This window comes from Ranitomeya imitator, chromosome 4, assembly GCF_032444005.1.
Source record: "Ranitomeya imitator isolate aRanImi1 chromosome 4, aRanImi1.pri, whole genome shotgun sequence".
NCBI lineage: Eukaryota > Metazoa > Chordata > Amphibia > Anura > Dendrobatidae > Ranitomeya > Ranitomeya imitator.
The window spans coordinates 355,602,657-355,674,745 of NC_091285.1; the positions used below are offsets into that span (position 1 = coordinate 355,602,657).

Here is a 72,089-nt window from a genome sequence, read left to right on the forward strand (position 1 = left end):
GCCTTGCCTTGATCTTGTTTGTCTGCCCTCCAGGAGGCTGTATTTCTTGGTCTCAGTATCTGTGTCCTTGCTTTGCCTTGTTTTGGTCTGTCCGCCCTCCAGGAGGCGAATATCCTGGTCCCTGCCTCTTTGTTCTTGTGGCTTGTCTCGTTCCATTACCTTGTCTGAACTTTGTCCTATCACTGTCTCCTTGTCTGTGGCTTCTTTCCCTGCTGTGTCTTTCCTTGTGTGCTCTCTGTTTGCTTATGCTCCGCACTCTTGTGGCTCTGCCTGCTCTGTACCCTTGTGACTTTGCCGTGCTCCGCTCTCTTGCAGCTTTACCTCTGCTCCGCTCTCCTGCGGTTCTGCTCTGTTCTGCTCCTGCTGCTGCAGAAATCTCTTACTACAGCTCGTCTCCGCATTCCTTGTGGTTCTGCTCTGCTAAGCTTCTGCTGCTGCACTATCCCTTGCTGTTCTACCGTTCTTATCTGCAGCTTTGCCGTTCTCCTGTGTGAACAGGTCCCAACCTGTTCCTTCATACTTCACTCCTTCCTGCTTGTTTCCTTACCTGCACCTCCTGTGTGAACAGGTCCCAACCTGTTCCTTCATACTTCATTCCTTCCTGATTGTTTCCTTACCTGCACCTCCTGTGTGAACAGGTCCTAACCTGTTCCTTCATACTTCATTCCTTCCTGCTTGTTTCCTTACCTGCACCCCCTGTGTGAACAGGTCCCAACCTGTTCCTTCATAGTTCATTCCTTCCTGCTTTTTTCCTTACCTGCACCTCCTGTGTGAACAGGTCCTAACCTGTTCTTCATACTTCATATCCGTACCTGCACCTCCTGTGTGAACAGGTCCCAACCTGTTCCTTCATACACCACACCAACCTGCCCTGTGTCTCAGCCGTGGTTGCCAGCCCTGTGTCTCAGCCGTGGTTGCCAGCCCTATGTCTCAGCCGTGCCTGCCTGCCCTGTGTCTCAGCCGTGCCTGCCTGCCCTGTGTCTCAGCCGTGCCTGCCTGCCCTGTGTCTCAGCCGTGCCAGCCTACTCGTCCAACTTTCAGCCGTGCTCATCTGCCAGTTCTGCCTGTCACCTGCACCTGTCCTAGTGTACCTGTTTCCCAAGTGGGATCTGCAACCACAGCCAGACCACCCTGGAGTAGCACCTGGCAGCTGCCTGCTGCACAAGTCTGACCTCACCATCAGAGGCTCCAGAGAAGACCAAAGCAGCTATCCTAGTCACGCCCCTTCCAGGGTAGTCTGGTTTGTGGTGCAGTGGGGCCACAAACCCCCTGGCTCATGCCCACCAGTCAGGGCGTGAGCGTGACAAGGATTCTCTTACTGGCACCATGCCTATTGATCCTCATTATTCTCTAGGGTTACCCTGGCATCTTATGCTACACTCCTCAGTCCACACTGCTAGAATTCTACTCCCCTTGTGTGTTTTAAGTCATATGTTGTATTATGCAGTTCTGTCATGGGGAGTCACATGACTTTATCTATATAGAAACCCGTTGCTAAGATTATTCAAGTTATACCAATGATATTTATTATTTTTTGTTAAGATTCAGTGGCATTCCCTTTACAAGGCACTCTGTTGTTTTAGTTATGGTTTTATGTATTTTTTCTAATAAAGATATACTGATTTTATATAATGGATCTCTTCGTTACTTGGGCTGCTTACCTTGAGCCAGAGGAGGTTTTATGTCAAGTGATGTATTGTCTGAGTGCATTGGACGAGGCAGTAAGGTGGCATGGACACCTGTATGGTTTTGGCTTAGTTATGTTGGTGCCATATAGGTCACAGTGTAGAATGACGGCCACATGACTATCAAGAGCCTCATTACAGCAGTAATATACACTGTGCACCGATGTATTATCGTTGAGATCATGGCAATGGTTGTGGCCTCACATAAATGAAAATAATTATCTTTATTAAATTCAGAAAACTATCACACAGCATGAACATTTGTACAGTTGGTTACACAACTATATACTCCATTAAGATGGTTTAAATGCAGGGCAAAAATGACCTATTGGAATAGCCATTTTTGTTTCCTATTAGTATGTAAAGAGAAAAATAGTAGGTAAAAAGTTTGGAGCAATTCATCTCTCGTACCCTACTTCCATCAGCAGCTAATTTTTGTCTTGTTCCTTTGCAGATGGTTGAAGTAATATACCGTGTCTAGCGCTTATGATAGAATTCATGGATATGCCATTCAGTAGGGGTCCAGTTGCTATAGACACTCAGACTGCAGGGCTCCCATCAATCCACTAGGCCCATTCCCAGTTTCTACCTGCACATCACTAGACCTATTCGCCTACAGTGAAATAAAATGCCATAGAGCCCCATTAATAATGTGTAGATATATAAATATGCAGACACTTATCGTGGTTTGTAAAACTGTGGGACACTATTACATTTTGGACACGGCTAATGAACCTTCACCCTCATAATCTCGGCTGGCTGAGCATCACGGGAAGTGATCTTCTGCCGGAATCAGGGTGCTCCATTTAAGGGCTTATTCAGACGTTATTCAGATTTTTTTTTTTGTGCGAGTTCTGTTCTTGCTTTTTAGAGATAGAACAAATATCTATTATAGCCTACTAGGCTGTTCACCTGTCCGTGTTTCTTTGCGAGCCCGAGTCGTCTGCATTAAAACCTGGAAACATGTCCGTTTTTGATCTGAGTCATGGATCAGACTAGGTACTGCAAATCTATGGTCCATTAAAAAAAATTAGACAGCACTCAGAAGCCATCCTTATTATATCCTACTGCTGTATGATTTTCATCTTAAAAAACTTTCTTGTATGCAAAAAAAACCCAGATTAAATACTGATGGTTAAAACTAACTCATGTATAGAACAATTAAAACATCTGATTACTGAGGAAAGTCAGTCAGTTTTTTGCTGGAGAGAAAAAAACACTGACACGCGAACTAGCCCTTATTTGTCCCTTCAGATTTAGATTGATAATCAACATATCACAAATAGTACACATTAAATATTCCTATGTAGCACCTATAATATATACCGGTAACAATTATTCTGTCTATAGTATCCATCTCATGCATTTATGGCATGTTTGCAGGATATGGCATAGATTTATAGTAGGTACGGGTCCCACTTATGGAACCCGCGTCTATCTTGAGAATGTGGCCCCGATACATGCCACTTTCGGTGGACTGGCGGTTGACATTACCATTGATTGAGATGGGAATTCTGACTACCTCTCCACTTGTACCCCAGTTGTGAGATCTGTGTGTCTCATTGGTGGGATCTACCTCTACTGCACATTAATGTCACATCCTTTAAATATGCCATAAGTGATAAGATGGGAATGAACTAATTAAACAATATATACTGCTACAAAGCCTTTACTAGTAACAGTAGCGCAGTGGTCTTCAATCTATGGCCCTCCAGCTGGTGTAAAATGACTACTCTCTACATGTCCAGACTGCTGGAGAACAAAAGTTTGGAGACCACAGAGACAGTCATAGTAGCGATCTGTCTACTGATAATATACCTTCATACCTTATTGATACTAAAGTGCTAAAATTGTGACCAGAAGAAATGACAGTAGCAAGGTGTGTATTCGTTCTTACTGACCATTTATGAATGATATGAAAACAATTTCTTTCTAGCAGAGCTCCCATAATAGGAATGAAATGACCATTTGTTCTAATTGCTAATCACAAACGGCCTAGCCATAAACTGACAAGTTCTGAAGACATGAAGAAAGAAATTGTTTAGCAATATTATGGAAAGCGTGCACTGCACACCCCGATTCAAAGGTTCCAGTAGCATTGATCACGAAGCAAGTCTTCTGAGGGCCTGTGGAGTAATAGAAGCACATAAGTCAATAATGCGTCTGCTTCAAAGCAAGCACAGGAAAAACATCTGACACTTTACTAGGCTATTATAAAATATTGGTGTATAAGCAAAGGGCTTCATTTATCTCTGTACCTGGCTGCCAGTTTTGTAGGAGCTCATTTTTCAAATAGAACCTTTAGGCCTCTTTCACACATCCATGTCTCCGGTACGTGTAGTGACAGTTTTCACACGTACCGGAGACACTGAAACACATAGACCCATTCAAATAAATGGGTCTGTGCACATGTCAGTGTGTTTCCACGGACCGTGTGTCTGTGTGCCCCACACGTACACCTGTCCTTTTTTTACTGTCAGCATGGATGGCAAAAGGTCCCGCACACGTGCACACTGAGAACACACATTGATGTCCTCACAGTGATCTGCTGTGAAGACACTGAGTTTGAACTGCGGTGACCTCATCACTGTCATTTTCCCTCGGTCCTGAGGTCACCGCAGTTCAGGCCGGCAGGGAACGCCGCCTAAGTGACGTCACTGAGGCTGCGCTCGCAGCATCTCATTCCCCAGTGGTTTTCAGCCTGGACGGTCACATCTTGGCACCGTCCAGGTTGAAAACGATTAATCCCCTAGACATGGATTGCGGCGTGGGACAGAACGACGGACAGGTATCGTATATTGTTGTTTTTTTATTTATTTTTATTACAGGAGATCGAGGGCTTCGGTGGAATTAGGTTAAGTCATAAGTATAGTTTAATTGAGAATATTAAAGGAGTCTGTGTCATTTTTTTAATTGAAGGATTTTATTCAGGCTGTGTATTTAACATATAACTATAGGATTAGTAATAGAGAAGTGTCTTATAGCCTCCTCTCCATTACTAAGCCGTGGGCTTGATGTCACCTGACAATACAAAGGTGACATCAACCCCACAAATATTAACCCCACTTGCCACCGCTACAGGGCAAGTGGGAAGAGCCGGGCAAAGCGCCAGAATAAGCGCATCCTTTCTTGGGCAGCTGTGGGCTGCTGTTTTTAGGTTGGGGGGGCTATATTAATGGCCACTCACCAGCCAGAGAATAGCAGCCCCCAGCTGTGAGCTTTAGCAAGGCTGGTTGTCAAAAATTGGGGGGACCCCACACCGATTTTTTTAAATTAAATAATTTAAAAAAGCGTGAGGACCTCTCTATTCTTGATAACCAATCTTGTTGAGGGCTGCAACTCACAGCTGTGAGTTCAAGAAAATAGGGGGAAACCCATGTCAGGTTTTTCATTCATTTATTTCGCTGGTGGCGGCTGATGAATACCCTGATCATCCGCTCCTGCAGTCACTGTTATTAGCAGCAGCAGGTGTCGGATGAGAGTTAAGGTACTGTCACACTAGACGATATCGCTAGCGATCCGTGACGTTGCAGCGTCCTCGCTAGCGATATCGTCCAGTGTGACAGGCAGCAGCGATCAGGCCCCTGCTGTGATGTCGCTGGTCAGGGAAGAAAGTCCAGAACTTTATTTGGTCGCTGGACTCCCCGTAGACATCGCTGAATCGGCGTGTGTGACACCGATTCAGCGATGTCTTTGCTGGTAACCAGGATAAACATCGGGTAACTAAGCGCAGGGCCGTGCTTAGTAACCCGATGTTTACCCTGGTTACCATCCTAAAAGTAAAAAAACACACTACATACTTACCTACCGCTCTCTGTCCTCCAGCGCTGTGCTCTGCACTCCTCCTGCTCTGGCTGTGAGCGTCGGTCAGCCGGAAAGCAGAGCGGTGACGTCACCGCTCTGCTTTCTGGCTGCCCGGCGCTCACAGCCAGACCAGAGAAGCAGAGCGCCGAGGACAGACAGCGGAAGGTAAGTATGTAGCGTTTGTTTTTTTACTTTTTAGGATGGTAACCAGGGTAAACATCGGGTTACTAAGCGCGGCCCTGCGCTTAGTTACCCGATGTTTACCCTGGTTACCGGGGACCTCGGGATTGTTGGTCGCTGGAGAGCTGTCTGTGTGACAGCTCTCCAGCGACCAAACAGCGACGCTGCAGCGATCCGGATCGTTGTCGGTATCGCTGCAGCGTCGCTATGTGTGACGGTACCTTAAGAGTCCCAAAAGCCCCCACCTGCTCGTTCCGATTGTTGGCAGAGCAGGGGAGAATGATGAGAGCGTCTTAAGCACCTGCCGCCGGGGACCAGCGCTTACTGTAGCACTTCTTCCCTTGCAGCCGTCCGTGTGGTACTGATGTGGCACACGCTTGGCACACATGAGCCGCAAGTATTACAATCACAACAAATGGACACACGGACATGGATATCTCTGGTACCGTTTTTTCCGGTACCGGAAATAAACGGACGTGTGAAACCAGTCTTACTAGAATTTGGAACTTACTGTATCTCTTTCTGGAATTGAAGATACAGAAAATGGAACAAAGGTGCTTTTTGCACTATTCCAATTATATTAAATGATATCATGGTAAGTATTAGACTACTGAAGCCAATATATCAAGAACAACAATGCCAGTCTTGATGAGGGGATGGGCTGGAGTCAGACGCTCCTGATTCATCAAGAGGCAAAAATCCTACTGCAGTCCCTGCTGGAGTAGGATTTCTGGTGCAGCGAACACCGCCACTAATCATGAATTTGACGAATGGTGTTCACCACCATGTGGCCTGCTCGCTTTCTCTGGAGTTTTGCGAAAATGGCATAAGAACCCCTAAAGTTGCATAATTTTATCGCAGCCACGAGTTGAGCCAAAAATATGAGACTTTTGAAAGGTTTTTAAGCCAGAATAGTGACATGAAAGTTTTGATGAATTGAGCCCTTTATACTTCCTTAACAGACCCTTTACCTATGCATGCAAGGCATAGCTGTATGTATTTGTACATGAGATATTTTCTTACCTCCTCTTGGGCATCCAGTTCCATAGTTGGTGGCTCAATATCTGTGTATTCCAGGAGTTCTTTGGATTCTTGCATTAGTGAGATCTTAAGAAGAAAAAAATAATTTGTGCCAAATAAGGAAGTTTGTATAAATAATTTAACTAATTTCCCACATTAAGTAAATATTTTCTATTAAACTGTATTAGTTAATTATAGGGCAGAACTTTGGTTAGCTCAGCTCATTGGTTAGCACTGTACCATTGCCTGGGTTCAAATCCCACCCAACACATCTGCAAGGAGTTTGTATGTTCTCTCCGTGTTTCCTCCCACACTCCACAGACATACTGCTAGGGAATTTACATTGTGAGCCCCATCAGGGACAGAGGTGATAATGATGTGAAGAGCTGTGGAATTTAATGGTCCTATATAAGGAAGTAAAACAAATAATAATTTGTTCTGGACAGTTGCGTTAGTAAATCAAAGAGATGAAGCCCAGTGAGATTTCTGGACTGTTTTTGTCCCAACTGGATAACCCATGTCCATATATCCCATTTGGGCATATAGGCATCATAGATGGGGACCTGCTGTACAGGAAATGTTGCAGCTTGTAACTTCCCCTCACAATTATGACTCATAGCCAAGGACTTATAGAAGGCAGATACATAGTGATCAACTACTAGTGAGGCTGCATAGTGAAAAGGGGGTTGCCCAATTATGTCGACACCACTAATGGGACTGTAGTCCTAATATATAGCTGTAAGATGTGTAAAATGTAAAAATTGGACAAACTTTAAATTACATTTTTTGCAAAGTACTTTAGCTATTAATTGTATATGTAAACTGTTCCACATTACTTTATTCACTAATGAGCTTAGTGACATGCTTAAAGGGGTTGTTTGGGACCTTAAAATTGATTATCCATAAATGGGATAGATCATCAATGTGAGATTAGTGGGGGTCTAATATCAAGCACCAAACATATCAGCTAAAATCCCATGTCAGAGCAGTTTTCGGCATATTCGTAGGAGTGCAGGATGTTGGACCCCATCAGTAATACATTATCAATTGTACAGTCCCGAACAAGCCCTTTAAACAGCAATGTGGAATATCTAAAGGGATTCAACAATCCTTAGAAGGATCCCATGACAGTAAGACAGAAATGTTGTCTCTTTGCTGATACCATCAGTGATCAGCTGTTATCTGTGGGGAACCATGGCAATACGTGCTTAATTTCCCTGTAGCGCCACCACAGGGTAAATGAAGCATTGCGCAATGTCAATTCAAATGAAAAGTTTATTTCTGTAATGCAGGGCAAGTCCTCTAGAATGAGAGATGCTTTTTGTTACGTCACTCCACCCTGACCAAGTGATGACGATCCAGAACAAATGACTCCATGGTATTAACTAAGAATGCCCTAATAGGCTTAAGTAAATAGTTGTATTCACTAGATACCCCTAATGATGCTTGTCCATTATTCTACCCCATTTCTGTATATGTCACAGAGCCTAATGTAGATAAGATCTATCATCGGCCACATTTCCTTTACCTTCTCCATTAGTGGATCGTGTGCGTCACTGTACTTTCTCCTGTCTTCTATACATAGCACTGCATCATGAATAGTCAAGAAGAAAATGTCTGGCTTGATTTGGTCATCGAAAAAGAGACATTCTTCAAATTTTTTATAGATGTTATCTATTAAAGATAAGAATAAACATATTTTACTCATTGTACATAAGCTTTATGAAATAAATGTGATTTGTGATAAACGGTGCCAAAGATGAAAAATAAGTCTGACGTGGTGCCGGGACTGCATCACTAACCAGGCGCCACAGCTTTTACATTATGTAAGTTACCCTAGATATGCTGCTTGACCCTATCCACTGTGACCAATACAAGCATCATCTGCATACAGTATGTATAGATTTATTTACAAGGGTATTATGAATTCTAAGCTTTAGCCTTATATGCTGTATTTCATACAGGGACTGGCCACTGCATACATCAGTGGTTTCCGGAGATATAGCAATCTGCCTGGATTTGTCTCGGTAACCCCCCCAATGAGTCCCTCTGCCTTTTTAAACTTTGTTATTTGTATCTTTCTATTGATCATGTTATAATTTATATGAGATTTGATAGCACAATTTTTTATTTTGTTTATGTCATATCCAATTGTAGGAGCATCTCAAGCTATGTATTAAGGTCACTCGGCATAGGTATTTTTGTTGGTTTAATGAAAAATTGGAATAGATTGCTTACCATCACAAGCTGCAATGTAGACATCTACATCAATCCTTTTGAATTCTTTGTATATCTGAAGTAGAAAAGACATAATTGAAAACATTTGATACCTAATGATATGGTAGTCTAATGTAATTGTCCTCTTGGTAATGGAAAATCAATACATTAAAGACTAATTAAATCTTGCATATGAATTTTCATAATTAAATGCCAAGATTCAGCAAACCGATCTAGTGAAAATGAAAGAACTCTGACATCCTCAAAGTTATATACAGAATATATATATATATATATATATTCATATATATATCTATATATATATGTATATATATATATATATATATATATATATATATATATATATATATATATATACAGTCATGGTCAAAAGTATTGACACCCCTGCAATTCTGTCAGATAATACTCCGTTTCTTCCTGACGGTGATTGCAAACACAAATTATTTGGCATTATTATCTTCATTTACGGTAATTTGTCTTAAATGAAAAAAATACAAAAGAGGATGAAGCAAAAAGCAAAACATTGATCATTTCACACAAAACTCCAAAAATGGGCCAGATAAAAGTATTGGCACCCTCAGCCTAATACTTGGTTGCAAAACCTTTAGCCAAAATAACTGCGACCAACCGCTTCCGGTAACCATCAATGAGTTTCTTACAATGCTCTGCTGGAATTTTAGACCATTCTTCGTTGGCAAACTGCTCCAGGTCCCTGATATTTGAAGGGTGCCTTCTCCAAACTGCCATTTTTAGATCTCTCCACAGGTGTTCTATGGGATTCAGGTCTGGACTCATTGCTAGCCACCTTAGAAGTCTCCAGTGCTTTCTCTCAAACCATTTTCTAGTGCTTTTTGAAGTGTGTTTTGGGTCATTGTCCTGCTGGAAGACCCATGACCTCTGAGGAAGACCCAGCTTTCTCACACTGGGCCCTACATTATGCTGCAAAATTTGTTGGTAGTCTTCAGACTTCATAAGCCATGCACACGGTCAAGCAGTCCAGTGCCAGAGGCAGCAAAGCAACCCCAAAACATCAGGGAACCTCCACCATGTTTGACTGTAGGGACCGTGTTCTTTTCTTTGAATGCCTCTTTTTTCTCCTGTAAACTCTATGTTGATGCCTTTGCCCAAAAAGCTCTTCTTTTGTCTCATCTGACCAGAGAACATTCTTCCAAAACGTTTTAGGCTTTTTTAGGTAAGCTTTGGCAAACTCCAGCCTGGCTTTTTTATGTCTCGGGGTATGAAGTGGGGTCATCCTGGGTCTCCTACCATACAGTCCCTTTTCATTCAGATGCCGACGGATAGTATGGGTTGACACTGTTGTACCCTCGGACTGCAGGGCAGCTTGAACTTGTTTGGATGTTAGTCGAGGTTCTTTATCCAACATCCGCACAATCTTGCATTGAAATCTCTTGTCAATTTTTCTTTTTCGTCCACATCTAGGGAGGTTAGCCACAGTGCCATGGGCTTTAAACTTCTTGATGACACTGCGCACGGTAGACACAGGAACATTCAGGTCTTTGGAGATGGACTTGTAGTCTTGAGATTGCTCATACTTCCTCACAATTTGGTTTCTCAAGTCCTCAGACAGTTCTTTGGTCTTCTTTCTTTTCTCCATGCTCAATGTGGTACACACAAGGACACAGGACAGAGGTTGAGTCAACTTTAATCCATGTCTACTGGCTGCAAGTGTGATTTAATTATTGCCAACACCTGTTAGTTGACACAGGTAAGTTACAGGTGCTGTTAATTACACAAATTAGAGAAGCATCACTTGATTTTTCTAACAGTGCCAATACTTTTGTCCACCCCCTTTTTTATGTTTGGTGTGGAATTATATCCAATTTGGCTTTAGGACAATTCTTTTTGTGTTTTTTCATTTAAGACAAATTAAATGAAGATAATAATACCAAATAATTTGTGTTTGCAATCATTTTCAGGAAGAAAATGAGTATTATCTGACAGAACTGCAGGGGTGTCAATACTTTTGGCCATGACTGTATGTATGTATATGTATATATCAGCATGGAGAGGTGTATAAAGATATGCATATAAAACTTAATTTTTACTAAATTAATATAAATGAGAGCTATGCCTAACGATGGAAGTCAGCAGGTAGTGATCAAACATCAAAATTTGCACAAATACAAGTCTCTTTTAAAGTTTTCAATATCACTGTGCACAATAAAAAAAGGTTTGGTCTTGGTCTCACCCGTGTGTCCTAATGATATTAGAACCTCAATACCAGAGCCTAGGTAGAAGGATATTGATGCCAGTGTACCCTGTCATGCTCCGTGTGTTGCTCCAGATTAAACAAGGTCAGTATCCAAGTACAAAGGATATCCCCAAATAATATACAATTCCCTGCTACACATTTCCTCGGTTTCGAGGATTCATCAGGGGAGTCTATTATGTAGTGGGATGGGTGAACTTATCTGGCACATGATAAGTGTGTGGCCACCAAACTTTCTCCTATAAATGTTATACATAGGGTATTGATCAGTTCCCCTGTTGTTTCCTGCATTCTACATCATTTATGCCACATGTTGTCATGAGAATGCGCCACTATGACGCGCCCATATCGTGCTGATACATAAGGGAAACATTGTTGTGGGAAGTTGTCGGAATGACGCATCCAACGGCGCACTGTGTAATAGTGTGTAATGCAATACTGCCTCCCGCCGTTGCATCATCAGTCATGTGTAACATGCTAAAGATAGAGGCATGACTTTTGATGGAGGCACGATCCAGGAGGTGGCGTGGAATTTGTGCGTTGCCAGCGCAACATGTGTAACTAAATTAATATTAACATGGCAACTTGGTTTGTTTGGTCAGCTTAGCGTGTAGGATCCACTATCCAGGTGTTTGGAATCGGAGGACTTTTAGAATATTGATAATGAGAAATTAAGGCGAAAAAGGGGACAACCTGACTGGGATCATGTGTGGGAGGAAAATAGATGCCCACAGATTGGATTAACCCAGGAAATTAGAATTTATCTTACCACTTTTAATGACCTTACAGCCACCACATCTACGAAAGTTATTTGCCCAAAGTCAAAGATGAGGCTGTGAATTGTGACTTTGGGAACATTCACTTTAACTGGCAGCTCTGAACTCCAGTCTACTTGAACCTCCACATTTTTCACTTCTATGTTTTCTTCTTTGTCTGGGTCTTCAATATCATCATCTGGCTCAAACCCGTCATTATCTGTCCCCATATCACTAATGATGCCATTCTAAAAAGGAACAGGGGAAAGGATTTTTTATGTGATGCAGATAAGGAATATGCACATGACCGACAATGGCACTAGGATTATATACAATAACTCCAATCATGGCGGACGCTATTTATTAGTGGAACTTACTATGGACGTAACTGACAGCAAACTTGGTTTATAAGTCAATCAGTAAAGAAGGGAAGTAGACCATTGCTGTAAGTTGTTTTTTTTAATAGTAAAGTAGCTCCACAGTAATATTAAATTTTGCTATAATTGACACATTGAGTGACAGGGTTAAGAATATTTGGGTATCTAACATTTAGCATAGAGTGCTATTATGTAAATATTTAGTAGTTATTTACAAAATATATATTAAATGCTTAAAAATAAATATTTTAGTACAGTGACCATGGAGTTTCATTTTCAGGAAACTAGTGATTTCCAGTATTCCCATCATTTAGTCGGTTATGCAGTTTATTACACGCGATAAAGCTTATTCATAAATCGGAACAAAACCTTTACCTTAGTTGATCTTAGCTTTCCTTTCTTAATCAGTTCATTTATCTTCCTCAAGGCTTTAGTCCGCTTATTAAAAACTCTGACGGCATCAAACCCAACCTAAAATGAAATCAACATGATATATTTACTATCCCCATAGCAGTCGACTAATAGTATTATTATGTAAGTTATTTTAAGAGATGAAAACAAATGTAAGTCCACTCACAATTGATTTAATGCCACTCTTTAGCCCATCAATATTGCCATAGAAAATACCACTAGTAAACCGGACAATTTTAATTCCCTCTGGTTCCACAACCTGGGAAAAAGAAATAGAAATATTAGCTGGACTGTACATGAAGATGTATTTAAATACCTAAATCGCTTCCACTGTCTAGAATGCAACTCGTACAGATATAAAAAACCCTTTCTGTCCAACTAGTTTTCTGTTGTGTTAAATTGACTGCAGAGAGCTGCATTTTATTGACTGTTGATTGACTTCTTTCACATTAATCAGGCTCCAAAATGACAACTGTCCATTATAATGGCTTCTACTTCACATTCAGCCAACACATTTCAGAATAATGCTCTTTTCATTAGTCATGGTAAGAGCATGTTTCTGAAACATGTTGGTTTTCACCTCTTTCGGGCCACCGTACAGTTTAACTAGTGACGGCACATGCCATGTCCAGGACCTCACGCGCGTCGCTGCCAGAAAAAACGGAAGGCCGGGACACACTGGTGATGTACCACTATGCATGCACAGGATTGATTTACAACACCAACCGGAAAAGATCAGAACAAAATACAATGACCCATAGGATCTATCGATACGTTTAATCCATTTGCACCTTCATGACCAGGCCAAAGTTAGCAATTGTGACCACTGTTATTTTATGAGGTAATATGTCTTGAACGCTTCAAAGTATCCCACTGATTCTGAGAGGGTTTTTTTGTAGCATATTGTTCTTCATGATAGTGTTAAAATGTATTCGATATCACTTGCATTTATTGGTGGAAAAAAATGGAAATTTGGTGAAAATGTGGAAAATTTTCCAATTTTCAAACTTTTAATTTGTAAATCAGAGAGCTATGTCACACAAAATAGTTAATAAATAACATTTCCCACATGCCTCCTTTACATAAGCACAATTTTTGAAATATATTTTTTTGCTAGGAAGTTATAAAAGTTTAAAAGTTGACCAGCGATTTCTCATTTTTTCAACAAAATTTACAAAACCATTTTTTCAGTGACTACATTACAATTAAAGTGACTTTGAGAGGCCTATATGACCCCAAATACCCAAAAGTGACACAATTATAAAAAATTGCACTCCTCAAGGTGCTCAAAACCACAGTCAAGAAGTTTATTAACCCTTCAAGTGTTTCACAGGAATTTTTGAAATATGGAAGGAACAAAATGAACATTTAAATTTTTTTCACAAAATGTTTACTTCAGACCCAAATTTTTTAATTTTCACAAGGATAACAGGAAAAAATAGACCCCAAAATTTGTTGGGCAGTTTCTCCTAAGCATTCTGATACCTCGTATGTTGGGAAAAGCCACTGTTTGGGCTCGGAAGGGAAGGAACACCATTTAACTTTTTGAATGCAAAATTTGCTGGAATAATTAGCAGTTTGTCATATCTGGAGAGCCCCTGATGTACTTAAACAGTGGAAGCCCCCCATAAGTGACACCATTTTTGAAACTAGACTCCTCAGGGAACTTATCTAGAAGTGTGGTGAGCACTTTGAATCCCCAGGTGCTTAGTTAATAATTATTGAGTCGAGTTAATAATGTTTTCCAACAGAAAATGTTTTTTTAGCCCTAAATTTTGCATTTTCATGAGGGTAACAGGAGAAATTGCACCAAATAATTTGTTGTGCAATTTCTTTTGAGTACAATGATACCTAATATGTGGAGGGAAAACGAATGTCTGGGCACACAGCAGGGCTTGGAAGAGAAGGAGTGCAATTTGACTTTTTGAATGCAAAATCTGCTGGAATAATTAGTGGATGCCATGTCGCATTTTGAGTGCACCTGATGTGCTTAAACAGTGGAAACATCTCACAAGTTACACCAGTTTGGAAACTAGACACCTCAGGGAACTTATCTAGCTGTGAGCATCTTAAACCCCCAGGTGCTTCACAGAAGTTTATAACATTAAGCCGTGAAAAAAGAAAATCACATTTTTCACACAAAATTGTATGTTAGCCTCAATTTTTTTTTTCTCGAGAGTAACAGGAGAAAATGGAGCCCAACATTTTTGTGCAATTTCTCCTGAGTATGCACATACCCCAAATGAGGGGGCAAACTACTATTTTGGTGCTTGACAGGGCTCAGAAAATAATAAGTGACATTTTGGAATGCAAACTTTGATGCAATGGTCTGCCGATGTGATGTCGCATTTTGGTGAGCCCCTGATGTGTCTAAACAGTGGAACCCCCCCACAAGTGACCCTGTTTTGGAAACTAAACACTTCAAGGAGTTTATTTAGCTGTGTGGTGAGCACCTTGAATCCACAGGTGCTTGACAGAATTTTACAATGTTGATCTGTGGAAATGAAAGAATATATTTTTCTCCCAAAAATGTTTTTTAGCCCCACATTTTTTCAGTTTTGCAAGGATAGCAGGAGAAAATAGACCTGAAAATTTGTTGTGCAATTTTTTCGTTAGTACACTGATACTTCTTATGTGGTCAAAAACTGCTTTAGAGGCACAGTGCACAGCTCAGAAGGGAAGAGGAAGAGGCTCCAAATTGGATTTCAGATTTTGCTGGACTCGTTTGAGGGTGCCATGTCACATTGTTAGAACCCCTGAGGTGCCAGAACCGCAGAACCCTCATAAGAGACCCCATTTCACAAACTACACCTCTCCATAAATCATCTAAAGGTGCAGTGGTCATATTTACACCACAGGTGGGTCACAGAATTTTATACCATTAAGCTGTGAAAAAAAAATTAAATTTCTACCACCAAAATTTAGTTTTAGCCCCAGATTTTACATTTTCACGCTGAAAAATGGGTAAAAATTGCACCAATATTTGTCACATAATTTCTGCTGAAGGTAGAGTTGTGCTAGAAGAGCGAGAATTCCTCTTCGAGTGACCCCATTTTGGAAATTATACCACTTTCGGAATTTATTTAGAGATGTAGCAGCAATTTTGACTCCATGGGTGTCTTTTAGAAACAAGCAGCAGCAGATGTTGCCGAGTGAAAATTGCAAACTGCCATTGTAGTGACCAGTACGATGTAGTGGCCAATACATTGTAGTGATCAGTACCTTGTGCCCAGCTCATCTAGAAACACGCACTCGTAAATTAGGCAGGCTCTCATCGCCACAGAAATGCCAAACATGTGGATGCTAAATGTGGTTTAGGCATACTGGGGCTCAAAAGGGAGGGGGGCATTTAGACTTCAGAGCTCAGAATTTGCTGGAGGATCCATTTTGCTTTTTCAGAGCCTTTGTACTACCAGTAATGTGGAATTCCCCTATTTCCATTGACAGATGATGGACCTGAGTGAGGACTTGCTTTTTTTCGTGGATTAATTTGAAGCTTTTGTTCGGAACATTTTGCATAATGTTTGGGATTAAACATGGCGCTCTTTGCTGAACAATTTATTTTTTACGCCGTTCCTCGTGCAGTATAAATGATTAGACCACTTTATTCTTCGGGTCGGTGCAATTCCAACTATGCCAGACTTATAGCTATTTTATGTTTAGCTGCTGTTACACAGTATAAGATGCATTTTTTTGCAAAATCAACTTTTTGCATTGCCATATTTTGAAAGCTATAATTTTTCCATATTTCTGCCGACACAGTCATTTTACAGCTTGTTTTTTGCGGGACAAGTTGATGTTTTTTTCCACGTGTGGTAAAATTGATAAGGCAGCGTTATTCTTTGGATCAGTACAATTACAGTGATACTATATTCCTATTATTTTTTTTAAGTTTTTGCATCACTATATTCTGAGAGCTATAACTTTTCCACACATTTTTCCACTGATTGAGCTGTATGACGCATTGTTTTTTGTAGGACAAGATGACGGTTTCAGTTTGTACCATTTTTATTTACATTCGTCTTTTTATCGTGTTTTACTCCACTTTTTGTTCAGCGGTATAATGAAAAAGCATCATTTTTTGCCTCAATTTTTTAGCGTTCATTAAATTGGTGATTGTTGGGACAGTTTTATAGATCATGCCCTTTTGGAGGCAAATGTGTACTTTTTTTTCACAAAAATTTTTTATTTATGGGTACAATATATTTTTTATTATTATATTGTGATTTTTCAAAAAATATTTGTACAATTCTTTTTTACTTTTTTTCACTTTTTTTTTAATAAGTCCCTCTATGGGACTTTCACTTTCTTCAGTTGTCTGATCGCAGTTCTAATACATTGCAATACACCACTATTGCATTAGAACTGTCAGCACTAAATACACAAGTTAGTTAGATCCTGCACTGTGCAAAATCTAACTAACTTGCTAGGGCTTGATGACCCAGATGTCGTCATGATGACATGAGATCACTATGGCAAGAATTGGGCCCCTGCGATCAGAAAGCAGAGGGGGCTCCCTCCCTCTGCATGCCTGCTAATTGCTCTGATCACAGTATTTAAGGGTTAAAGTGCTGGGTGTCAGCTGTCAGAATCAGCTAACACCCGGTGGCTATCGCACGCACAGCCATTTATAACTCCAAGGTCCGTAAGTACCAGCCAACCTGGATGTATGGATATGTCCAAGGTCATAAAGGGGTTAATTAACATCAGTGGAGTTTTATGTTGGATTAGTTGCATTTGGAACTTAAAGAGGTATTTCCATTTCCAAGATCCTATCCCAATATGAAGTAGGTGTAATAATAATAATATTAGCAAATATCTCCAATTATAAATGTAGTACAGCTATGTGGCTTATCCCGTGTACACGGCATTGCAGTAGTTTAGGTATCCATGGTTACGACCACTAACAACTAAATAACTGTCACTATATGAGTGCTCGTAACCATGGTTATCTAAGCTACTGCAATGCCCTGCACATGAGGTGACATAGCAAATCAAAAGAACTATACTACATTCCTACTATTATTATTACACCTACTACCTATTGGGATAGGACCTTGGAGATGGGAATATACCTTTAAATAGAACACTAATCTCCACATATGGAAGGGTCGGGCCACAGAAATACAGTCGAGACTACTACCACTATATATTTTATGTATCCTTTCCATCTAACATTGCCACCCAGAGTTTTATATTGTCCTATTTGCTTATTTGATACTATCTGGAGTTAGATCCATATTTTAATTCTTCTGTCACCTATGGCAAGTGCAATATAATTTCTATTTCTTTAATTATCTTTTACTACAAACAGTGTTTTACTTACACTTTTGTATTTTTTAACTTCCTTGTAGATTTCTGTTCCCGGGACGTTTCCAAGTCCACCACATGAGGGGCTAGAAGAAAAGCACATTAAAGATAAATATGCAATAAATACTTTGTCTTGAAATATAAGCTTGCTCGGAATTATCTATAATATTAGAGATTGAGCTATTAGGAATTCACTAATACCTAATACACTATTATAATGTAGTGCATAGAGTGTATAAATAAATAGTGTATAAATTGGTTCCAAGGTAACAGCATTCACATAAGGGACTGTACTGAATCTCCACTATTGTTTTTTGATAAGCACATTTAGCATGTGGCATCTTGACTGATATTTAAAAGACATGTACTTACAACTGAACTCGTAGAACAACGGTTAGTAATCCAAATATTAAACCTGCCAACAATCCCAGGTCAAGTCCCAATAGGATGGATGCAATACATGTGAATACCCAGATGACCTAAACAAAAAAGGGTTATTACATATTGTTGCTGGACCATTAAGATTGTCTCGAAACTGAAGAAGCAAAATATGCCCCATATGAAAATTAGCTGTTCCACATAGTTGTTACTTTTTACCAACTCGCCACCCCACCTTTATTGTTTTATTTCTCATGGTAATTTATGCCTTAAGACAGATCATCAGAAGAAAGTGCATATGCACACGTGATTGTATTGTTAGCAGTAGGCCTTATGAAGCTGGAGGACACCTTAAAAACACTGAGCACAGGCAGGACCTTGGAGCTGTCAGGACAGGACATGTCAGTCAATGAGATGGACGCAGAGTTTCCTTTACAAGCTTCCTCTAGAGCTGTTGTGCACTCCATTTTCCTAGTACATTTCCATTGGAATACTTATTACTGTCAGTGTCCAATCAATATCAAATTCCTGGCAAAGTCCAAGATATGCAGTAAAAATCCAATATTGTGACTACATTAATTTCCCAATCCTTATGTTCTTGTGACTAAGTGTCGGCATCATTTGAGATTTTCAGCGTTTGCCAGTGATGTAGGCAGCCCAGTCCTTAGAAGTTTTGGAGGATCAGTAGTGTATGCCGCCACTCGCTGGTTGACGGGGTGGTTCAATCACATTCTTTGGAGTGTCATAGCCATCTAGACACTTTGCACAGATCTGTAGCTATGCCTTGTTCAGTCAATGGTGCTTAGTTGCCGTACCACGGAGCAATCTGTGAGGGTCCAACAGTTGAACTTCCATTGATCAGCGACTGACAGCGTGTTTAGTGATATACCATAACTGTTATGCCCTGTTTTCATTATTGTAGAATAGAAAGTGCATCTTCACTATTTTGCTAATAACAAACCACAAATGGAAAATGTCACATTTTTAGAAATTAAAATATCCTTCTTGTTCCCTTAAACGCGGTATCTATCTCTCTGCCTTTTATAATTAATGTCAAGAAGTGATGGAGCAGAAATATAACTATGAACCCTGCTCCATGAATGTAAAAAAGTTATCACAATGAGCGTTCAGATCCCAAAAGGTTCCAATACTGTGTATATATATATATATATATATATATATATATATATATATATATATATATATATAAATCATACAACCGAAAATACTTACAGAGTCCCACTTGTTCTGTCTCCATAAACGGGGCACATCAAGAACTTGCCAAAACATTCCTTTAAGATTTGCTATGACAATGGCCGCCAACACCGACTGTAATGAGATGTATGACTTAGCCAATGTTCTTATAAAGATAAACTATAATTAAACAGCACTACTGTATATTGTTTTTAGAAGCAATTATTTTGTCATGTTTTGTCGAGAGAACATTTCCATATCAGTAACCACCCTGTTTAGATATCAACTTTACAAATTATATGAATATTAGTATTATTTAATTAAATTGTTAGAATTGTAACATGTTAGTTTTATCATAACACCTTTGGTAATGACACTGAAATGACACTGAAATAACATTTTTTTTTTTTTTTGGGGGGGGGGTTACTGGTAGGAAAATAAGTTCCTGTATGTATCTTGTATGTTACATATTCTATAGTATAAATTACTCTGCAAAAAAAGTAGGTTTGAGTGCATCATTTATCATTTGCAACTACATTACATTACAGGACAGAGCTTGATTGTACTGGAAGTGTCTTTTACATTGTAAAATAATTTTATATTGAAAAAGACTGAGGTCCCCGATTTATCAAGACCGGTCTTGGTGAGGGTGCGTGTTGGAGGAGACACTTCTGACACCCCTTTCTGAATCAATGAATGGTGAGAGGCGTGCACCTTGCCAGAAATTGTACTCGACTGGAGTAGGATTTCTAGAGTATGGAACGCAACAGATTATCATGAATTAGACAAGCTGTTGCGTCACAGTGACGCTATGCCCATATTGTGACTTTTTAAAGTGATTAGTCTCTGATTACAGCTTTGGACACTGCTGTAACTAAGGACCAGTGCAAGACAGTAAAGTCATCAATGTACAACGTTAGGGAAGAGTCAGAGAGCTGTACAGTGACATGTAAAAGTTTGGGCACCCCTGGTCAAACTTACTGTTGAACAGTTAAACAAGTTGAAACAAAGTGCTAGGTGGCTGCTTAGAAGAACCCATGGCTGCCGTTTTTTGGCACAAGGTTAGAGGAGGCTGGATTGTTATAAAGGTGGGAAATTTGCATCACCTGGCCTTTCCTAATGATAGTGAACAAGCCATATACCTAACAGGATAATTAAGGTCTGAAACTTTGGTCAGAGTTATCTGAGAACACAAATCTTCAAGGGTGCCTAGACTGGTGCATTGTCCCATTTTCTTTTTATAATTTTTAAAATGTAAAAAATATGTATTTTTTTGCCTACAATACAAAGGAAATGTGTTATCTTTAACTTTAGCTCTTTTAGAGATCATGTCATCCTCATCTTGCTGAACTGTTCACACTAACAGTAATTTTAACCAAGGGTGCACTAACTTTTACATGCCACTGTATAGATAGGACAAGGATCACAATGCAATACTCAGACTGGCTGGCAGCTCTCCTGACCCAAGCGTGACAGCTGCATAGAAATACGTGCTATCACTCTCGGGACTGGAGAGCCGACTGTCAGTCCGAGCATTGCGTTGTGATCCTCGTCCAGGTTATATGACTGTCTGACTTTTCCCTTACTCATTTTTCTGTAGATTATTGCTATATATAATATGCAAAATAAGGTTCCTGTTTTTCTAGCCCCTATTCAACTGACTGATGATTAAGCTAAAGGAAAGACTTTCCATTATCACAGATTCACTCAACCGTATTTTCAGTTTGAGTGCTGTTGATAAAAAACTGCACACCACAAGAGTGCACTCAAAGCAATATTATATGACAGAATTTGACCGTAAAAAATATCAATATGAACTCATTTCTTCCTCGTGTCGGATGAGACTCGCCCATTCAACTCTATAGGTACGCAAAAAAAACAGTTGTTTGTCATTCAGAGTAACTGTATAGCATCCATTTTTTCCTGATACATTGAAATTCTTTAACATATCAAACCGCATTTAGGCTATGTTCACACTGGGCGTTTTCTCTACATTTTTCTTCAGAAGCTGCAGAAACAAAAGCAGGTCTTTATACTGCATTTTTCTTGTGTCTTTTCATGCTACACTTGTCTCTTCCGCATGCTGATAAAATTTAGTGCAAAAAAAAAAAATAATAATCTGATTCGACTTCATCAGGTTTTGGCACAAAAAAACGCAACACAACCTGATACCTGTGTTTATCCAGCTTTTTTTTCCAACACCCATTACTTTCAATGGGTGAAAAATGCTGAAAAAACGTTAAAAGAAGTGACATGATCTATTCTGCAAAAACCAAGTAAAGGCACAAAATACTGACACAAAAAAAAAACAAGCTGTGTGCATGAGATTTCTGAAATTTCTGTAAAATGCAACTGAAAATTTGCATTAAAAAATGCTGAAAAAAATGCATAGTGTGATCATAGCTTAAAGTTACCGTCACACTGAACGATATCGCTAGCGATCCGTGACGTTGCAGCGTCCTGGCTAGCGATATCGTTGAGTTTGACAGGCAGCAGCGATCAGGATCTTGCTGTGACATCGTTGGTCGGAGCAGAAAGTCCAGAACTTTATTTCATCGCTGGACTCCCGCAGACATCGCTGAATCGGCGTGTGTGACGCCGATTCAGCGATGTCTTCACTGGCAACCAGGGTAAACATCGGGTTACTAAGCGCAGTGCCGCGCTTAGTAACCTGATGTTTACCCTGGTTACCAGCGTAAACGTAAAAAAAAAAAAAAACACTACATACTTACATTCCCGGTGTCTGTCCTCCGGTGCTCTGCTTCTCTGCACTGTGAGCGCCGGCCAGCCGGAAAGCAGAGCACAGTGGTGACGTCACCGCTGTGCTTTCCGGCTGGCGCTCACAGTCAGTGCAGAGAAGCACAGCGCCGGGGGACAGACACCGGAATGTAAGCATGTAGTGTTTGGTTTTTTTTACGTTTACGCTGGTAACCAGGGTAAACATCGGGTTACTAAGCACGGCCCTGCGCTTAGTAACCCGATGTTTACCCTGGTTACCCGGGGACCAGCATCGTTGGTCGCTGGAGAGCTGTCTGTGTGACAGCTCTCCAGCGACCACACAGCGACGCTGCAGCGATCGGGACCGTTGTCTAGATCGCTGCAGCGTCGCTAAATGTGACGGTACCTTTAGTCTTGTACTGTAAATTGTTAATAGCTGCTGCTGCATAAAAATGGTTTGCACATGAACGACAAATGAGAAAAAAGTCATACTAATTATCTGGATGAAACGTGGACAATTTGTATACATTCATGTGAACCTGATTCCCTGCCATATTACCTTGGGAGGCCTCCTAGAAAGTTTTTCTACTACCCAGAAACCTGTCATTTTCTACTTGAGATTCATCAGTTTATCAATCTTTCCAAGGAACCAGGTTAAAAATGACTATTCTATGTGATCTTATTTTGTGTGTGCATAATGGCCTAGTGGCTGTTAAATATTGTATATGGTTGTTTCTAACCAATTATATTGTTCACTGCCATCGAGGACTATTATATAGTTGCCATAAAATAATGCCATTGAGCTTTATCTAACACAAATGTATTTTTGTTATGGGGAAATCACTTTTCAAATTTCATTATGCAACATGTCATAACCCTCGACAATTATCTTTAGGGGGAATCTGTCAGCAGGTTTTTGCTACCTCATCTGAGAGCAGCCTGATGTAGGCAAAGAGACCCTGAATCCAACGATGTGTCACTTAGATTACTGTGTGCAGCAGTTCTGACGCAATCAGAGTTTTTAGATTTAGCAATTCAGCAGAGCTGAGAAAGCTAACCCCGCCCACACCACAGCTAACCCCGCCCACACCAGACTCTGTATGTACAGTACATAGTTATAGACAGTGAGGTGCCTATTACAGAAAGGGGCGGAGTCGGATGTGCAAGTGCTCGCCAGCTAGCCACAGTAATGATAATCACAAAGTGATTATATCTTCAGTGTAAGTAAGCAACACCACACAGCCGGACATGTGACACATCGTTGAGTTTAGTGTTTTAACCCTTTCTTCATGCTGTTCTCAGATTACATAGCAAAAACCTGCTGTCAGATTCCCTTTAAACTGTGACCAGTTACTGGAATATTAATTTAATTGAACTGAAAAGAAATCTGTTTTGCATTATAGGTTAACAATGTCACAACTGCAAATATATAGCAACCAAACTGTCAGCAAATGCTACAAGCATGGCAATGAATAAGTACACTGCTCCAAACTAAACAAAACCCAAATCTGAGTTCCTTACCTTCTGCAGTGGTTCAAGGAGTCTCCCAAGTGCCACTATAGCAATTAGCACAATAAGGGCTGAAATGAGACCAGCTATCTGCAACACAAGATATTATTACATATTAGATGATATATCCTACCAATATATTCATATTATGTAAATGAATCTAGTGAAGAGAAACAATTGCCCCAGTATGTAGCTCGAGCTAACCTGAGTCTTTCCACCTGTGCTTTCCTGGACAGCTGTACGTGACAAGGCGGTGGTGGCACAAAAGCAAGAAAACGCTCCACTGAAAATGTTGCTGACCCCAAATGCAATAAATTCCTGCAAGTAGAAAGAAACGGGCATTTTGTCCAGTGGTAATGGATCAATACTTTTACATAGTACTTTGATGTCCATACTTCTACATTTACATTTGTTAGTGTAGATTTACACCCATCAGCAAATCTAAACATTTTGCTCTAACCGGAGTAATTTTGTTTAGGCCCCTTTCACACATCAGTTTTTTGCCGTCAGGCACAATCCGGTGAGTTTAGGAAAAACCGTATCCGGCAAAAGTTGGGCCGGATCCATTTTTTTTCTTATAGACTTGTATTAGCGACGGATGGCCTCACGTTTCATCCGTTTTTTGTGTCTGTCGCCGTCCGTCGTTTGCTATAGTTGAACCCTATGGCGCCGGATCCGTCAAATGATGAAATCCAGTGACGACTCAAAACTTAGCGATATAGATAAGGGGAGAAAGCTTTAAAACACTAAATTATTGTTATAAATAGTGTACATGACAGGACACAGTGAAAAATAGCCCAATACACTTACACTACTTCCTTACTCCTAGCCATATATGATAAGCTCACTTGAACAATAGCTGTATTAACCCCTTCACCACCAAGCCTGTTTTCACCTTCATGACCAGGCCAAATTTTGCAATTCTGACCAGTGTCACTTTATGGGGTAATAACTCTGGAACGCTTCAATGCATCCCAGTGATTCTGAGCCTTTTTTTTTTCGTGACATATTGTACTTCATGATAGTGGTAAAATTTCTTTGGTATGACTTGCGTTTATTTGTGAAAAACTGGGATTGTGCAAAAAATGTTAAAATCTTGCAATTTTCAAACTTTTAATTTTTATGCCCTTTAATCAGAGCAATTTCACGCAGACTAGTTAATAAATAACATTTCCCACATGTGTACTTTACATCAGCACAATTTTTGAAACATGATTTGTTTTTGTTAGGGAGTAAGAAGGTTAAAATTTGACCAGCAATTTCTCATTTTTCTAACAAAATTCACAAAACATGTTTTAAGGCCAAAATCACATTTGATGAGACTTTGAGGGGTCTATATGACAGAAACTACCAAATAATGACACCATTCTAAAAACTGCACCCCTCAAGGTGCTCAAAACCACATTAAAGAAATGTATTAACCCTTCAGGTGTTTCACAGGAATTTTTGGAACGTAGAAGGAAAAAAATGAACATTTACCCCATTTGTGGGGACATGGGGGCATTCCATTCATTCCCCAGATTTTACAGCCAGGGGTGGCAGCATTAGCAGGCTCCTGGTTGTAAATTTATTTAACCCCTTCAGATGGATTTACAGCGTCGGACATGACTGTACGGCAGACAGGTATGAAATATTGTTGTTTTTTTTTATTTTTCCTTTTTTTTCAGAAGACAAGGGTCGTCAGTTGGATTGAGAGTACAATAAAGATATTAAAACCCCATGTGTTTATTTAGTTCATTAAAATACTTTATTCATAATGTGTGTTTATTTAACCCTTTATTACTATTGGATTAATAATGGATAGGTGTCTTTTTGACACCTCTCCATTATTAACCTGGCTTAATGTCACCTTACATTAGCAAGGTGACATTAACCCCTTATTACCCCATATCCCACTGCTACTCGGGAGTGGGAAGAGAGTGGCAGCATCAATAGTAAAAAGTTGGTCCGGGATGGGGCGACACACTGGCACCGACTGGAGGGGAGTAGGGATGGGACAGTGACTTGAGGAGAGTAGGGAGGGGCCAATTCGCGGCCGGACTAAGCCTTCGTCGACGCGGGATTTCCGTTACAAACAGGCAGACGGAAGTACCCCTTAGACAATTATATAGATAGATATATATTATTATAATTATTATTATTATTTTCTAAATTTAAAAAAATATTTTTACAATTTATTTTTTATACTTTTTTGCTCTGTGCCACTATGGGACTTTCAGTTTCAGCAGCCTGATCGCTGTTATAAGCTATTGCAATGCACGAGCTTTGCAACAACTTATAACTGTTAGTGCTGCACTGACATAAGCCCCTCAGACGGTGCTCTTCACATGGTTTGAGAGGCTTGCCGTAGCCTGGTGACCCTGATGTCGTTATGACGATATTAGGTCACCATGCCAATGATCAGGCACCCCGCAATGATGTCGTGGGGATGCCAATCAGAGAGCAGAGGGGGCTCACTCTGCCGACCTTCTAAATGCTGCACCCGCAATGATGTCGTGGGGATGCCAATCAGAGAGCAGAGGGGGCTCACTCTGCCGACCTTCTAAATGCTGCAATCGTTATTAATCGCAGCATTTAGGGCGTTAAACTGAAGGAAGCGGTGCTGGCACTGCTCCTGGCAGTGAGTGCCAGATGTCAGCTTTGATATCAGCTGATCATCCAGTGGCGCCTGATTACGTCTAAACAATTTTAATGCTCGCAAAATCGCCTGGATGTCATCAGTACGTTCAAGGTCAGGAAGTACCAACCAGGACGTACTGAGTACGTCCAAGGTGTGGAAGGTGTTAACCCCTTTCTGACCTCAGACGGGATAGTACGTTCGAGGTCAGAAGCCCCTCTTTGATGCGGGCTCCGGCGGTGAGCCCGCATCAAAGCCGGGACATGTCAGCTGTTTTGAACAGCTGACATGTGCCCGCAATAGGCGCGGGCTGAATCGCGATCTGCCCGCACCTATTAACTAGTTAAATGCCGCTGTCAAACGTAGACAGCGGCATTTAACTACCGCATCCGGCCGGGCGGCTGAAATGACGGCATCGCCAACCCCCTCACATGATCGGAGGTCGGCGATGCTTCAGTATTGTAACCATAGAGGTCCTTGAGACCTCTATGGTTACTGATCGCCGGTAGCTGTGAGCTCCACCCTGTGGTCGGCGTTCACAGCACACCTGCATTTCTGCTACATAGCAGCGAACAGCAGATCGCTGCTATGTAGCAGAGGCGATCGTGCTGTGCCTGCTTCTAGCCTCCCATGGAGGCTATTGAAGCATGGCAAAAGTAAAAAAAAAAATGAGAAAAAAATAAAAAAAAATATAAAAGTTTAAATCATCACCCTTTCGCCCCAATCAAAATAAATCAATAATAAAAAAACATACAAATCTACACATATTTGGTAACGCCGCGTTCAGAATCGCCCAATCTATCAATTAAAAAAAAAGCATTAACCTGATCGCTAAACAGCGTAGCGAGAAAAAAATTCGAAATGCCAGAATTATGTTTTTTTGGTTGCCGTGACATTGCATTAAAATGCAATAACGGGCGATCAGAAGACCGTAGCTGCACCAAAATGCTATCATTAAAAACGTCATCTCGGCACACAAAAAATAAGCCCTCAACCGACCCCAGATCATGAAAAATGGAGACGCTACGAGTATCGGAAAATGGCGCAATTTTTTTTTTTTTACCAAAGTTTGGAATTTTTTTTCACCACTTAGGTAAAAAATAACCTAGTCATGTTAGGTGTCTATGAACTCGTAATTACCTGGAGAATCATAATTGCAGGTCAGTTTTAGCATTTAGTGAACCTAGCAAAAAAGCCAAACAAAAAACAAGTGTGGGACTGCACTTTTTTTGCAATTTCATCGCACTTGGAATTTTTTTCCTGTTTTCTAGTACACGACATGCTAAAACCAATGATGTCATTCAAAAGTACAACTCGTCCCGCAAAAAATAAGGCCTCACATGGCCAAATTGACGGAAAATTAAAAAAGTTATGGCTCTGGGAAGGAGGGGAGTGAAAAACGAACACGGAAAAACGAAAAATCCCAAGGTCATGAAGGGGTTTTAAAGGGGTTGTTCACCTTTGTGGTCAATTTTTTTTTTTACTTAAATGCATGCAATTGGTCCTAAAAATCATTTTTGCATTTGGGTTTAATTAAAAATGTTGCACAGTTTGCTTCATATTGCCTCTGTATTAGGCCGGCGTCACACATGGCGTAAGACAATACGGTCCGTATATTATGGCCGTAATACGCTGAAAAGTCCCCAAAAAAGTGGTCCGTAGCTCCTCCGTAGGCAGGATGTGTCAGCGTATTTTGCGCATGGCATCCTCCGTATGTAATCCGTATGGCATCCGTATTGCGTGTTTTTCTCGCAGGCTTGCAAATCCAACACACGGCTATACAAGGGATCCATGTGTTAAAAAAAAAAATTATATATATATATACTGTCTATATATATATATGTGTCATTAGACACATATATGTATATATATTATTACTTCATACAACGCTAGATAGCTTTAAAGCCGGTAATTCAATTACCGGCTTTTGCTATCTCCTTCCTAAACCCGACATGATTTGTGACATGGTTTACATACAGTAAACCATGTCATATCACCTTTTTTTTTGCATATTCCACACTACTAATGTTAGTAGTGTGTATATGCAAAATGTGGCCGTTCTATCTACTAAATTAAAGGGTTAAATGGCGGAATAAATTGGCGTGGGCTCCCGCGCAATTTTCTCCGCCAGAGTAGTAAAGCCAGTGACTGAGGGCAGATATTAACAGCCTGGAGAGGGTCCATGGTTATTGGCCCCCGCTGGCTAAAAACACCTGCCCCCAGCCACCCCAAAAAAGGCACATCTGGAAGATGCGCCTATTCTGGCACTTGGCCACTCTCTTCCCATTCCCGTGTAGCGGTGGGATATGGGGTAATGAAGGGTTAATGCCATCTTGCTATTGTAAGGTGACATTAAGCCAAATTAATAATGGAGAGGCGTCAATTATGACACCTATCCATTATTAATCCAATAGTAGTAAAGGGTTAAAAAAACACACATTATTAAAAATGATTTTAATGAAAAAATCACAAAGGTTGTTGTAATAATTTATTCTACGCTCAATCCACTCACTGAAGACCCTCGATCTGTAACAAAGTCAAAATAATAAACCAACAATATCCATACCTTCCGAAGATCTGTAATGTCCAACGATGTAAATCCATCTGAAGGGGTTAAAAAATTTTGCAGCCACGAGCTTTGCTAATGCAACGTTGTTCGTGGCTGCAAAACCCCGGGGAATTAAGGTAAAGTAGGTCAATGACCTATATTTACCTGCATTTGCGGTGAGGCGCCCTCTGCTGGTTGTCCCTAGATCGTGGGAACTTTCCTAGAAAGCTCCCAGGCTTGAGTTCATAAGAGGGCGCCCTCTGCTGGTTGTCCTCATATGAACTCGAGCCTGGGAGCTTTCTAGGAAAGTTCCCACGATCTAGGAACAACCAGCAGAGGGCGCCTCACCGCAAATGAAGGTAAATATAGGTCATTGACCTACTTTACCTTCATGCCCCGGGTGTTATGGCTGGCAATCAGGCAACACAGCGTGCAGTAATCAGCGCACATACAGAGATCTGGCAATAACCAAAAACAATAGGACGAGCTCTGAGACGTGGAATCTCTGTAGACTGCAGTACCTGATCTATCCTCACACAACTATAAGCAGCAGTGGATTGCGCCTAACAACTACCTATGCAACTCGGCACTGCCTGAGGAGCTGACTAGCCTGAAGATAGAAATACAAGCCTGACTTACCTCAGAGAAATACCCCAAAGGAATAGGCAGCCCCCCACATATAATGACTGTTAGCAAGATGAAAAGACAAACGTAGGAATGAAATAGATTCAGCAAAGTGAGGCCCGATATTCTAGACAGAGCGAGGATAGCAAAGAGAACTATGCAGTCTACAAAAAACCCTAAAACGAAAACCACGCAAAGGGGCAAAAAGACCCACCGTGCCGAACTAACAGCACGGCGGTGCACCCCTCTGCTTCTCAGAGCTTCCAGCAAAAGACAATAGCAAGCTGGACAGAAAAAAACAGAAAACAAACTAGAAGCACTTATCTAGCAGAGCAGCAGGCCCAAGGAAAGATGCAGTAGCTCAGATCCAACACTGGAACATTGACAAGGAGCAAGGAAGACAGACTCAGGTGGAGCTAAATAGCAAGGCAGCCAACGAGCTCACCAAAACACCTGAGGGAGGAAGCCCAGAGACTGCAATACCACTTGTGACCACAGAAGTGAACTCAGCCACAGAATTCACAACAGTACCCCCCCCTTGAGGAGGGGTCACCGAACCCTCACCAGAACCCCCAGGCCGACCAGGATGAGCCACATGAAAGGCACGAACAAGATCTGGGGCATGGACATCAGAGGCAAAAACCCAGGAATTATCTTCCTGAGCATAACCCTTCCATTTGACCAGATACTGGAGTTTCCGTCTAGAGACACGAGAATCCAAAATCTTCTCCACAATATACTCCAATTCCCCCTCCACCAAAACAGGGGCAGGAGGCTCCACAGATGGAACCATAGGTGCCACGTATCTCCTCAACAACGACCTATGGAATACATTATGTATGGAAAAGGAGTCTGGGAGGGTCAGACGAAAAGACACCGGATTGAGAATCTCAGAAATCCTATACGGACCAATAAAACGAGGTTTAAATTTAGGAGAGGAAACCTTCATAGGAATATGACGAGAAGATAACCAAACCAAATCCCCAACACGAAGTCGGGGTCCCACACGGCGTCTGCGATTAGCGAAAAGCTGAGCCTTCTCCTGGGACAAGGTCAAATTGTCCACTACCTGAGTCCAGATCTGCTGCAACCTGTCCACCACAGAATCCACACCAGGACAGTCCGAAGACTCAACCTGTCCTGAAGAGAAACGAGGATGGAACCCAGAATTGCAGAAAAATGGAGAGACCAAGGTAGCCGAGCTGGCCCGATTATTAAGGGCGAACTCAGCCAACGGCAAAAATGACACCCAATCATCCTGGTCAGCGGAAACAAAACATCTCAGATATGTTTCCAAGGTCTGATTGGTTCGTTCGGTCTGGCCATTAGTCTGAGGATGGAAGGCCGAGGAGAAAGATAGGTCAATGCCCATCCTACCACAAAAGGCTCGCCAGAACCTCGAGACAAACTGGGAACCTCTGTCAGAAACAATATTCTCAGGAATGCCATGTAAACGAACCACATGCTGGAAGAACAAAGGCACCAAATCAGAGGAGGAAGGCAATTTAACCAAGGGCACCAGATGGACCATTTTAGAAAAGCGATCACAGACCACCCAAATGACCGACATTTTTTGAGAAACGGGAAGGTCAGAAATGAAATCCATCGAAATATGTGTCCAAGGCCTCTTCGGGACCGGCAAGGGCAAAAGCAACCCACTGGCACGTGAACAGCAGGGCTTAGCCCTAGCACAAATTCCACAGGACTGCACAAAAGCACGCACATCCCGTGACAGAGATGGCCACCAGAAGGATCTAGCAACCAACTCCCTGGTACCAAAGATTCCTGGATGACCGGCCAGCACCGAACAATGAAGTTCAGAGATAACTTTACTAGTCCACCTATCAGGGACGAACAGTTTCTCGGCCGGACAACGATCAGGTTTATTAGCCTGAAATTTCTGCAACACTCTCCGCAAATCAGGGGAGATGGCAGACACAATGACTCCTTCCTTGAGGATACTCGCCGGCTCAGATAACCCCGGAGAGTCGGGCACAAAACTCCTAGACAGAGCATCCGCCTTCACATTTTTAGAGCCCGGAAGGTATGAAATCACAAAATCAAAACGAGCAAAAAATAACGACCAACGGGCCTGTCTAGGATTCAAGCGCTTAGCAGACTCGAGATAAGTCAAGTTCTTATGATCAGTCAATACCACCACGCGATGCTTAGCACCCTCAAGCCAATGACGCCACTCCTCGAATGCCCACTTCATGGCCAGCAACTCTCGGTTGCCCACATCATAATTACGCTCAGCAGCAGAAAATTTCCTGGAAAAGAAAGCACATGGTTTGAACACTGAGCAACCAGAACCTCTCTGTGACAAAACCGCCCCTGCACCAATCTCAGAAGCATCAACCTCGACCTGGAACGGAAGAGAAACATCAGGTTGACACAACACAGGGGCACAGCAAAAACGATGCTTCAACTCCTGAAAAGCTTCCACGGCAGCAGAAGACCAATTACCCAAATCAGCACCCTTCTTGGTCAAATCGGTCAATGGTCTGGCAATGCTAGAAAAATTACAGATGAAGCGACGATAAAAATTAGCAAAGCCCAGGAATTTCTGCAGACTTTTTAGAGATGTCGGCTGAGTCCAATCCTGGATGGCCTGAACCTTAACCGGATCCATCTCGATAGTAGAAGGAGAAAAGATGAACCCCAAAAATGAAACTTTCTGCACACCGAAGAGACACTTTGATCCCTTCACGAACAAGGAATTAGCACGCAGTACCTGGAAAACCATTCTGACTTGCTTCACATGAGACTCCCAATCATCTGAGAAGATCAAAATGTCATCCAAGTAAACAATCAAGAATTTATCCAGATACTCACGGAAAATGTCATGCATAAAAGACTGAAAAACAGATGGAGCATTGGCAAGTCCGAACGGCATCACCAGATACTCAAAATGACCCTCGGGCGTATTAAATGCCGTTTTCCATTCATCTCCCTGCCTGATTCTCACCAGATTATACGCACCACGAAGATCAATCTTAGTAAACCAACTAGCCCCCTTAATCCGAGCAAACAAGTCAGAAATCAATGGCAAGGGATACTGAAACTTAACAGTGATCTTATTAAGAAGGCGGTAATCAATACACGGTCTTAGCGAACCATCCTTCTTGGCTACAAAAAAGAACCCTGCTCCCAATGGTGACGACGATGGGCGAATATGTCCCTTCTCCAGGGACTCCTTCACATAACTGCGCATAGCGGTGTGTTCAGGTACGGACAAATTAAATAAACGACCCTTAGGGAATTTACTACCAGGAATCAAATCGAGAGCACAATCACAATTCCTATGCGGAGGTAGGGCATCAGACTTGGACTCTTCAAATACATCCTGAAAGTCCGACAAGAACTCTGGGATGTCAGAAGGAATGGATGACGAAATAGACAAAAATGGAACATCACCATGTACTCCCTGACAACCCCAGCTGGTTACCGACATAGAGTTCCAATCCAATACTGGATTATGGGTTTGTAGCCATGGCAACCCCAACACGACCACATCATGCAAATTATGCAGTACCAGAAAGCGAATAACTTCTTGATGTGCAGGAGCCATGCACATGGTCAGCTGGGCCCAGTACTGAGGCTTATTCTTGGCCAAAGGTGTAGCATCAATTCCTCTCAACGGAATAGGACACCGCAAAGGCTCCAAGAAAAATCCACAACGTTTAGCATAATCCAAATCCATCAGATTCAGGGCAGCGCCTGAATCCACAAACGCCATGACAGAATACGATGACAAAGAGCACATTAAGGTAATGGACAAAAGGAATTTGGACTGTACAGTACCAATAACGGCAGAGCTATCGAACCGCCTAGTGCGTTTAGGACAATTAGAAATAGCATGAGTAGAATCACCACAATAGAAACACAGTCTGTTCAGACGTCTGTGTTCTTGCCGTTCTACTTTAGTCATAGTCCTGTCGCACTGCATAGGCTCAGGTTTACTCTCAGGCAGTACCGCCAGATGGTGCACAGATTTACGCTCGCGCAAGCGACGACCGATCTGAATGGCCAAGGACATAGACTCATTCAAACCAGCAGGCATAGGAAATCCCACCATTACATCCTTAAGAGCTTCAGAGAGACCCTTTCTGAACAAAGCCGCTAGTGCAGATTCATTCCACAGAGTGAGTACTGACCATTTCCTAAATTTCTGACAATATACTTCTACATCATCCTGACCCTGGCATAAAGCCAGCAGATTTTTCTCAGCCTGATCCACTGAATTAGGCTCATCGTAAAGCAATCCGAGCGCCAGGAAAAATGCATCAACATTACTCAATGCAGAATCTCCTGGTGCAAGAGAAAACGCCCAGTCCTGTGGGTCGCCGCGCAAAAAAGAAATAATAATCAAAACCTGTTGAATAGGATTACCAGAAGAATGAGGTTTCAAGGCCAAAAATAGCTTACAATTATTTCTGAAGCTCAGGAACTTAGTTCTGTCACCAAAAAACAAATCAGGAATCGGAATTCTTGGTTCTAGCATCGATTTCTGATCAATAGTATCTTGAATCTTTTGTACATTTACAACGAGATTATCCATTGAGGAGCACAGAGCCTGAATATCCATGTCCACAGCTGTGTCCTGAAGCACTCTAATGTCTAGGGGAAAAAAAAGACTGAAGACAGAGCTAAGAAAAAAAAATGATGTCAGGATTTCTTTTTTCCCTCTATTGGGAATCATTGGTGAGGCTCCTTGTACTGTTATGGCTGGCAATCAGGCAACACAGCGTGCAGTAATCAGCGCACATACAGAGATCTGGCAATAACCAAAAACAATAGGACGAGCTCTGAGACGTGGAATCTCTGTAGACTGCAGTACCTGATCTATCCTCACACAACTATAAGCAGCAGTGGATTGCGCCTAACAACTACCTATGCAACTCGGCACTGCCTGTGGAGCTGACTAGCCTGAAGATAGAAATACAAGCCTGACTTACCTCAGAGAAATACCCCAAAGGAATAGGCAGCCCCCCACATATAATGACTGTTAGCAAGATGAAAAGACAAACGTAGGAATGAAATAGATTCAGCAAAGTGAGGCCCGATATTCTAGACAGAGCGAGGATAGCAAAGAGAACTATGCAGTCTACAAAAAACCCTAAAACGAAAACCACGCAAAGGGGCAAAAAGACCCACCGTGCCGAACTAACAGCACGGCGGTGCACCCCTCTGCTTCTCAGAGCTTCCAGCAAAAGACAATAGCAAGCTGGACAGAAAAAAACAGAAAACAAACTAGAAGCACTTATCTAGCAGAGCAGCAGGCCCAAGGAAAGATGCAGTAGCTCAGATCCAACACTGGAACATTGACAAGGAGCAAGGAAGACAGACTCAGGTGGAGCTAAATAGCAAGGCAGCCAACGAGCTCACCAAAACACCTGAGGGAGGAAGCCCAGAGACTGCAATACCACTTGTGACCACAGAAGTGAACTCAGCCACAGAATTCACAACACCCGGGGTTTTGCAGCCACGAACAACGTTGCATTAGCAAAGCTCGTGGCTGCAAAATATTTTAACCCCTTCAGATGGATTTACATCGTTGGACATTACAGATCTTCGGAAGGTATGGATATTGTTGGTTTATTATTTTGACTTTGTTACAGATCGAGGGTCTTCAGTGAGTGGATTGAGCGTAGAATAAATTATTACAACAACCTTTGTGATTTTTTCATTAAAATAATTTTTAATAATGTGTGTGTTTTTTTTTAACCCTTTACTACTATTGGAATAATAATGGATAGGTGTCATAATTGACGCCTCTCCATTATTAATTTGGCTTAATGTCACCTTACAATAGCAAGGTGGCATTAACCCTTCATTACCCCATATCCCACCACTACACGGGAATGGGAAGAGAATGGCCAAGTGCCAGAATAGGCGCATCTTCCAGATGTGCCTTTTCTGTCGTGGGGGGGGCAGGTGTTTTTAGCTAGAGGGGGGGGGGCAATAACCATGGACCCTCTCCAGGCTATTAATATCTGCCCTCAGTCACTGGCTTTACTACTCTGGCGGCGAAAATTGCGCGGGAGCCCACGCCAATTTTTTCCGCCATTTAACCCTTTAATTTAGTAGATAGAACTGCCAAATTTTGCATATACACACTACTAACAGTAGTGTGGAATATGCAAAAAAAAAGGTGATATGACATGGCTTACTGTATGTAAACCATGTCTCATATCATGTCGGGTTTAGGAAGGAGATAGCAAAAGCCGGTAATTGAATTACCGGCTTTAAAGCTATCTAGCGCTGTATGAAGTAATAATATATATATACATATATGTGTCTCACTGACATATATATATATATATACCTATTCTATGTGTACACATTTATTCTACCTATTCTATTGTAAGCTGTCAGTGTGATTTTACTGTACACGGCACTGAATTGCCGGCTTTTCTCTCTAACACCGCTGCGTATTTCTCGCAAGTCACACTGCTGGTCCGTGTGTAATCCGTATTTTTCTAGCTTCCATAGACTTTCATTGGCGTTTTTTTGCGCAATACGGTGACAAACGCAGCATGCTGCGATTTTCTACGTCCGTAGAAAGCCGTATAATACGGATCAGTAAAATACGGCAGATAGGAGCAGGGGCATAGAGAATAATTGTGCCGTTTGTTTGGCGAGTTTTACGGACGTAGTTTCTGCGCTCTTACGTCCGTAAAACTCGCAAGTGTGACGGCGGCCTTACACAATCTATTGCTGGCTTCAGAATGAGTTAATAGGGTGGACGCTTTATCTTTATTTTCCAAGAATTTTGGGGGATTTGATTTTGTGGCACTTAATATTATATACAGTCTTGATCAAAAGTATTGGCACACTTGAAATTGTTGCAGAAAATGAAGTATTTCTCCCAGAAAATTATTGCAATGATACATGTTTTGTTATACATATGTTTATTTCCTTTCTATGTATTGGAACCACACAAAAAAACAGATGAAAAAGGCAAATTTTCCAAAATTGTGAGCAAACAACTTTGTTTCAAGCATGTGATGCTCATTAAACTTACTCGTGGCAAGTAACACTTGTAGGCTATATGAAAATCACACCTGAAACCAGATAAAAAGAGGAGAAGAATCTTTGTATTGTGTGTCTGTGTGTGTCACACTATGTATGGAGAACAGAAAGAAGAGAAGAGAACTTTCTGAGGATTTGAGAATCAAAATTGTTGAAAATATCAACAGTCTCAAGGTTACAAGTCCAAGTCAAGAGATCTTGATGTTACTTTATCCACTGGGCGCAATATAATCAAGAAGTTTACAACTTATGGCACTGTAGCTAATCTCTCTGGACGTGGTCAGCAGAGAAAAATTTATGAAAGGTTGCAATGCGGGATAGTCCGAATGGTGAATAAGCAGCTCCAAACAAATTCCAAAGAAATTAAAGATGTCCTGAATGCTCAGGGTGCATCAGTGTCAGTGTGAAGTATCCATCGACATTTGAATGAAATTAAATGCTATTATCAAAAGCCCTGCTGCAAACTTACAGCAGGAGTCTATGCACGAGATACAGACGGACAGGGGGTGAGAGGGGAGCGCTGGGGTGAGCTTACCTGCCGGAGCGCAGGATCTGAAACACGTGACCACCGGGGGAGTGGCTGGAGGCGGAGCCAGATGCCGAGTAGCGGCAGTGACCGGCGAAACCGGAGAGTGGTCTGAACGTGCTGAAGTCAAGCCAGGAGGTCGATGAAGTGCCAAAGAGTGAGACATTGAGAGTGGTCAGGACGTTGCAAAAGGTCAGATAGCCGAAGATAGCAGTGCAGTACAAACGGGGCAGGCAGGAGATTAGTAAGAGTACCAAGTCGAAGGTCAGAGCCAGAAACAGACAGTAAGCACAGAATCACAAAGCAATTCACAGAACGTGAACACAGACAGGATCATACACAAGAAGGTTAAATGGACTACACAGTATGCAAGCACACCGGGGGTCAGACACACAGCCAGAACAGATGTATCACTGACAAGGATCCCCAGATGAAGGCGGGTAAATATAGCTCTCCCCAAACCAAAAGGAGGCCAAACAAAATTAACCCTGAGAGGACAGGGAAGGACCCCTGTCCACAACCATCACATCTAAGGCAGGAGACCGAGGAGAATCCCACTCCTGACACAGACATAAAAAAACTAGACTGCAGTTTTCCAAAATGTACATGAGTAAGCCAAAATCCTTCCCAGAAAGCATCTTGTGGACAGATGAGACCAAGATAGAGCTTTTTAGTAAAGCACACCATTCTACTGTTTACTTAAAACACAATGAGGCCTACAAGGAAAAGAACACGGTACCTACAGTCAAATATGGTGGAGATTCAAGAATGTTTTGGGGTTGCTTTGCTGCATCTGGCACTGGATGCCATGACTGTGTACAAGATTACCAACAGATTTTGGGTTGCAATGTATTGCCGAGTTTCAGAAAGCTGGATTTGCGCCCTATGTCATAGGTCTTCCAGCAGGGCAGTAATTCCAAATATACTTCAAGAAGAACCCAGAAAGGGATGGAAACAAAGCGCTGGAGAGTTCTGAAGTGGACAGCAATGAGTCTGCATCTAAATCCTATTGAACACCTGTGGATATATCTTAAAATTGCTGTTGGGAGAAGACACCCTTCAAATATGGGAAACCTGAAGCAATTTGCAAAAGAAGACTCATCCAAAATTCAAGGTGAGAGAAGCTTGTTGAAAGTTATAGGAAGCAATTGATTGCAGTTATTTATTCCAATAGGTGTGCAACCAAATATTAAGTTGCCCATTTTGGGGGTTTTGTGTGAAATGGGGTTTTTTTCCTCTGTTTTTTTGTGTTGTTCTAATACACGCTAATGATATAAACATGTGTATAACAAAACATGTAATTGTAACACTTTCGGTCATGACTGTAGGTATGAACATTTCTCTTGCTCTTGTTAGAGCAGCTTTCCTCACAGACTGAACAGATCTCCAGTCTATACAATAACGGCTGGTGGATGAACATGTCACCAGACGTGTTCATCAGGCTTGTCCAATTGAAAACATCACATGAGAAAACTGATTCTCCATTGGAGGAGGCTGATGGACATGTCAGGTCTCATGCTCCTCCGTCAGCAGTCACTAAATGGAACGGAAAGCTGTGCAGTCTGTGAGGAAAGACAAGAGTAAGATATACACCTGTGATACCCATATAACAGTAAGTGTCACAAAATTACGTCCCCAACACATCTGATAAAATAGAAATAAAAGTGGCCACTCTGTTAACTCATTCTGCAGCCATCAATTAACTGTTTCGTACAGCTATAGGAGGTAAATGGTGCAACATTTTTAATGAAACCCAACATCAAAAATGATTTTTAGCCCCAATTGCATACAGTTACGAAAAAAATTGTTCCTAAAGGTGGACAACCCTTTTAGTGAGCTTAAAAAGCGTTCAATACAGTACTAGGAGACCACATGTTTTAAGCGCAATTGGAGGCTTTGCCGTACTTGCAGCTTGTGGCAAATTGATTAGCTCTGAATCCAATTTTTGGGAAAAAGTGAAAGATCAACATGGTGAATTTGAATTTCTAAATATTTGCTTATCTCTAATAAATATGCCCCAGTATGTGATATTTACACATGGTCATAGTATAGCATGATATAATTATTGAAATATGCAGTATACAGAGAACACATACCTGATTCCCATTTATAGAATAGTTGTATTTGGTGGCATACACTTTACCCACAGAAACAGCCACAGCATAGGCCACTATACCTATTGAAAATGCTGAGCCAATCATTTCTGAAAATAGTGCCACATCCGGTGTCATAGGAGGTATAAAACTGAAAAAAAACAAAATAATGATAAATATTCAACTCCCAGTATATCAAGTTTGTGACTAATATAAAAAATACCACATCCTAGATATCACTGAATGAAATATTCCAGTTGCAAATCCTTTATTCATTACATAGTGGAATGCATTGCAAACACTAAAACATAAAAATAATCAATGTAAATCAAAATGAATATGCCATGGAGGTTTGGATTTGGAATGATACTCAAAATCAAAGTGGAAAATCAAATTACAGGCTGATCCAACTTCAGTGGAAATGCCTCAAGACAAGGAAATGATGCTCAGTAGTGTGAGTGGCCTCCACGGGCCTGTATGACCTCCCTAAATGCCTGGGCATGATTCTGATGAGGTGGCGGATGTTCTCCTGAGGGATCTTCTCCCAGACCTGGATTAAAGCATCAGTCAACTCCAGGACAGTCTGTGGTGCCACATGACGTTGGTGAATGGAATGAGACATGATGTCCCAGATGTGCTCGATTGGATTCAGGTCTGATGAATGGGCAGGCTAGTCCATAGCATCAATGCCTTCATCCATGCAGGAACTGCTGACACACTTCAGCCACATGAGGCCTAGCATTGTCCTGCATCAGAAGGAACCCAGGGCCCAGTGCACCTGCATATGGTCTCACAATGGGTCTGAAGATCTCATCCCGGTATCTAATAGTAGTCAAGGATCAGGTGAGTATAATGGGGAGGGGGAGCACTGCACGATATTCACCTTTCCTGGTTCTGGGTGCCGCTCAGTCATCCGCGTCCTCTGCAGTGACGCTCAGGTCAGAGGGCGCGATGACGTGGTTAGTCCGCACCCTCTGCCTGAACGTTAGTGCAGAGGACACGGAAGACACAGCAGTGCTGGAAAGAGGACAGGTGACTATAGCAAGTGCCGGGGGCCTGAGCGATGAGATGTGAGTATATGGTTTATTTTTTTTAATCGCAGCAACAGCATATGGGGCAAATATCTCTATGAAGCATCTTATGGGGCCATAATCAACATTTGTGCAGCATTATATGGGGGCAAATATCTCTGGAGCATCTTATGGGGCCATAATAAACGTTTGTGCAGCATTATATGGGGCAAATATCTTTATGGAGCATCTTATGGGGCCATAATCAACATTTGTGCAGCATTATATGGGGCAAATATCTTTATGGAGCATCTTATGGGGCCATAATCAACATTTGTGCAGCATTATATGGGGGCAAATATCTCTGGAGCATCTTATGGGGCCATAATAAACGTTTGTGCAGCATTATATGGGGCAAATATCTTTATGGAGCATCTTATGGGGCCATAATCAACATTTGTGCAGCATTATATGGGGCAAATATCTTTATGGAGCATCTTATGGGGCCATAATCAACGTTTGTGCAGCACTATATGGGGCAAATATCTCTATGGAGCATCTTATGGGGCCATAATCAACATTTGTGCAGCATTATAGGGGGGCAAATATCTCTGGAGCATCTTATGGGGCCATAATTAACATTTGTGCAGCACTACATGGGGCAAATATCTTTATGGAGCATCTTATGGGGCCATAATCAACATTTGTGCCGCATTATATTGGGTAAATGTCTCTATGGAGCATCTTATGGGGCCCTTATTTACCTTTATGCAGTACTGTGTGGGGCAAATTTGTCTATGGAGCATCTTATGGGGCCATTATTAACCTTTGTGCAGCATTATATGGGGCATATTTTAATATGGAGCATCTTATGGGGCCCATCATGAACTTTATGGAGCACTTTATGGGGCTCCTGATTCAATATGGATATTCAAAAACACTTAACCTACTGATTTCTCAATTAATTTTACTTTTATTGGTACCTATTTTTATTTTTGAAATTTACTGGTACCTGCTGCATTTTCCACCCTAGGCTTATACTCGAGTCATTGAGTTTTCCCAGTTTTTTGTGGCAAAATTAGGGGGGTCGGCTTTTACTCGGGTCGGCTTATACTCTTATATATGGTAATTTTTTTGTGACTGTATATGATGTATTTTTATAGGCATTTGTGCCTTATTAGAATAAATAACTTTTCAATCTGCAAAATTGTATTTTTGTTCTTTTCAACACGTTTTCACTTTTTTTATTTATACAATATTTATTAGTCTCACAAGGGGTCTTGAACATACAATCTCTTGAAATGCATTGGTCATACTCTATACTATATAGTGCACAGCATTTTCCAGCCTGCTAATGTTAGACTGACAGCTGCTTAATCGACCATGTCTGCGGCTTTGGTCTATGGCAGCCCCAGAGGCCATAGCAACCACCGGCACCCTGTTAACAGTCCATGGAGTGTTGATAGAGTGACAAGAGGGATCTATCTTTTTCTCACACTATGCATTCTGCCGATTGATTTATCACAGACCATTAGGACATTGAACAGTTGCAAAATCTTTTTGCGCGATGTGAACCTGAACAAAAAATGTTGAGACTTTTGCCATTTCCATGCCTTTTTCGCTTAGCTCTGACAAAGCTCATTAAATTCATGACAAGCCCTGGCGTACCTTGTGCCACAAATCTTCCAGTCCCTCGCACTTTATCCTGCTCCCTCATCATGATCAGTAGGAAAAACAATGAGTATTTGATGAGTTTTTTATGTTGCATTTCTGCCGCATTTCTGCACATATTAGGAAAATCAGGTTTGTTAGTCTTTTTTATTGAGTTTGTGAATGCGTTTTTTACTTGCGTTTTTGGCTCTGCAATTTTTGTCTCTCGTTGATACGTTATGTTTTTGAGGATTCCTGGTACTTGGCTTTGACAAAACTTTATTGATACAGTCATGTAATGGATTAGATAGTGTAAACGCTCTAAAAACGAATATGCATTTTTAACCTGCATCTAATCAAGTCTATGGGAAAAAATCTTCACATAAAACTTAGCGTTCCTGCAAATGATGTTGCGGATTTCAAACACGCAAAGCAGGTCAGTTTACACAGCTTAAGGCTGCCGTCACACTCGCAGTATTTGGTCAGTATTTTACATCAGTATTTGTAAGCCAAAACCAGGAGTGGAACAATTAGAGGAAAAGTATAATAGAAACACATCACCACTTCTCTATTTATCACCCACTCCTGGTTTTGGCTTACAAATACTGATGTAAAATACTGACCAAATACTGCTGGTGTGACGGCAGCCTAAAGGTAAAGCAAAGTGGGCATGAGATTTCTATAAATCAAATCCACTTTGTTCAATGAAAATGTGCAGCGTTAAAAACTCATTTTTTTTGTTACAATTTTGTCTTCTTCTCGAAGTTGTTTGGCCCTATTATTTTCATAGAGACCAGTGTGTGCTGATCTGAATGGACACTGCAGATTTCAGGAGCTTTCGTGATCAGTTAGGAGCTTAACTGGAACCTGTCACCAGGAATTATGTTGTTAACCTGTAGACATGCGGTTAATCTGCAGGTTAAGAGTGTTATGATGCTGTACAGCGCCCGCACGATGTCGAGTGCTGCGGGGAGGAAATGATCTTTATTCTCCCTGCCAGCATTCGGTATTCAGTCATGGAGGCGGGGGCACCGCCGGTTCAGTCATGCCCTGACTATACAGAGCGGCCGATGTAGCAACAGCCCTGACCCTGACTGACACTGGCTCTACATTGCGTCCGACCTTCAGTCAGGGCTGTGGGCGCAGTTACAGCTGGCAGGGAAAATAAAGATCATTTTCTCCCCACTGCAGCCGGTTGCATGCCGGCGCCGGACATCAACATAACGCTGTTAACCTGCAGATTCACCCCATATCTGCAGGTTAACTGCATTATTTCTGGTGACAGGTTCCCATTAATTATTACAGTATAACTGCAGCACCACACATTTACTCAGTGAACTTAGTATCATTTATATGAACTCAAAGAAATTATCTCATATATTCGCATAGCAATACATTGTGCATCCTAGTAGGCAGGTAAAATTATTTCTAAGTACTGAAACTTTTTGCACGCTGATAAACACTTACCCACTCGGAATCTTTTTTACAATTCCTGCATTATATTTCTGTTCTAGATTGACTCCATACGAAATCCCTGTAGCCACAATTGTCTATAATTAAAAGTGTAATGAAACATTTAGCAAAGAACCAAATAAGTGTATTATTTGTATGCCAAAATAGGTTACACATACCACCATGATTTCTATGGGAATGGGTACTTTGAGGATGTGCTTATAGCGATCGTTCACTTCTTTCACCGCAACGCACACAATCAAAGTCAAAAGTCCAGCAATCAAATCTGCAATATTGGTTTTTGCAATGTTTGCAAAGATATCAATAATTGTCTGCAAAAATAAAAATGAATAAATATCAGTTATTCACTATTTTCCAGTGACATCATGCCGTCATAACATACACAACTCTGGCAAATATTAAGAGACCAATGCAAAATGTTCAGTTTGTCTGATTTTTCTCTTTATAGGTACCGTATATTTTTGAGTAAAATGTAAATTGCACTTTTATTCTATAAACTTCTGACAACATGTCCCCGAATTTCCAAGCAATACATTTTGTATTTTTTTCTCTGACAAAGAAAAATGGTCAAAATTTTAAAAAAAATCTAGTGCTTTCAGACATCAAATAATGCAAAGAAAACAAGTTCATAATAATTTAGAAACAACCATACTAATGTTTTAACTCAGGAAGAGTTCAGAAATCAATATTTTGTGGAATAACCATGATTTTTAATCACAGCTTTCATGCGTCTTGGCATGCTTTCCACCAGTCTTTCACACTGCTTCTGGTACAAAAATGTAAGCAGTTCTTCTTTGTTTGATGGCTTGTAACTATCCATCATCCTCTTGATTACATTCCAGAGGTTTTCAATGGGGTTCAGGTCTGGAGATTGGGCTGCCCATGACAGGGTTTTGATGAGGTGGTCTCATTTTTGTCTAATTTTTGCCAAAGCTGTAGATAAAATCTACGGTACTTCTGTGACCCATACAAATCTCCTATGGTACTTGGCTGATGTTTCCAGGTGGAAAATGATTGTAGATGTGGCCATGCATGTCTGTGGTTCTCTCCATTGACTTGTATAGGAATAACGGAATCAGGCAACCATGCTTCCTCCTAATTGAATGGAGTAAGCCACAGATACATCCACCTCACCATTCTTTCTCCATCTGGATGAAAAGGATCCAGGACCCATTTGAGAAAGGCGGACCCCACAACTATAAGGTATATAGCATAGCCCTTGGATGTGTCATAAAAATTCCTAAATCACAAAACCTCTTTAAGTTACACACATGCACTTTTACATTGCATTTCAGGGATGTGACCTGACATTTCACACGAGTCATCACTTGAAATGATGATAAACTTACATATATTATAGAGAGCACGCCATTGTAGTTTTTCGTGGGGACATTGAGAACTGTTTTGACTTGGGAGACAAACACTTGGAAAGCAGCAGCTGTGGTGAACCCACCGACTAAAGGATCTGCCAGGTATCTGACAATGAACCCAATCTGAAATACCCCTAGTAAAAGCTAAAAAGGAAAAACACACAAATATATAGATTAGTAGAAGAATGTCCAGTGTTATACATAGCAATGCCACAGAGAACAATGTAGTAGTAACTGGGGGATTTTTAAGGGCAGGAGAAGAGAACAGAACGCTCTCCAATTATTCGATATGTTATCAGTTTCTAAACTTTCTTTGCGCATAAATCTGTTAATTACCATGGACTTACAGATTCTTCTATATGCACTATAAACATAAAGCACTATATCATGTACTATGTATGACAACACAAACTATTATACGCTTAAGGAAAAATAACTGGGTTCAGCACCTAGATTCTATACAGATTAGTATGAGATCAGAATCAAATATTTTGAAAATGTTTTTACCTGAATAATTCCAATTAAGAAAGACAGAGTTCCAGAAACTATAACTCTATATGCGTCCCTGGCCACTGTGTCTATCACGGTCTTGTTCAGTCCAGTGCCGTTACTGACAATGTTGAAGTTCTCATCCGGTGCCATACTCAACACAACAGACCCTACCATCAAACTGACCACTGGAAATGGACCTGTTGAAAACATAAGGTTAACTGATTGTATTATATATACTCCAACCGCAGACAGCCATGAAATGTATTTCTGCGCAGGTCCAAAGTTTTCCATACTCCTCCATTTGGATCAAACAATATGCATCACTTAGCAAGGATGAAATTGTGAAATGTAAGAGATGCTACCGCCCAACTAGGCATCTGAAAGCTGTCTCCATAAGTGTCCTGCCCTGCGTGAAGCAGCATCTCTCACTGCCCAATGGGGAAATTAAATATGCTGCTCAACCCCTTTAAGGATTTGGAAGCAAAATGGAGTAAAAGTGTGAATGGTTAGTATATTCTGTCTACATTGTATACAATACTGCTTAATAATGGCTGTTTGTCAGAATGTAAATGAACTATTTGTCTTTTTCTAAAATGTACTGATATGATAACTTACCAACAGAGATGTGCTTTGATGTTCCAAGGATGAAATATGTCAAAATGGGAAAAAATGAAGAGTAGAGGCCATATCCCACAGGGACCGCAGCAAGTAATGCAAAAGCCAGACCTGTCCCAAATAAATACAAGGCAGACCCTGGTTATAATACCACAAGTTCTAAAATATTTATGGTAGAATAAAACCTATATGAGCTGTATGATATAGCTACACTTTCTCATTTTTTTCTATTTGATGTGATTGTCTATTTGATACTAAAGCAATCTCAAGCATCTACTTAACAATAAGTTTTAATTCAATGAATGTGTATGCATCTGAACGCCCTGACGAAGGCTATCACCAACACGTGCGTCGGGGTGGGTGCCACTCAGCTGGGAGTCTCCTAATTTTTCTATTGCAGTAAGTACAGCTCACATTAACTTTTGATTTTCCAGCTACATTAATGTTGTACATGGTGCACTTTTGCATTCTCTATATTGGTCATATGCTATAACCACATACATTTCATATTACATATGATTTTGAATAAGTATTTGCATTATACCTGACTCCCTTTTTGATATATTGTTTTCTAGAAATCTTGGACCCCTGCATCACTATATATTCCCTTGTTACCTGATGTTTGAATAAAGTTTATATATTTTTACAATCTGTGTGTGATTTTGGGCTTCTATGGTCGGTTGTATGCTCTTTTCTTCAGTCATTTATTAACGACTGTCCAGTTTTTAGCTATCACTATTCCACATAGTCTGTAGTGTGACATGATTTTATATATCTAATACTTTCCTATTTTATTACCAATTCCCTATGTGGATGTCACACTCCTATGTCATTTCCCTTCTTTTCTTATCTGCACATAATATAGTGTGAGTGTAGTAATATACTCATCTACTAGTGTCCAGCTCTGGTCTTCTCAGTGATGTCACCACTAACTAGTCGGGTCACTCTATGCTCTATGCATGAGCCAAAAGTCTCTTAGTAATGGAAATTTATAGAGCCTTGTTTGGACGCTCCATAGGCTTACATTGTAAAAGTCATTTCCCAGTCATGCATAGAGTAACCCAGAGAGTCTGCAGACCAGTGACGTCACTGAGAAGAATGGTGCTGGAAACGTGAGTATATTAGCACACTCACACTTAAATCTTTAGAAATCTAGACTTACCTTGCAATGTACCAACAAGCCCTGTGCTGACTCCAGAAATAAGGTCGTTCACAAACCATTCTTTCCATCTGTACGCTGGAAGCCATTCCAGGACTGGGAAGAATGTCTTTACAATCTGGAGAGCTCTTTTGGATGTACAGCTTTTAAAGAAAAGAAAAAAAAGAACAGGCTTAAAGGGGTGATCTGAAACTAACATTAATTTTAATCCTAAATGTCAATCTATTTATTGTCAGAATATAATCTCTTTTCTAATAAAATTTAACTAAAAAGTCCTTACCGTTCCCTCACTAGGCTATCTAACTACATTATGCTATTTTTTTTTACCTTTTTGTTTGATGACACCTTGTTTGACAACCCCCAATGTATGCTGTGATACTCAATGAGCTATCATGAGGGGGCAGAGGTCACTGTCACTGTCACAGCCTCTGCCCTCACACGAAAACAAAGCATCATGAGTGACGTCCGTTCAGTGACTGGGTTAGTCCCTGCTATACTGAGCATACGTCGGTTATCATTTCTGACGTATGCTCACTAGGATCTTAATATGCAAATTGCCTCTTCAGAGAAAAAGAGGACTCAAACTCTACAGCACCACTTGTTGGAAGTAGCGATCCTACAAGTCACAATCAACCCTTTAACGAGTCGTGCAATATGACTTAGGATAAAAGCCAAATCAGTATCTCAATTCGCAGACACGGTGTTTCAGGCTGTTGGCCCTCGTCAGTGCAAAGCATGAGGACTGATTTGGCTAGGTGAGAGGCTCTGGACTGGGGTCTAAGGGGCTACGTTTCTCCTTATGGAGAGTGACATACCAGCTCTGGCTTGTCAAGGTAAGGAGGCTTATTCACCGTGCAATGCACCTCTGGGAATTTTAATATGCAAATTGCCTCTTCAGAGAAAAAGACGACTTAAACTCTATAGCGCCACCTGTTGTCACTGTGCATTATTCTTTGTATAGCACAGTGACAGTGCACTCGCTCACATACTCTGATAAGAAATGACAAACCATCAAGAGAGCATATTGTCAGTGTGCATTGAAAGGCGATTACCCAGCAAGAGGTGCCTCGCAAGTGATGCAGCAGGGACTAGCCCAGCCCCTGAAACGGACATTACTGATTACACTTTGTTTTAGGGTGGGAGCAGGTGCTGCAGCAGTGACTACAGCCTCTGCCCCCGGGTGACGATTTGCTTGAGTTTCCCAGCATGCACTCATTCCTCTGAAACAAAGCGTTATGACACAGTAAATACGTAAAAAATAGAGCAGTTAGATAGCGTAGTGAGGGAAAGATAGGGACTTTTTTAAGTATATTAGAAAATAGATTTGATTATTACATTAAATAGGCAGACATTTAGGATTAAAATAATTGTTAGTTTCGAACCACCACTTTAATATAGCTTCAAAAGGACTATTGTTCTAAGTACAAATTGCAGGCTACAATAGGTCTCTGCGTGGTATGGTAATAATGACCGAATGTCAGAAATTGACTTTAATTAAAATGTGCCTCAATCTTTGAACAAAATTTTTTAAATTTTTTGCTGGTTAATTTTATCATATATTAATTATGATTAGCAACAATCCAAATCACCGTCTTCCTTTCTCATACAGTCATATTCTTAAAGGGAACCTGACAGGAGATTCATGCTACCTGAGCCAGGAGCAGTATGCGTCAGATACTAGCTGTGTTATTCCAGCCATGTATGTTTAACAGTACCGGCAGAGAACAATACTTCTTGGATGATCAGTCAGGGAACATGCCACAGACTAATCATCCTTAGCCGACTTTGAAAGTATATTTTCTCTGAAACGCCTTTTTATTTCAGAGTAAAACAAACACAACTGCAAAAACTCTAATTAATTAATTAGTGTCTGATTCCTGCTGCCCATTGTTCAGACAGCATTCATTTCCCTTTAAATATTCCAATTCTTGAAACTAGAAGCCACTACTAGGGAGATAACAAAAATAGATGTACACAGGTACCATTAAACAATAACAAACAAATAAAGTTGGACTCTGTAGCGCTATAGCATGCAAACATGAAATATATGAAATTGGAATTGCATTTCTGCTCTAGAAAATAGGAAAAAATTAAGATATTTAGCACATAAATTGGCCAATTCATTTATGCCCAGCAGCCAATGACAAGACGATCCTATTTGCTGAGAACTTAACTTAATATGGTACCCAATAGGTTCCCAGAAAAGCAGATTGTCTTGTCGTTGGCTGTTGGGCATACATAAATTAGTATTTTAAATTTTTCCTGTTTTCTAGAGCAGTAATGCACTTCCAATTTCATATATTTCAGGTTTACATGCTATAGCGCTACAGAGTGCAACTTTATTTGTTGGATATATATGGAGACTACTCTTCGTATGCGCCTGTTTGTTTGGAAATCACGGTCAGTCTTTGATATTTATTAAACAATAGCAAGTCCCTACGCACTGAAAATAGTAACAATGTTAACTGGAGATATAGCTGGAGATGTAATTTAAGAAAGAATAAGGAGGTATAAAACAAAAAGACAAAAGCAGCATCTGACATATTAGGTTGTAATAATCATATACCATAGACGATCCAATAACAATAATTACAATGGCAAAGTTTCTCAACTCAGCTTTAGTTTACAGATGAAAAAAAAATCCAACTCATTAACCAAAGTGCGTGCGTTACCTGTGGTTGACTTGCAGACAGGACACGCTGGATCCATATCTGTAACCTGGCCAACAGTTACTGACCTCTAGGTATCTTATTAATGTGTCCATGTTCTGTTTCGCTACAGTAACTTACTATCAAATTCACAAAATAACAATCTGTATGTAAAACGGTCCCTAAGCACAATGGCCACATTACCCAATAGCACCACATTCAGTGTACTAAGAATGGCTGGTAGGAATAACCTGCAGTTCTTTTTCAGCCTGTCCTGGACAGTTTTCCTAACAATTTCCTTCTTTTCATTTTCTTCCTGGAAAGCTGGGTCTGTGTAAACTGATCGTGCCACCAGGTATCCAGGGCTGTGCGTATCCATACTTTCTGATGCCATCTGCGAAAACACAGCCAGAAGTATGTGAAATGTCTATTTTCCATCAACATGTCCTGAAAGTATTGTTGTACATAATTGTACAGCATGTATATATATATATATATATATATATATATATATATATATATATAATTTGCTATAATACATATAGTAAATTGTATGGAATTTACCATGAAAACTGTCAGGCGTTGACACAATGTGATACAATGATATTCCTATGTACCTGTAAAAGCTGCAGCCCTCAGCAACCTTGGCAGGTAACCGGTGCCACTCACATTATATAGTCCTTGCAGCCCAAGGGAAGTTGTGTTTACAGGAAAACAGAGACTCCCATCACCAGTTTCAGGTAGAATTAACTCCCCATCCAGCACATGCATGTTAACCCCTTTTGTCTTGAGTCGTAAGAAGTCCAGTAGTCCCGGGCCACCTTATAGATACACTTGTATAGCATATTTGATAACATGTGTCCATTAGAACTTTCTTTTTCAACTCTCTTGTGTACAAACATTCAGTGCTGCTACATGATGTTCTTAATTCTTGCACAATTATGATTTATGAAGTGAATCAGCTTTATTCCCCTTGCCTTCCCGTCCACACTTTTATGATAAATGTATAAGGATATGCATTTTATTCTGGCTGCACTAGTAACAGATATTTAGAAAGCTTGACTTGTAAATGTCATTAGAGCAGCAAGTTATTCATTAATTAGTACATATTTGGTGATTAAAGATACTTCTAATAAAATGATATTTGCGCTCTGATCTTGTATCAGTCCTGGGTGCTTGCTGTATGCCGCCTAGATGTGTGCATACAAACAGGTATTTTGTCTACATATACACACAGTTCTTGGGATGTTACACGTTGTAACTACTTACAAATGTCTTAGAATTCTGCTACAATGTCTTGTGCTTTTTTTCCTTTTGTAGTTCATTCACCATTACTTTTATTAGCTGTTTTTATAAGGATGTAATGTGCGATATTAGAATCAGGTAATTAATAATCTTTATTTTTACATAGCGCTAACATAATATAATATTCGAATGATCCACAGGAAACTCCTTACAAATGACTAGTCATACTATCCAACAATAAATTGTGGAGTCAAAAAATACATTTTGGTGCCAGTTTTTTTTTTGTCATAAAAAAACAGGGGAGGGATAAAACAGAAAAGCATTAGTCTTTTTTTTTCTATTTGTTCTTTTTGGATTAACTACTGGAATTTGCCTTAAAACAAACAAACAAACATAAAACTGCATTTGAGATCCAGCCTATAAAGCTCTGAACTTTTTTAGCAACTTGGATTTGCATTGCTCTTGCTTACCATGTCCCTCACAATACTAAACTTTTATACATTTGGAAGATGGATGAAAGGTACTTTCGCAAATATCCCTGTTATGATTTACTTCAATGTAGTTTAGACATGTTAAATGTTCTCTAAAAAAAAGTATAAATATTAGCAGTGATAAATAATGAAATAAGTCAAATTCATAATTCTATGACTCTTAAAATTGCAAATATGGATTGTAAAGAACTCACCAGCTATCTAGAGTTTTAATTTATCATTAACAAATAAAGTTGCACTCTGTAGCGCTATAACATGTAAACATGAAATATGTGAAATTTCAACTGCATTACTGCTCTAGATAATAAGAAAAAATGGAGATGCTTAGCATATAAATTGTCCAAATCATCCATGTCCAGCTGCCAACGATAAGGCGATTTCCGGTTGCTGGGAACCTATCTAATGTAAATCTTCTCCTAGACTGAAGCCTGTATTTATGGGTTAGTGAGGATCCTGCTGTAATTTTTCTTATTTTCTGGAGCACTAATGCAGTTCAAACGTCATACATCTCATGTTTACATGCTGTAGCGCTATAGAGTTCCACTTTATTTTGTTAGTTATGTATAGAGATGGCTACTCTTAGTATGCATCTGTTCACACCAGTGTCTTCGGAGTGCTCAAAAAATATGTTTGAGTGGCCGCGGCTGCATATCTCGCGGCCGTGGACAGCCACAACACATGCAGGGATTGCCTAACAAACAGGCAATCTCTGTCAAACAGCCGCAAGCCATGCAGCTGTGAGGACTCGAACATATTATTCGAGCACGCTGAAGACAGCGCCCCAGCATGCTAGGCTAACACCTTATCCAAGCACTTTCACTCCACACTAATAATGATCTGTAATATTCTTTAAAAAATCTTTTATTTTGGTTGTGTTTAAAAGGTGGCTTAATGTCAGCCCTTCAACACTTAATAACTATTAAAATAGGATTTGGGTTCTTTTACTATAGAGCATCAATAAGGGCCCCACCGCTCCTTGAAACTCTCTCGAATTTACTTATATGTAATTTGTAAAGAATATTTAATATTATTAATATTAGTTTATATTTCCTGTTTCAAAGTGAACTTGCCAGATTACAGACAACATTCATTATTCACTGTTTTAGGTAAATCTAATCTCTAAATATTTCTGCAGCAGCCTACAGCACTCCTATGTGTTTTTTACTGTCTAATTACATTTTTGCCTGAAATTCACTTACTTTATTTTATAATAGTAATTTGCAAGTGTTTATGAGCGATATTAGAGTGATTTGCAGCAACTAGTGATAAGTGAATCCTTGTGTATTCAGCTTTGGCTGCTTTCCGCCCCGCACTGGAAGTGAATGAGTGGAGGGTGAGCAGGCGCAGTAGCGCACACTCGTGCTCCATTCACTGTCCCGGATTCTATCTGGAAAATAACGTTTGGTGAAAGGCTGAGTGCAGGGCAACCAATCAACACACTTTGTGGCTGCAGCCCCTCCCTCAGTCATTAGCATAGATTGATAATGGCAAAGGAGAAGATACACAGTCGAATACACAGGGATTCGCTCATCCCTAGCAGCAACGTATCAAACTTTAATGAAATTTGGATTTATGTTTGCTATTTAGGCCTCCCACAAGTTCAGTCACTGATGTCAGAAAAAATGGCATCTTCAAATTGCAGTGTTAGAGGAATGTAGTTAATTGGAAGGACAGCAATCAGTATTACCAGATCAAAACTGCTGTCGAATCGCAACCGATGTGTACCAGTGCTACTGTATCAGCCAATGAAGTACTTCAGTTCTGGGAAAAAGCAAGAATCCCAATAAGACCACAGTATCACATTATCAGTAAGGTGAAGAGTCTGTGTGGTCAATGGAAGAGTCTCAAGAAAAGTGCTAAACAGCAAACCAAAATACAACAATCTAAGGAGAAGGAATTTGTTATTAAACTTGATGAGTTTTTTGATGTTGCTCATGCTGATGTAAAGTAACTTATAAAACTTCAGAAAGACAGTGACTTCTTGCTTGTGCAAAGAGAAAAAGGTTGTCGTGGAAGCATGGGACCATTAGACAGAAAGCTGGTCAAGGTTCAGGAAAGAAAATTTATGAGAGAATTACCGGCAGAGAAACAAAGTAAAAAGGAAACATCAAGTTCAGTCGTCAACAGAGTCGGCTGAACTTTGCAGTAGTAGCAGCAGTTGCGCGACAACGGTGCTTCCAACAATGATAGTGATGAGGGCGAAAGGCATTTCAGTCCCTAGAAACATAAGACAATAAGATCTGTCAACATTGTGACTTGGAAGTTGCTGCAGCTCTAGACAGAACTAATACCCGTGATATAAAAGCGATCTATTTACTTCCTGCTGCTACTCAGTCTCTGGGACATTGTCCAGACAGTATCATGTTGAATAGAGAATCTTTGAGATGGGCTCGTCGCCGGCTTCAAGAGATTGCAGCAAATGCTATCAAAGCTTTCTTTGATAGCTGTGGTCCACTGACTATACACTGGGACGAGAAAAGGTTTGCAAGCCAGACTCACAATAAAACTGCTGAGCGACTGACAGTACTATTGTCAGGAGATGGAACTGAGAAGTTGTTGTTGGTCCAGCAGGGGCGGACGTATCACATGTGCAGCCTGTTCAGCTGCACCAGGGCCCAGGGGAGGAGGAGAGCCCCTTCAGGGTGGCTAACACTGAGGGCAATCTGGCCTTTTTCTTCGGCCCTGAGGCTCCGGAGGGCCCCTGGCCAGATTGCTCTCGTGTGGCGGGCAGGGAGCAATCCCTGCAGCTCTGCTGCCTACAGGAGAAAATGGCAGCAGAGCAGAGCTGACAGATCCATCCTCCATTTCCTGCCTGCGCTTCCTGTCTGGCACCATTGTGCAGATGGATGACGTTAGTATTTAGCGTACATCTGTCAGATAGAAAGCTTCCTGCAACAGTAAATCTACGGCTGCGGGGAACATGTGGAGAGGTGAGCGGTGGTGTGTGTGTGTAGAGGTGAGCCGTGGTGTGTGTATGTGTGATTAGTGATGGGGGTGGTGGAGAGGCTAATGATTGGGGTGGTGGAGAAGGCAATGATGGAGGTAGTGGAGAGGGCAATTATGAGGATGGTGGAGAGGGCAGTGATGGAGGTGATGTAGGAGGACAATGATGAAGGTGATTGGGGAGGACAATGATGGAGGTGATGGGGAGGACAATGATGGAGGTGATGGGAAGGACAATGATGCAGGTGATTGGGGAGGACAATGATGGAGGTGATTGGGGAGGACAATGATGGAGGTGATGGGGAGGACAATAATGGGGGGGATGTGGAGGACAATGATTGGGGTGGTGGAGAGGGCAATGATAGAGGAGGTGGGGGACAACAATGATGGGGTGGTTCGGGAGAACAATGATGGGGTGGTGGAGAACAATGATGGGGTGGGGAGAACAATTATTGGGGTGATGGAGAGGGCAATGATAGAGGTGTGAGGGAGAACAATGATTGAGGTGGTGGAAAGGGCAATGATGGGGGTGGTGGAGAGGGCAATAATGGAGGTGAAGGAGAGGGTAATTATGTGGTGGTGGAGAGGGCAATAAAGACGGGAGTGGAGAGGGTAATCATCGGGTGGTGGAGAAGGCAATGATGGAGGTGGTGGAGAGGGCAATGATGAGGATGGGGGAGAGGGCAGTGATGGAGGTGATGTAGAAGGACAATGATGAAGGTGATTGGGGAGGACAATGATGGAGGTGATGGAGAGGACAATGATGGAGGTGATTGGGGAGGACAATGATGGAGGTGATGGGGAGGACAATGATGGAGGTGATGGGGAGGACAATGATTGGGGTGGTGGAGAACAATAATGGGGTGGTAGGGGAGAACAGTGATGGGGTGGTGGGGGAGAACAATGATGGAGTGGGGGGAGAACAATTATTACCTCTTGTCTCTCACCAGCACCCCCTGGTGGAGGTTGTACTATACTGCACTGCAGCAGTACATTACATTATAGCTGACCAAACATTTAAAGGGGATTTTTTCATTTTTTTTCTCTGGTCATGGATCCGCTTTGCAACCTGGTGGATCAAGTGTCCAGTTTGACACAGATGGTGCGGGATTTTTCGGTGGAACATCGGGCCCTTGTCACGTCTCATACTCTCTTACAAAAAGAACTGACGGAGACTGTTAAGACCATGCAGGGAACCACCCCCCATGTTGTTAGTCAACCTGTTGAGTTTGTAGATGTTGTTTTGCATTCTGCCGAATCCTTGGTTCAGCTTCCTGACATCTTTTCTGGTGAAAAAGATAAATTTCGTATGTTCAGGGAAAGCTGTAAGTTATTGTTTTCCCTTAGACCTTGATTGTCTGGGAATGAGACTCAGCAGGTAGGGATTATTATCTCCTTACTTAGGCAAGGTCCCCAATCTTGGGCTTTCTCACTGCCCCTCACTGCTCCTGAATGGATGTCTGTAGATAGGTTCTTTGAGGCCTTAGAACTTATCTATGACGATCTGGACCGTGTCAGGTTGGCAGAGGACACTATTATGGGTCTGATTCAGGGAAAGAGCTCAGCCGAGTGGTACAGCTCCGAGTTCCATCGATGGTCCACTGAGGTGTCCTGGGATGACTCCGCGCTGACACGTCTGTTCAGGAGTGGACTAGCGGATTACCTGAAGAACGCTCTGGCTCTCCATCCACCTCCCAGCTCATTGGAGGAGACTATGACTCAGGCTATCCGCATGGATCGGAGGCTGCAGGAGAGAGGTATTGCACAGCGAGAGGGTTTTTTTTTCTGCTGGTCCTGTTGTTTCACCCCCGTCTGAACCTATAGTAGTGGTATACGCCCATGCCTCAATTTTCGAGAACTAAATAAAATCACCAAAACAAATACATATCCTCTCCCACTGATACCCGATTTGTATAATCAATATTATCATGCTTGATAAAGACCCCAATGGGGTTGAAACGTCGCATTTAAGGCACAATAAAGTGTTTATTTCTTTTTCACCCGGATTGGATGCTGTCCTTCACTTCTGAATTTTGGTATGTACTCCTCCACTTGGATCCTGTGGAGTTAGGACGAGCACCACTATATACCACGGAGTGCTGTCTGCCGCTATTTTGTTGTTTGTATAATCAATTGTCGGGGGCCAGGTGGTTCTTTAAGTCGGACCTCAGGGGGGCATACAATGTCATCCGTATGCGGGAGGGGGATGAGTGGAAAACTGCTTTTCTCACCTCTGAAGGTTTGTTTGAGAATTTGGTTATGTCCTTTGGCCTGACTAATGCGCCAGCAGTGTTTCAGTATTTCATGAATCATGTTTTCTCAGAATTTTTTGGGCGTTTGACATCCTCATATATTCTTCTGACAAACAGAGTCACATGGACCACCTCCGTGCAGTTCTTCTGAGGCTTAGGGAGAACTTACTATTTGCTAAACCAGAGAAGTGTTCATTTTTTGCTCAGGAATTGTCCTTTCTAGGCGTCATTTTGTCCCACTAAGGGGTTCGGTATGGACCCTAGGAAGGTACAGGCTATTGTGGATTGGGTGCAACCCAGAGATCTTAAGGGTCTTCAGCATTTTCTAGGTTTCGCCAATTATTATAGAAAATTCATTAAAGGGTTTTCTCAAGTGGTCAAACCTCTCACAGATTTAACTCGTAAGGGGGCTGATCTCAAAAACTGGTCCACTCCAGCTTTGGTGGTGTTTTCTTCTTTGAAGAATTGTTTCATGACTGCTCCTGTACTGGTTTAACCTGATTTGTCTAAACCATTTATCGCAGAGGTGGATGCCTTGGAGGTGCGAGTGCGGGCAGTGTTATCCCAAGGGCCCACTACGTTGACTAACTTAAGACCTTGTGCCTTTTCGGGAAAATTTTCCTCTGCTGAGAGGAATTATGATGTGGGTAATCGGGAGCTGTTGGCCATTAAATTAGCAGTTGAAGAATGGAGGCATTTTTTGGAGGGGGCTGCCCATCATATTACTGACATTACGGATCACAAGAATCTGTCTTACATCGAATCTGCCAAACGTTTGACCCCGAGACAGGCAAGGTGGTCACTTTTTTTTCCCCCGATTTCAGTTGTCTATTACTTTCAGACCAGGGTCCAAGAATGTTAAGGCTGATGCTTTATCTCGTAGCCTGGATCCAGTTTCACCTCCTGAACCTCCTTCCTCCATTCTTCAGCGCGGAGTGGTGGTGGCTGCGGTGTCCTCGGCATTAGAGCAAGAGATTCGTGAGGCCCAATCTCTTGCTCCTTCGTCTGTACCCGATGACAAGCTCTTTTTGTACGTGTTCAGTATCGGTTAAGGGTGCTTCAGAAGTTCCATGACTCGGCTCTTAGTGGGCATCCTGGAATCTCGGCCACGCGTAAAGCCATCACAAGGCTGTTTTGGTGGCCTTCATTGGCTTCTGACGTCATTGGGTTTGTGTCTTTCTGTGAAACTTGTGCTCGCGCTAAAACCTCTCGTAACCGGCTGGCCGGGGAATTGGTGTCACTGCCAATTCAAGATAGACCGTGGACTCACCTGTCCATGGATTTTATCACTGATCTTCCCCACTCTAATGGCAAAATCATGATCTGGGTAGTTGTTGATAGGTTCAGTAAGCAGGTGCATTTTGTACCTTTGGCGGGTCTCCCTAATGCTGAGACTCTATCAAAACTATTCATGGAGCATGTGGTCCGATTGCATGGTGTGCCTGTCAGTGTGGTGTCTCATAGAAGAGTACAATTTGTGGCAAAATTCTGCAGGGCCTTTTGTAAAAGGCTGGGTATCAGTCTGTCCTTTTCATTGGCCTACCATCCTGAGACCAACAGCCAGACTGAAAGGACCAATCAGTCTTTGGAGCAGATATTGCGATGCCTTACATAGTTACATAGTTATTAAGGTTGAAGGAAGACTATAAGACCATTCAACCCATAGCCTAACCTAACATGCCCTAACATGTTGATCCAGAGGAAGGCAAAAAAAACCCATGTGGCAAAGAGTAAGCTCCACATTGGGGAAAAAAATTCCTTCCCGACTCCACATACGGCAATCAGACTAGTTCCCTGGATCAATGCCCTATCAAGGAATCTAGTGTATATACCCTGTAACATTATACTTTTCCCGAAAGGTATCCAGTCCCCTCTTAAATTTAAGTAATGAATCACTCATTACAACATCATACGGCAGAGAGTTCCATAGTCTCACTGCTCTTACAGTAAAGAATCTGTGTCTGTTATTATGCTTAAACCTTTTTTCCTCCAAACGCAGAGGATGCCCCCTTGCCCCGGTTTCAGGTCTATGATTAAAAAGATCATCAGAAAGGTCTTTGTACTGTCCCCTCATATATTTGTACATTAAAATAAGATCACCCCTTAGTCTTCGTTTTTCCAAACTAAATAGCCCCAAGTGTAATAACCTATCTTGGTATTGCAGACCCCCCAGTCCTCTAATAACCTTGGTCGCTCTTTTCTGCGCCCGCTCTAGTTCAGCTATGTCTTTCTTATACACCGGAGACCAGAACTGTGCACAGTATTCTAAGTGTGGTCGAACTTTTGACTTGTATAGAGGTAAAATTATATTCTCCTCATGAGCATCTATGCCTCTTTTAATGCATCCCATTATTTTATTTGCCTTTGTAGCAGCTGCCTGACACTGGCCACTGAATATGAGTTTGTCATCCACCCATACACCCAGGTCTTTTTCACTGACGGTTTTGCCCAGAGTTTTAGAATTAAGCACATAATTATAGATCTTATTACTTCTACCCAAGTACATGACCTTACATTTATCCCCATTAAAGCTCATTTGCCATTTATCAGCCCAAGCTTCTAGTTTACATAAATCATCCTGTAATATAAACTTGTCCTCCTCTGTATTGATTACCCTGCAGAGTTTAGTGTCATCTGCAAATATTGAAATTCTACTCTGAATGCTCCCTACAAGGTCATTAATAAATATGTTAAAAAGAAGAGGGCCCAATACTGACCCCTGTGGTACCCCACTGCTAACCTCTACCCAGTCCGAGTGTGCTCCATTAATAAACACCCTTTGTTTCCTATCCCTGAGCCAGCTCTCAACCCAATTGCACATATTTTCCCCTATCCCCATTATTCTCATTTTATGTATCAACCTTTTGTGTGGCACCGTATCAAAAGCTTTTGAAAAGTCCATATACACTACATCCACTGGGTTCCCTTGGTCCAATCCGGAACTTACCTCTTCATAGAAACTGATCAAATTAGTCTGACATGAACGGTCCCTAGTAAACCCGTGCTGATACTGGGTCATGAGGTTATTCCTCTTCAGATACTCCAGTATAGCATCCCTTAGAATGCCCTCCAGGATTTTACCCACAGTAGAGGTTAAGCTTACTGGCCTATAATTTCCGAGTTCAGTTTTTGTCCCCTTTTTGATTATTGGCACCACATTTGCTATATGCCAGTCCTGTGGTACAGACCCTGTTATTATGGAGTCTTTAAAGATTAAAAATAATGGTCTATCAATGACTGTACTTAATTCCTGCAGTACTCGAGGGTGTATCCCATCCGGGCCCAGAGATTTGTCAATTTTAGTGATTTTTAGACGCCGCCGCAATTCCTGCTGGGTTAAGCAGGTGACATTTAATTGGGAATTTTTATCACTAGTCATTTTGTCTGCCATGGGATTTTCTTGTGTAAATACTGATGAAAAAAAGTCATTTAGCATATTGGCTTTTTCCTCATCCTCATCCACCATTTCACCCAGACTATTTTTAAGGGGGCCAACACTATCATTTTTTAGTTTCTTACTATTTATGTAGTTAAAGAATATTTTAGGATTATTTTTACTCTCTCTGGCAATGAGTCTCTCTGTCTCAATCTTTGCTGCCTTGATTTGCTTTTTACAGAATTTATTTAATTTTCTGTATTTATTTAATGCCTCATCACTACCTACTTCCTTTAATTCTCTAAATGCTTTCTCTTTGTCACTTATTGCACCCCTTACAGCTCTATTTAGCCATATTCGTTTCCTCCTTTTTCTAGTATGTTTATTCCCATACGGTATATACTGTGCACAGGTCCTATCCAGGATGCTAATAAATGTCTACCATTTTCTTTGTGTATTTTTGTGTCTCAGGATATCTTCCCAGTTAATTGCACCAAGATCCTCTCTCATCCGTTGGAAATTTGCCCTCCTGAAGTTTAGTGTCCTTGTAACTCCTCTATTACACATCTTTTTAAAGGATACATGAAAACGTATTATTTTGTGATCGCTATTTCCCAAGTGACCCCCAACCCTTATATTTGATATGCGGTCTGGCCTGTTGGTTAATATTAGGTCTAGCAGTGCCCCCCTTCTTGTTGGGTCCTGAACCAGTTGTGAAAGGTAATTGTCTCTCATAGTTGTCAAAAACCGATTACCTTTTCTGGAACTGCAGGTTTCTGTTCCCCAATCTATTTCAGGGTAGTTGAAGTCCCCCATAATAATGACTTCTCCTTGAGTCGCAGCTTCATCTATTTGCTTTACGAGGATATTCTCCATTGCTTCCATTATTTTTGGAGATTTATAACAAACCCCTATCAGTAATTTATTATTTTTTCCCCCTCCCCTTATCTCCACCCACAGGGATTCTACATTTTCATTAAATTCACCTATATTATCACGCAGGATGGGTTTTAAGGATGATTTTACATATAGACACACCCCACCCCCTCGCTTATCTGTACGGTCATTTCTGAACAGGCTATAGCCCTGCAAGTTAACAGCCCAGTCATGGCTCTCATCCAGCCATGTCTCAGATATCCCCACCAGACTTAGGTGACAGACTTCGGCCATGTGCACACGTTCAGTATTTTTTGCGGTTTTTTCGCGGTTTTTCGTGATAAAAATGCGAAAAAAATGCTTACAGATGCCTCCTATTCTTTAAAGTGTATTCCGCATTTCTTATGCAAATGTTGCTTTTTTTTCCGCGTTAAAATCGCATTGCGAAAAAAAAAGCAACATGTTCATTAAATTTGCGGAATTGCGGGGATTCCGCACACCTAGGAATGCATTGATCTGCTTACTTTCCGCATGGGGCTGTGCACACCATGCGGGAAGTAAGCAGATTATGTGCGGTTGGTACCCAGGGTGGAGGAGAGGAGACTCTCCTCCACGGACTGGGGACCATATAATTGGTAAAAAAAAAAGAATTAAAATAAAAAATAGTGATATACTCACACTCTGATGGCCCCGGAGTCTTCCCGCCTCTCATCGGTGCACGCTGCCGCTTCCGTTCCTATAGATGCTCTGTGTGAAGGACCTGCGATGACATCGCCGTCTTGTGATTGGTCGCGTGACCGCTCATGTGACCGCTCACGTGACTGCGACGTCATCGAAGGTCCTGCACACACACACCATCTATAGGAACGGACACCGCTGAGGAGATCGGTTGTTTGCAGGTAAGTATAACCATTTTTTTAATTTTTTTTATTATTTTTAAACATTCTATCTTTTACTATTGATGCTGCATAGGCAGCATCTATAGTAAAAAAGTTGGTCACACTTGTCAAACACTATGTTTGACAAGTGTTACCAACCTGTCAGTCAGTTTTCCAAGCGATGCTACAGATCGCTTGAAAAACTTTAGCATTCTGCAAGCTAATTTCGCTTGCAAAATGCTAAAAAAAAACGGGGAAAAAACGCAAAAAAAAATGCTGATTTCTTGCAGAAAATTTCCGGTTTTCTTCAGGAAATTTCTGCAAGAAATCCTGACGTGTGCACATACCCTTAAGGTTCATTTGTCATTTTCGTCGGACTATCATCCGCAGTCCAATGGACAGACCGAGAGGAAGAACCAGGACATTGAGCAGTTTTTGAGATGTTTTGTAGCGGACAATCAGGAGATGTGGTCAGAATATCTACCATTAGCTGAGTTTGCTCTCAATAATCATACGTCTTCTTTGGCTGGGTGTTCTCCTTTCTTTTGTTGTACTGGGAAGAATCCATCTTTTGGTCCTTTTTCTAGGATTGGGGCGGCGGTGCCTAAGGAGGAGAGTTTTTCTGGAAATTTGGAAAGGTTTGGACCAGTGTGCGCCATAATCTTAAACAAGCTAATAGGAGGTCTAAGAATTTTTTTGACAAGAGAAGAATGGAGGCAAGGTTTGTTGCTGGGGACATGGTTTGGTTGTCCTCTATGAATCTGCATTTGAAGATCCCTTCTAAAAAGTTGGGGCCGAAGTTTGTAGGACCTTTCAAAGTGGTTCACATTGTCAATTCGGCAGTGGTGAGATTAGAGATTTCTTCGTCCTGGAAAATTAATTCAGTTTTTCATGTATTTTTGCTTAAGAAGGTTGACACACCAGATAAGGTGGCTATGCCGTCTGCTCCTCCAATTGATGAGGACTGCGAGTTTGAGATTTCGCGCATTCTTGATTCCAGGTGGTATAGAGGAGGGTTACAGTATCTTGTGTCCTGGAAGGGTTTCGGTCCCGAGGACAATTCCTGGGTGAAAGCTGTGGCCTCAAGGTTAATTAAGGCTTTTTCACAGGAAGGAAGAAGGGAGGGAGTTTCCAGCACGTCCATCCAGTTTGAATAAAATTTCAATTTTATTTGAACGTTTTAAAAAACAATTTTATAAAAGAGAGAAAGAGACTCTCTGCCTATATAACAAAGAGGTGCCAGCGCACTACCAATAGTACTAATAATGTTGTAAGGGGTGCAATAAAAGTGGCATACAAGCACAACACAGAACAGAGGAAAAAGCACCACTTTATATAATTGCACACCACTTGTAAATAGTGAATAGAAAGGAAAACTTTATTGATACACTAATAAAACCAATTAAAATGGTATCATACCATAGTCCCCACACTGGCCCACCAAAATAACATAGATAGGCACAGGCACATATATAGAGCAATGCACAGTAACAGTGAAATACATATTATAATGCAAAAGTGTGCCATACGTATGTCATAATATAACACAACGGCGCAATCAATGCACAAAGTACCCCCGGGGTGCAGAAAAGATGGATAACGCCTGATATAAAAAGAAGAAATATGTACACCTACACAAATGGTCAATGTAGGACATAAGAGAGGTGTGCAAAACACCAGGGACGGCTGCCGACATAGAATGGCAGTGTAAAGTATGGGCAATGTGGTGATGAATATCAATCCACACGCTCCAATATGGTATTGTAGTTACCACATAAGAAGAGATGCAGCCAGGTCCTAGGTCCAACCAAATAGATCACCCCCAGGCATGGAGGCAAAGAAGCCCAATAGGGGGAACTAGGTGCCAGCGGCAGGGCACAGCGTGGGGAAAAGACCCAACGCGTATCGCCGTCACAGGGACGGCTTCGTCAGGGGAAGATTGTGGTAACTACAATACCATATTGGAGCGTGTGGCGTTATCCATCTTTTCTGCACCCCGGGGGTACTTTGTGCATTGATTGCGCCGTTGTGTTATATTATGACATACATATGGCACACTTTTGCATTATAATATGTATTTCACTGTTACTGTGCATTGCTCTATATATCTGCCTGTGCCTATCTATGTTATTTTGGTGGGCCAGTGTGGGGACTATGGTATGATACCATTTTAATTGGTTTTATTAGTGTATCAATAAAGTTTTCCTTTCTATTTACTATTTACAAATGTTGTGCAATTATATAAAGTGGTGCTTTTTCCTTTGTTCTGTGTGAGAGACTCTCTGCCTCATGCGTTTCTGGCGCACCACGGCGCCCTTAGTCATAGGATCTAATACAAAATAAATGGAAAGGTGTATATATATAGCAAGGAACCAATCACATGCATAGCAATTAATGAAATTGGAAAAACAGCTGGACACACATAGCATAAATGTCTCCTTTCAAAGCATATCAAAATCTGCAAGGAGTTTGTATGTTCTCCCCATGTTTGCGTGGGTTTCCTCCGGGCACACCGGTTTCCTCCCACATTCTAAAGACATACTGATAGGGAATTTAGATTGTGAGCCCCATCGGGGACAGTGATGATAATGTGTGCAAAAACTGTAAAGCGCTGCGGAATATGTTAGCGCTACATAAAAATAAAGATTATTATTATTATTGTAAAATTGCATAAATTTGTAATTTATATCACCACATAGTTTTAATAGATGACTTTCAGTTTAATAGATATAAAAAAGGTCATTCATAATATTCATGCCGTGTGGATGTTTAGTGTCTAAGGTCAAAATCCAAAAGGCTTCCCGCAGTGCTAATTGTTTCTTCCAGTCATCACCTCCTCTTGGTGACTGATTAACTCTTTCTATGCCGAAAAATGAGAAATTTGATAAAACTCCCTTTTGCGCAGAAATGAAATGTTTAGTGGTTCCAGAATAGCCTTAATTATTGTTATTTATATTAGCTATATGTTCTGAAATTATCTTCTTAATTTTTCTTGTAGTATAACCTATGTAACGAATATTGCATGACTGGCACAATATATAACATGGTCAGAATCACAATTGATAAATGATTTTATTTTATAAGTAATGTTGTGACTGGCAGAAAAAGTAGTTCTTTTATTGTCTGCAAATTGACAGACATTACATCTGTTACCGGAGCATTTGTAAAAGCCTTTTATTGATAGCCATGATGTGGGAGTTTTTTCTTTACGCACCATGCTGGGAGACAGTATATTACCCAGTGTGCAGCCTCTCCTAGCCACTACAAGGCATCTATTCTGGAGGATTGTGTATAAGGATTTGTCCTGATTGACTACAGGGAGATATTTCAGTATTATCTGCCTAATTTTATTGTACTGACTACTATAAGTGGTGGAAAACGTAACCAGAAATGTCATTTAGATTTGTGTTATCAGAATATAATAAACTAGATTGTGGCCCGATTCTAACGCATCGGGTATTCTAGAATATGCATGTCCCTGTAATATATGGACAATGATGATTCCAGAATTCGCGGCAGACTGTGTCCGTCGCTGATTGATCGAGGCAACCTTTATGACATCATTGTCGCCATGGCAGCCATTATGACATCATCGTCGCTGTGACCGTTGCTGATTGGTCGAGGCCTGGCGGCCTCGACCAATCAGAGACGCAGGATGTCTACGTCCTTTATGACATCATCGTCGCTGTGCCCGTTGCTGATCAGAGACGTGGGATTTCTACATCGATGCTGTGCCGGTCTCTGATTGGTCGAAGCCTGACGGCCTCGACCAATCAGAGAGCCGGGATTTCCAGGACAGACAGACAGACAGACAGACGGAAAAACCCTTAGACAATTATATATATAGATCACCACGTAGGATTTTGGAAACATTTCTGAGTTTTATGATGGGTTTTTTATATCCCCTATCAAGCAGCCTACTAGTGATAGCACTGCTCTCCTTGTGAAAACTTTCCTCGCTGGAGCAGATTCTTCTCCCTCTAGTGAGCTCGCCCCTAGGTATAACATGAATGGTGTGTTGGGGATGTGCACTTGAAGACATCAGGATCGTGTTACCAGAATTGTTTTTTCTGTAAAGAGAGGTATTAACCCTATGTGTTGTGTTGCTGCCTGTGAGACGCACGTCTAGAAAGGGGACCTCATTTGATGGAATTCCACAAGTAAAACACAAGTTACATTTGTTATTATTCAAGTAAGATATGAAATTAGAAAATTGAGTCACATCACTCTGCCAAATTAGCAAGATATCATCCACATATCTCCCATACCAATTAAGGTATGGGAGAAATGGATTATCCTCTGTAAATATGTAAATTTCTTCCCACCACGCCATGAATAAAACGGCAAGAGATGGGGAGAATTTAGACCCCATAAGAGCGCCTAGGGTCTGAATGAAGTATTCATTTTGAAACATGAAAAAATTGTGTTTTAATAAATAATGTAAAAACGCAAGAATAAGGCTTTCACAGGAGATTTCCGAATAAGGCCCTGCCTAGAGGATCCGGGAGATCCTCGTTATAGGGGAGGTACTTGCTGGACAACAGTGTTAATCTGCTTGAGCTCAAGCTTGGTGCTTTGCTTTGTGTTCTGAGTGTGTTATTTGTGCAGTGCTGGTACCTCTGGTTCAGCTAGCCTTAGTTTCTGTTTTATATTGGTTTCTGCAGCCTTCTCTGTGTTTTCTACTAGGAGGTGACCCGTTTTTGTACCCAGTCCTTAGTTCCTTTCGGGTACCCCTTCCCCTTATCTGGTCTTCTGTTGAGATTAACCTAGGATCGTCGGTGGGTCTATTCGCAAGGAAAGTGTCGCCCACTCCATCGTAGGGTTTCAGCATAGTCATAGTGCAGAGTCAGTTTGACCCCTTCTACCTTAGTCCTGTGTTGCAGATTTGTAACAGAAGGCTGTTGAGTGTCATCATAAAGAAAGGTGGCTATATTGGTCACTCATTTTTGGGGGTTTTGTTTTTGCATGTCAGAAATATTTAGTTCTAAATTTTGTGCAGTTATATTGATTTACCTGGTGAAAATAAACAAGTGAAATGGGAATATATTTGGTTTTTATTAAGTTGCCTAATAATTCTGCACAGTAATAGTTGAAAATAGGAGGAAGACCGAGTATAATGGGTTAAAAACACAATACTTTATTATAACATCTCTCAAATAACAAACAGTACAAAAATCTATATATAAAACCAGAAAAGGATGTATGGATGATCCCCGGTACCCCTAGCCCCCCATAGCCGTAGAAAATGACTCAATGGTAAAGCGCCAACTCCCCATATGATATACAAATCCAGCGACCAAGTGGTTAAATATGAACACAATATGCTAACGCAGCGCTTACCAGAAGAATAAGTGATGAATTAACAGAGCCGGGTGGCTGGTGGGACCGGGTTGGATCTTGCAGACGCCCCAGTAATAGTTACCTGAGCAAACAGATATCCTCCTAAGATAGCCAAATCTTTAAAAAAAACACTCCAAAAATATTAAGCTTTGATATTTATGAGTCTTTTGGGTTGATTGAGAACATAGTTGTTGATCAATAATAAAAATAATCCTCTAAAATACAACTTGCCTAATAATTCTGCACACAGTGTATTATTCTGTATCTACACCGTGTGACGTGGATTGATAATGTTATCTGTAAAATCCCTTATTCTACATTCTAACATTTGTGTGAAATGTCCTTCTGCTTCCAAAATATTTAGAACTAGATGGTAGCCCGATTCTAACGCATCAGGTATTCTAGAATATGTATGTAGTTTATTTATGAAGATTTTAGAATACATTGAATACACAGGATTCGTCTGGGCCTGTCACTGATTGTTCGCGGCCGGCCACATAGTATATAGCACAGCCATGTAGTATATAGCACAGACATGTAGTATATAACAGCCCATGTAGTATATTGCACAGCCACGTAGTATATTGCACAGCCACGTAGTATATAGCACAGCCCACGGAGTATATAGCACAACCAACGGAGTATATACCACAGCCACGTAGTATATAACAGCCCACGGAGTATATAGCACAGCCACGGAGTATATAGCACAGCCCACGGAGTATATAGCACAGCCACTTAGTATATAGCACAGCCCATGGAGTGTATAACAGCCCACATAGCATATAACACAGCCACGTAGTATATAACAGCCCACGCACGCAGTATATAACACAGACCATGTAGTGTATAACACAGTCCACGTAGTGTATAACACAGCCCACGTAGTGTATAGCACAGCCCACATAGTGTATAGCACAGCCGACATAGTGTATAGCACAGCCCACATAGTGTATAGCACAGCCCACATAATATATTGCCCAGCCCACGTAGTATATTGCCCAGCCCACGTAGTATATTGCACAGCCCATGTGGTATATTGCCCAGCCCATGTAGTATATTACCCAGCCCACGTAGTATATAGCCCAGCCCACGTAGTATGTGGCATTGCACAGCCCACGTAGTATATTGCACAGCCCATGTAGTATATTGCACAGCCCACGTAGTATATAGCAATGTGGGCATCATATCCCTGTTTAAAAAAAAAGCATTAAAATAAAAAATAGTTATATACTCACCTTCCGTTGGCCCCGGATCGAAGCGGTTACTGACGCTCCTCGCGCGCTCCGGTCTAAAGAGTGCATTGCGGTCTTGCGAGATGATGACGTAGCAGTCTCGCGAGACCGCTACGTCATCATCTTGCGAGATCGCAATACATGGAGCGGTCACCGGAAAGTCACGAGGAGCGGGAAAGGTGTGTTCTGGATCCGAGGGGCCGACGGACGGTGAGTATATAACTATTTTTTATTTTTTGTATTATTTTTAACATTAGATCTTTTTACTATTGATGCAGCATAGGGAGCATGAATAGTAAAAGTTGGTCAAAAGGGTTAATAGCAGCGTTAATGGAGTGCGTTACACCGCGGCATAACGTGGTCCTTTAGCGCTGCCATTAACCCTGTGTGAGCGCTGACTGGAGGGGAGTATGGAGCGGGCACTGACTGCGGGGAGTAAGGAGCGGCCATGTTGCCGCTGGACTGTGCCCGTCACTGATTGGTCGTGGCTGTTTTGCTATGACCAATCAGCGACTTGGATTTCCATGACAGACAGAGGCCGCGACCAATGAGTATCCATGACAGACAGACAGACAGAAAGACAGAAGTGACCCTCAGGGTATGTGCACACGTCCGGATTTTTAGCGTTTTTTTTGCGGAATTTCGCCATAAAAACGCTATAAATCCGCTAAAAAAATGCTAACATTATGCATCCTATCATTTAGAATGCATTCCGCATTTTTTGTGCATATGTTAGCGTTTTTTTCTGCAAAAAAAACGCATACCGCAAAAAATCCGGACATGCTCTATCTTTTTGCAGATTTTCTGCAGATTTCCTATCAAAATGGACATTCCGGAAAAATCCACAAAAATTCCGCAAAAAATCCGCTCAAAAACGCGCAAATTCCGCGAGAAATCAGCGCGAAAAAAGCACGCGGATTTCTGGCAGAATTCTCCGGATTTTGTCAGGAAAAAATCCTGACTTGTGCACATACCCTTAGACAATTATATAGTAGATTGAGAGTCCTAAGTGGTTGATACCTTTTAATGGCTAACTAAAAAGATGGTAACAAATTCCAAGCTTTCAAGACCACTCAGGTCCCTTCATCAGGCATAGACTAATACAAATAAAGAATCACATATTTATGCACAACACAGCACAGAAATAATGTCATAGATAAGACAGGTGACGTGAAGCAAAACTACCATTATGGGAGAGTGATAAACAGTTACCCTTCTGTCTCTCTGAGATTTGTCAGAAGCTCTCCGTCTTCTCTAACAGCTGCAGGAACCTTTCCTTGCAACCAGAAAAAATGTAAAACCTGTCCATTTATAATGACCACAAACAAGATAAAGATCCTCAATTCACATCAGTACTACAAGATACCAGGTACTTTCAGCTGCATCACATCTAATGTGTTGTACCTAATTATTTGTATTAAATGTCCAACTGGGGGTCTGTATGTAGGGTAAACGGCAAAAACTGAGAACAAGGATACATTCTCACCGCCACACAATAGGAGAAAAAAGAATGGATCTACATGTGGCAAAACATTTTTGTATCCCAGATCACAGCATCATGAGATTACTTGTATTAAAGGGTTAGTACAAATCTCAGAGAGACAGAAGGGTCAACATTTGACACTCTCAGTGCAGGAATAAATTTGTCACATGGATTTATGTCTTTTTATATGAATTAAGGAATATGCTCTTCAGACCTTGTGGAACTTATCACAACACAGAACCAGACTTCAATCAGAGGACAATAAAACATTCACACACCTTATCTATGAACTTTTGCAATATTTATGGACATAACTGTTTATCACTCTCCCATAATGGTATTTTTGCTTCACGTTACCTGTCTTATCTATGACATTATTTCTGTGCTGTGTTGTGCATAGATATGTGATTCTTCAGAATTTGTATTAGTCTATTCCTGACGAAGGTACCAGAGTAGTCTCGAAAGCTTGCAATTTGTTACCATCTTTTCAGTTAGCCATTAAAAGGTATCAACTAATGAGGACTCTCAATTCTAAATATTTTTCTATCTACTGACTAACACGGTACAAAGATATATATCTTTCGTGTGCTTTCAGGTTTTGTTTTTATCGGATGGCACACGGACTTACAGTTTTATAGGTCCATTCATACATACATGAATATCACGGATCTGAGAATAAGATCCGTGATGGTCAGAGAGTGTTCTGTTCTGATCCGATTTTGAGGATCGAAATAGGACTTGCTCAATGTGTATGTAAAAGCTTGCAGCACACTGACACTGCACACGAATACAGGAATGTAGCCTTATATATAGCACAGTCCCTTAGTATATAGTGTACTCACTTATTATGTATAGCACAGTTCCTTAGTATATAGTGTACTCACGTATTATGTATAACATCGTTCTTAGTTACATAACTTCCTATTTTATTATGTACAGCGCAGTCCCTTAGTATATACTAGTGTATTCGCTTATTATGTATAGCACAGTCCCTTAGTATATAGTGTATTTACTTACTGTATGTATAGCACAGTACCTTAGTATATAGTGTACTCACTTATTATGTATAGCACAGTCCATAGTTACATAGTTTCCTCTTTTATTATATATAGCACTATCCCTTATTAGATACCATCCTCTTTAGTTATGTATGATGCAGTTCCTTATTATATAGCTTCCTCTGCTGTTGTATACACCACTGTCTCTTAAATGACTGCTGATGAAGGAGTGTTATGGACCTGGTGGTTAGGAGCACCCGGAACGACCTGATGGTTAAACTCACACAGGACAAGCTGTGGGAAGTGGGAACTCTGCTGACCGCAACCCCTAATCCTATCACACAACTAGAAATAGCCGTGGAGCGTACCTAACACGACCTAGACGCCTCTTCACAGCCTAAGAGCTAACTAGCCCTAAAGATAGAAAATAAAGCCTACCTTGCCTCAGAGAAATTCCCCAAAGGAAAAGGCAGCCCCCCACATATATTGACTGTGAGATAAGATGAAGTCACAAACACAGAAATGAAACAGGTTTCAGCAAAGGGAGGCCAGACTTACTAAACAGACTGAGGATAGGAAAGGTATCTTTGCGGTCAGCACAAAAAACTACAAAAGACCACGCAGAGTGTGCAAAAAGACCTTCGCACCGACTCACGGTGCGGAGGTGCCACTCTGCATCCCAGAGCTTCCAGCTAGCAAGACAAAATCATGATAGCCAACTGGACAAGGAAACAATGAACAAATAAATAACTAGCAGGGACTTAGCTTCTGCTGGAGTAGACAGGTCACCAGAAAGATCCAGGAGCAAACTGAACCAGTACAAGAACATTGACAGCTGGCAAGGAGTAACGATCTGAGTGGAGTTAAATAGAACAGCCAGCCAACGAATAAACTACGTCACCTGTGGAAGGAACCTCAGAAGCAGCAGCTCCACTCACAGCCACCAGAGGGAGTCCATGGACAGAACTCGCCGAAGTACCATTCATGACCACAGGAGGGAGTTCGAAAACAGAATTCACAACAGAGGAGCAGGTGAAAAGATGACCAGTCCATCAGCTCCTCCATTAGAAAAGAAGCTTTCCTATGCTCAATCAGCCATCATTGCATTATATATCTAACAAGACAGAACGGTATGTAATAAAGAACAGGGCTCTATATAATCTGATATGTAAGGGACGATGCTGTACATAACAAGAGAGGGCACTGTGTAATAAGGGACAGCAATATACATAATAAAGGAGACTATGTAATATACACTGCTCAAAAAAATAAAAGGAACACTAAAATCCCAAATCTTAGATAT

At 41.2% G+C, this 72,089-nt stretch overlaps 1 protein-coding gene across 2 annotated transcripts; it reads right to left on the reverse strand.

Moving 5' to 3' along the window:
* Positions 1-1,890: 1,890 nt before the first annotated feature.
* Positions 1,891-50,315, reverse strand: LOC138676117 (pendrin-like). Of its 2 annotated transcripts, none has more exons than XM_069765054.1 (21): positions 50,287-50,315; positions 49,921-50,063; positions 47,025-47,164; positions 45,863-45,973; positions 45,263-45,444; positions 44,735-44,899; positions 43,544-43,696; positions 43,380-43,462; positions 39,256-39,403; positions 24,014-24,127; positions 23,822-23,899; positions 19,622-19,717; positions 18,383-18,489; positions 18,027-18,096; positions 12,867-12,959; positions 12,665-12,760; positions 11,927-12,160; positions 8,928-8,982; positions 8,218-8,363; positions 6,693-6,776; positions 1,891-3,811 (listed from the first exon to the last, which is right to left on the reverse strand). In XM_069765054.1, the coding sequence occupies exons 2-21, from the start codon at positions 50,061-50,063 to the stop codon at positions 3,788-3,790; spliced, it is 2,322 nt and encodes a 773-aa protein (XP_069621155.1). In that variant the 5' UTR covers positions 50,287-50,315; the 3' UTR covers positions 1,891-3,787. The 2 variants fall into 2 exon arrangements, with proteins under 2 accessions (XP_069621155.1, XP_069621154.1); XM_069765053.1 differs by having other exon boundaries at positions 3,572-3,811; positions 50,234-50,307.
* Positions 50,316-72,089: the final 21,774 nt, after the last annotated feature.

Coding starts and splice junctions, on each gene's coding strand:
- LOC138676117 (XM_069765053.1), bottom strand. Junction 24,128..39,255: donor ATTCTATAAATGGGAATCAG/GTATGTGTTCTC, acceptor TTCTACTTGCAG/GAATTTATTGCATTTGGGGT. Junction 6,777..8,217: donor ACGATCCACTAATGGAGAAG/GTAAAGGAAATG, acceptor TTTCTTCTTAAG/ATCTCACTAATGCAAGAATC.